The following is a 72089-nucleotide window of genomic DNA, read 5'->3' on the forward strand; positions in this document are numbered from 1 at the left end:
ACTAAAAGTTCCCTTTAGTGGTAAAATTCCATATAAATATTCAAAACTAAGCGGATTAAAATGTGCACAGTAAAGACATTAAATGATTAAATCTTTTCACTACCAACCAATGCACCACGAGTGCTCCTGTCGGTCATTTTGGCCAGCCAATCACTTACCGCGGTGCCCTACGGTGCCCCGCGGTGGCTTGTGGGTAGATTACCGTACCGCGGGTTTGTACCACGCATTTTGAATGGCTGCATCTGTAGGAGAACATTCCCACTCGTCCTAAAGTTCCCAAAATCCAGCACTGAGCGTAAACAAAGTGTCTTAGTAGCATGGGAATGCTAACCCTAACCCTAGCTGGAGTTTGAGCAATCCAGCACTGAGCGTAAAAAGATGAGTCAAAGTAACGTCTAATCGGATTAGTTTACTTAGAGCTGGTTCAGAGTTTGCTCAAGAGTTTACCTTTTACAGATGCCCCAATAGAACGTTGGGGGTGCACGCTTCAAGGCGCCTTACAGCTGTAGGGAGTGATTAGAGACGATTCGTGGCGTGTGCTTGTTCCCATATACTGTAGCCCCGGGTTGCAGTGCTAGGATGATGTACAATACCGCTTCGGCACGTAACAGCGTTATATGCAAGTGCGGGACGTGAGGGTTTTAGTTCGTTCCTTTTGTTTTGCTCTGCTTTGCTTTGTTTTGCTTTCCATCGAGTTGGTAAGAGCGTAAATAAAAAGGCGATTCCTGCGTCTAACACTAATGTAAGAGCTATTTCAAGTGCGGCGTGGTGCAGCTTTTAAAATGCTTGTGGGCATTTCTCTGTTGTTGATTCTTTTATTGCGTCTAACAAAGTGCCATTTTCATGTCCGGACGGGGAGACTTTATCATTCCAACATGAAGCCACCCTTAAGTCCTCTGAGGCGTGTCTGTCTGCAAGGCTTGTATTTTGGAAATGTTCTTTTGAAACGGAGAAAGACTTTGCAACAGGCTTCTGCCGGTGCCTCGCGATCCACGTAAGATTGTAGCAAGAATGCAGCAGCAGTGGGGCTTGCTGTAGTTGTGGCCGAGTGGTTAAGGCAATGGACTAGAAATCCATTGGGGTCACTCTGCGCAGGTTTGAATCCTGCTGACTATGTTGTTTGCCTCCTGTCATTGTGTGCTGGCGTGAGCGAGGAAATGTGCCTTTCTGCTTTTCCTGGTGGTTTTAAAACGTGAAATCGCTTGTACCCGCTGCCTTGGAAATAAATTCTTCAGTGTCCGCGAACGGCATTTTGCAGCTGGAAGCAGATGTTGACGCTTTTTGCACTGAGCGGAAAAAAAAGTGTCTTTTTTGGAGATCCTGACAGTGAGCATTGGTGGTTCAGTGGTAGAGTTCTCGCCTGCCACATGGTAGGCCCGGGTTCGATTCCCGGCCAACACAGTGGCTTTTGCAGCGAGCGGCTCCATCACTTGCATCCCCTTGCTACTCGCAACTGAAAACCCACTGAAGCTAAGCAGGTGTGAGCCAGCTCAGTACCCGGAAGAGGGTGAGCTACAGGGAAAAACAAAGCTTCCAGCTGGAAGCGGTGTTAATGGAGCCAGCGGGGGGGCGCTTGCCCTGAGGTCTGTGCGGGTCCCAATGCCCCAGTATAGTGACGGAGACGCTGTGTTGTAAAAGGGCGCTGTCTTTTGGATGAGATGTAAAACCGAGGTCATAGCGCTCTGTGGTCATTAAAAATGACCACCAAAACCTTTGACAAAAGCTCTTGGTAATTGATGGTCTTCAATTATGCTTCTCCTTTAGGTACATTTTAAATCAGCTGAAAAATGCTGTGAAATGGGGGGGCACTTCAGGCCAGTGTAGGATTTGGGTTACAAGAACCATTAAACCGCACAGAAAGCCCGTACACTGAATTGCATGGCTTTCTATTCAAAGGAGGACAAAAGAAATTCCCTGAGTTCAATTTTTTGCAGCACAGAGAGGACCACTGTCGTGAGGCCGGTTAGCTCAGTTGGTTAGAGCGTGGTGCTAATAATGCCAAGGTTGTGGGTTTGAGCCACGTATGGGCCAGGTCATTTCCTCCTATGTTACCAAAGCTGTTAGGTTTCTTTCCGTGGTGAGATGGGTTGTCATGCAAAACTGCCACATAGTGCTGTGAAATGGAAATCTAATAAGTAAACTGAGTCTTAAAATGTAGAGAGCTATGCAAAAAGTATGTTGGTGCTTTTAGAAAATATATTTCAAGAATGTAACTGCTGTGCTGCAGTACGAGCAGATTTTTAGAAAACAGTGCGTCAACACAGTACGCACTGTTTAGGTTACTTTAGAAGACAATGTACCAAAACAATATATGCTGTCTGGGTCATTAGATTAGCCAAAAGTAACTGATAAGCTTTGAAAAACAAATCTAGTGGTGCTTCTTCTTTCGTTTTATGATGTAATCTGTTTTGTCTTAGGGAAAGGGGAAGTGTTAGAAGGGACAAAGTGCTGAGCTTTCTCTTACAGCACAACATCTTATAAAAACCCTGTACTGCTTGTAACAAATGGTGTCTCTGGTTGCACTTTGAAATAAAGACCTTACTCAGGTGAGAACTCTCTCTTGTGGCTTTCTTGATAGTTATATTTCCATGACAATTTGGGGGCTCGTCCGGGATCACAAACCTGAGCGCGGACGGATGCTGAAACTCCATCCTGGCCTGGACAATTTTAGCAAATTGGACGGACCTCGGAGGATAAACTGTTTGTCCTTCCAGAGACGTGTCTGGAGAATTCACTGCTGTCTGACGTCAGTAAGTGATCCTTTTAATGAACCTTTTGTTTTACGATTAAGAAATCTTGCTCTAATCCTGGGGCTTGAGTGAGTGAGTCTGGAACTCAAGTAAAAAGACGATTCAGAATATTTTCTGTGGTTTTGTTGCAGAGAAAGAGGAGGCCGGTGAGGATGTTCTCACGCGGGTTTGATGAGTCCAGGACTCATATAAAGAACTTATCTTAACACAGACGTGTGGTTTTTGCTCTGCGGAGTAGTTAATGTGATAAGGGTCTAAAGTAAGGCACCGATCGGTAAAAATGGGAAATGAAAATTCAAAGACGAAAACAGGACCGAGCGGTCCAGCGAAGTACATGTACAAAGAATTTGGAGGGGAATAAAGTGTCTTCCATCGTGGAGTAAGTTAGGTTTTCCAGAAAATGGTAGTTTTAGTACCAGGCAGATACAACAACTAGAAGAACAGTTAAAAGAAAAAGAGAAAAAGGGAAATAAGAAAGTCGACTGGAAGTGTTTTGTGTTGTGGAAAATTGAGGAGCAAGTTAGAGAAAGACAAAGTAAGTTAGGCAATAGTGGGAAGAAAACTGAAACGCCCATGAATATAGTGGGAAGAGAATATGGGTTAATATACTGTCAACCTTTTACTGATAATATGTCAGGATGGACAAATGAGAGATGGCCATGTGCAGGTAGTTTTCAGCCATGGGCCATACGATTATTACACGAAACGACAGATTCACTTAACCCAGAGGGAGATCCCGGGTGGGATTTTGAGTACATGTGCAGATGTGTAAGTGTGTGGGAGGAATGTGCTAAGAGGCATTATTCAGGATGGGGTAAGAAACCTGAACAGATGATGTTGAGCACTACTAAAGTGTATCCCGAATTGGATTGTCTTGCAGTAACTATTGCTCCTGTGACTACCCTTCCGTCGCCTCCACCATATGGGGAGGGCCAACCGGCTTCACCGTATAATAGGCGACGGGATGAAAGAAAGGGTGACACGGAGGGGATGCTCTCACCGTCCCGCACAAGGAGAGGAGTGCGGTATGGTGGGGGTCGCTCCGCCGATCCTTCCGCCGTTCTGTGTCCCCAGTCCATGGAGGAGGGAGAGGGGGTGCTCCACATGCCAATGATTGAATGTCCTAATCCCCGCACCGGTGATAATGAGGAACCTACTGTCCTCGTTTATCGCCCATGGAAATTAACTGAGTTGGCGGCAGTTATTGGGGAGCTGCCAAACCCCAAAACCACTGGGCGTAAGTACACGACAGCCCTGAGACGGCTGGTAGCACAAACCAGACCCACGAGTGGAGAGCTAGAGACTATTTTTATAAAGACTTTGAAGCTTGATTATGGCAATGTAAGGGGAGATGGTCAAAATGAGTTTAGCCCTGACCACCCATACAGCAGCGATGCTGGCAGTGACTATCAGACCCAGCTTAATGCCATATGTCGCAGAATAGAGGCAAAATACTCGGGGAAAGTGGATTGGGTAGTGCTGAGGCGAAGTAACCAGAAACCCGGGGAAACCTGTAATGACTTTTTGGAGAGACTGACTCCTCTCTTCAGTAATCTTAGTGGCCTGCCTGAACCCCCAGCAGGAGGGGCAGGGTCAGTTTATAAAACCCAACTCACTAACCTTTTTGTAGAGTGACTGCTTCCAGAAATAGGTGGCATGGTAAAAGCTACCTGTATCGGCTGGGACACTCCCCGATTAGCAGAAGTATGTCGCCATGTTTATCATGCTGAAAGACAGCTCACAGACAAGAGAGAGCGAAAAGCCCGAAAGGATAATCATCAGCTTCACCAGCTGCAAATGGCTCAGTTACAGTTTTACCAGGGTGAGCAGAACAGAGGGAGAGGACAGCGCACCTGGCGAGGCCAAAGAGGAAGAAGCAGAAGCCCGAGAGGGGACTTCCAGACTTGCTTCAAGTGTGGACGGAAGGGACACTGGGCTCGTGACTGCCCTGAACATAACACAGCAAAACGAAGAAGCGACGGCAACAACTGGGATCTACCACCACCCCCTCCACCTGAGGTAACCGTGAGATCACCCTGGCAGTAGGAAAAAAGGGACTGACGTTCATCGCAAGCTGAGCTAGGGCCTGAGGGCACCGAGACTTTTATCTTACCTGCCCTCTCTCCCCCGTCTCAGCTACCCAAGGTCACTTTATACATAAATTGAGACCCATATGAATTTTTAGTGGATACCGGAGCCACACACTCATTATTCAGGGACAATATCTATAGGTTCGACCCCTCCTCAAAATCCATTTTTAACAATAGGAGTAACGGGACATCCCACAAAGTCTTATTTTACTGCACCCCTGACAGTGGAATGCCAGCAGCATGGGTTTGGGCCTGGTAACCACTCCTTCCTCCTTCCTAAAGAGTGCCCTGTTAATTTGTGTGGCAGAGATTTACTCTGCAAAATGGGCCTCACCGAATCGTCTGTTCAGAACAAGGGCTTGAGCTAACCCGCAATGAAGACTGCTTGCCACACACCATGTTATTACAACACTCATCCACAGTCCCTGACTACTATTACAGCTGGGACTTAGTGCAGGATGAGGAACAAACGCCACAACTTCTTTTACAAGAAATAAAAAGACTGTGGTCAGGCCAGGGTGATTTTCAGGACGTGAGTAATTTACATTGTACAGCAGAGGTTAGTTTTAGAGGTCCAGCTGAGGAATTTGAGATGGTGTGGTTCGGTGACGGACTGTGTAGTGATAAGATAAAAAGCAATGAGTATTTAATTTCGGCAGACTTTGCAGCATTAGCTATTAACTTAACAGAAGAGCAGAAGACACTTTATCGAGCGGGAACGCACCCTCATGTTTCCCTTGCTAAAGCATCAGGTTTTCGCTGGCAGGACGTGGGCAGTTTTGTCCAACGGTGTGTTGAAAGCTGCTCGTGGTCAGCTCCAGACTCTAGGAGAGTTAAATATAATGCCACCCTCCAGGCCAGTTGGTGCCCATACTCAGCGATCCTTCAAACCTGGAGGACAGTGCATCTCACGGCTCCAGATGATCAGATGGGTGCATTATTTGTGTCTACCCCTGTTGACACTTCCCATCCCGCACTAGAGGGGGTGCCCAGCTCCCTCTGGGCGGCTCACAAATATGATGTGGGATTAATAGAGGGGGCTTCCCCGCTCGAAGTAAAACGTTGAAGACGTTGAAGTTGGGCTCAAACCTGTGGTTGAACAGCTGGTCGCCGCAGGAATTTTGATTCCCTGCCCAACATCTCCCTGTAACACTCCACTGTTCCCCGTTAAAAAGGCTGATGGGGAATCCTGGCGCCCGGTACAAGATTTAAGAGCAGTAAATACACCCATATATGCTCGAGCTCCTGTAGTTCCAAATCCAACCACTATTTTGTCATCTATCTCCGGGGACTCAAAAGTTTTTTCTGTAATAGATTTGGCAAATGCATTTTTTAGTATCCCAGTACACTCTGAGTCCCAGTTCTGGTTTGCTTTCACGTTTCAAGGGAAAAAGTATACTTGGACTCGTATGCCTCAGGGGTATGCCGAGGCTCCTACTGTATTTTCCTCTGCATTGCAGTACTGTCTCTCAGGGTTTGGTTTTAAAAACGGTAGTACACTTGTGCAGTATGTTGACGATTTGTTGATTTGCTCTCCAAGTGAAAGCGCTTGCGTTCAGGATACTAAAGATCTTTTAAATTATCTTACCAGTACTGGAAATAAAGTTTCACTATCAAAGCTGCAGCTTGTAAAAAAGAATGTATGATATTTAGGTCATGACATTTCTGCAAATTCACGCTCAATTGGCACGGAGCGAATAAGTGCGATCCAAAAAATTCCAAAACCCTGCACCAAGAAGGAAATGATGTCCTTCTTAGGTTGCACAGGTTACTGTAGGGCGTGGATACCTGGGTATGCAAAAATAGCACAGCCATTGTCTGACATGGCGCACGCCTCAGGCCTGAATATGACTGACAGACTGACTTGGACTGAAGAAGGGGAAAACGCTTTTGGTGATTTCAAGACTGCACTGATGTCTGCCCCTGCATTGGGCATTCCTGATATGACTAAGGGGTTCACTTTATGTGTTGACGAGAAGTCTGGTTTCTACAGTGCTGTCCTTTTACAAGAACACGGAGACCATCTTAAACCAGTTGCTTATTATTCTCAGCGACTTACCTCTGTAACCAGAGGCCTCCCAGCCTGCCTACGTGCTGTAGTGGCAGCAGCTGCAGCTGTCATGGCTTCTGCCTCTTTGGTTTGTTATCGTCCGCTGAAGCTTTTAGTTCCACATGCTGTGGCTTTCATCCTCCTTCAGAGTAAAACTTCACATTTCTCTTCCGCGTCTACTCTTCACTACCATCATGTCCTTTTATCTCTGCCACATGTTACTATCGAGCGATGCACAGTGTTAAACCCTGCAACCTTGTTGGCCACTCAGGACGAGGGGCGGCCATCACCTCTCAGGTAACCCCCAGGCAGGATCTCTCTTCTTCTCCCCTTCCTAACTCTGAGTTGCTCTTCTATGTTGATGGGTCAGCTCGTAAGGACCCGTCCACCGGATTGAGTCATGTTGGGTATGCAGTGGTCTCTGACCACTCCACTGTCGAGGCTGCTCGCCTCCCTTCGCATTTATCTGCCCAGGCAGCCGAACTTTTGGCTTTAACAAGGGCTTGTGTCCTGGCAACCGGAAAGTCAGTTACTATTTACACTGATAGTAGATACGCTTTTGGGGTTGTGCATGACTTCGGTACTCTCTGGAAGAATAGGGGGTTTCTCACATCACAAGGCACACCGATCCAACACTCCCTCCCGGTAAGCAATTTGCTCGAGGCTATTTTGTTGCCCAGCTCTATTGCAGTGTGCAAGTGTGCAGCACACACCCACTTGCTGGATGAGATTTCAAGAGGCAACTCCAGGGCCGATGCTGCAGCAAAGGCGGCTGCAGTATCCCCTTTTTCTTCTGCACTTTTACTTCCCCTTCTCAGCCCTGAGCCCGCAATGGCTTCACTATCTGACATGCAGGCCCTGGCCACTCCGGCTGAAAAGGCAGTCTGGAAAAAGTCTGGCTTGTTTTCTAATGGGGTCTGGCTAGGCCTGACGGGGAAACCATGTCTTCCCCGACATTTCTTCCCCTACATTGCTAAAGTGACACATGGGCGAGACCATGTGTCAAAAGGAGGGATGGTAAGTATGGTAAGTATGCAATGGGACACGAGGGGATTCACAACTTTTGCAGAGAAATTTTGTAATAAATGTCTCATTTGTGCACAAAACAATGTAGGATGAGGCACTAAAACTCAGGCCTTAGCACACCCCATCCCAGATGATCCGTTTGATCACCTTATGATGGATTTTATTGAATTAACACCATGTAACGGATACAAGTACTGCCTGGTAATCGTAGACATGTTTTCTAGATGGGTAGAAGTTTTTCCCTGTAAACACGCTGATGCTAAAAGTGTGGCTAAGCACTTGCTCCAAGATGTTATTCCCAGATGGGGAATTCCAGGAAAACTTAGAAAACTTAGATCAGGTACCCATTTTGTGAACAATGTCATTACCTTTCTCGCAGATCACATGGGCATTGATTTAAAACAGCATTGTTCGTACCACCCTCAAAGTAGTGGAGAGGTGGAACGTGTAAATGGGACCATAAAAAATAAACTAACAAAAATGATGGCTGAAACAGGAATGAATTGGTTGACGTGCCTCCCATTGCATTGGTCTTGATGTATTTAAGGGCCAGGCCACATTCCACCATAGGACTCTCGCCACACAAGGTTCTTACTGGACGCCACATGAGAATAGGGCTTCCAGAAGTAAAGGGGGAGGCCACAGACCTCACCCACTTAGATGAGTGTTTGGTAGCATATCGCCGGAAAATGTCAAAACTTGTTAGTGATATTCATAAACAGGTTAAAGCTGCGATGCCTGCACCAGACCAGGACCTCTGCCATACACTCCAGCCAGGAGACTGGATTCTGGTGAAAGACTTCAGGAGAAAGAAGTGGTGTTCACCCAGGTGGAGGGGGCCGTGCCAGGGGCTGCTGACCACTGCCAGTGCTGTGAAAGTCGAGGAAAGGGTGCCCTGGATTCACGCTTCCCACTGTAAAAAGGTCACAAACAAACTGAACAAGGCGCAGGAGTGATGTCTCCACAAGGACAGATGGGGATCACCTGCTCGGGACTGATGTGCACAGCCTTTTTCCTTTTTATGTGGAAGCCTGTCACCACCCAGAAAGAGGAAGAATCTAAACGCGAAGCCTCTTTGTATACAAACTGGCTGAATGAAACAAACCATGAATAATGTGGGGGATATGAGTAATTTGTGGTACAAATTTATAAATCATACTGTAAAGTTAAAGAAATTTAATGCATCTTGTTATGTATGTGCTTTAATGCCTCATTCTACAGCCTCACCCATGCGACTTTTTCCCCGACCAGTTGGTAGTCACATTTCTGAATGTATAAGTCTAGTGGCAGGATTTCCAAAGCCAGACCCTAGATCTTTTCCCACCTTTACCATAACATATTTAACCTACTCAAAGGGGCATCCATATGCAAAAGGCCTGAAGAAAAATAAGTCTACTACAGTAGCATTAGGCTTCGTTTCTCCCAGTGATCCAGCAGTGCCTTTTGCTATTCACTTCAATGTTGCCAGTAAAAAAGCAGAATGTCCTCCTTTGTGGGATTACCTAAAAAATCACATTACCTGGACTGCTTCTCCTGTTAAAGTAGCAGTTTACCTGCCTTCTAGGGTTAATCACTCTTATTGCTATGAAAACAAAGGTCGCGGCCCCTCAGTAGGAAAAACAGGAGGCTGTAGCGCCACGGTTACTAACCATACTTTATCTGACGGAACTATGGTTTTGATGGATTGGTATTGGCAATGTGGTGCGAAAGTCTATGATAGCCTTCCTCCCCATTGGAGAGGAGTGTGTGCTCTAGTCACATTACACCACTCCATTCTCATTGTCCCAGTAAACTCTTATTTGTTAAATTCAATGAAGCCCCTTCAGAGGGAGTCAAGGGTTAAACGCGCTCTCAGTTGGGCTGACAGATATGGTCCAGATATATCTAAAATACCAGAGGACAATAGACTATTTACTGCAGCTGAAATGATTTTTTCCTCAGGACTGAGTATTCAGGCAGTAGCTAATGCCCGCTGGTTACAAATTACTCGCTATGAAATGTACTCTTTTATTAATATCACGTTAGAAGGCTTAGACGCTTTCAAACAAGAATTAAGGAGAGTTAGATTAATGGCACTTCAGAACAGGTTCGTGCTGGACCTTCAATTGCAACATCTGGAGGAGTCTGTGCTTTAGTAGGAGACTACTGTTGTACATATATTCCATCAAATGACGATGATTACGGAAATCTTACGCTCGCTATTCAGCATTTGAAAGAACTGAAAGACAAGGTGAACAAAGAAAGAGGCATTAAAGATACACCGGCTTTTCTCTCCTGGTGAGAATCACTGTTTGGGCAAGGGGGAATGTTTTTCTTTAAGTTACTAACACCGATTATAGGGGCTGTGATACTTGTCTTCCTGTTTTTATGTTGCTGTATGACATGTATTATTCCAATGCTTTGAAATATGGTAATGAATATGTTTACGCATCAGTATATTCTGATAAAAATGCAAGAATCCAAAGTATGGGATCCTCCTGGGAATCCATATGAAGAATCTAACTTTTAACCATTTTCAAGAATAAAAAGGAGGGAATTGAAATGGAAATCTAATAAGTAAATTGATTCTTAAAATGTAGAGAGCTATGCAAAAAATATATTGGTGCTTTTAGAAAATATATTTCAAGGATGTAACTGCTGTGCTACAGTACGAGCAGATTTTTAGAAAACAGGTTACTTTAGAAGACAATGTACCAAAACAATATATGCTGTCTGGCTCATTAGATTAGCCGAAAGTAACTGATAAGCTTTGAAAAACAAATCTAGTGGTGCTTCTTCTTTTGTTTTATGATGTAATCTGTTTTGTCTTAGGGAAAGGGGAAGTGTTAGAAGGGACAAAGTGCTGAGCTTTCTCTTACAGTACAACATCTTATAAAAACCCTGTACTGCTTGTAACAAATTGAGTCTCTGGTTGCACTTTGCAAAGTGGCAGCAGGGCTCCCAATATTGCAATATTGAAATAAAGACCTTACTCAGGTGAGAACTCTCTCTTGTGGCTTCCTTGATAGGTAAATTTCCACGACAGCCGACAGACAAGAGTGTTGCGGGAGAAGAGAAAAGTGTTTGAAGATTTAAGTGTCTTAGGTGGAGCCAAAATAAACTGTGACAAATGCAAGTGGGAGGATTTCCAATGCTTAATATGGTAAAAATAAGCGGAAGTTATCTGCCGGTCCTGCACAGTCTGCCATACTTTTGTCATATAAAGTGAAACTAGGTGTCGAACTGGAGCCTCACCTTTTGCATACAGATGCAGCCATTCAAAACAAGATGGCGATACCGCATTATTTATTTATACATCGAGTGTCACATTAAATGACAAAAATGAAGAGAGTTAAAGCAGCTGGAGAGGTTTTCTTACAACTTTTGAGCTGACACAGTTTTGGAAAATGTTTCCTTCACGCTGCACTGTACAACATAGGCAGCCAAGAGTCTCCAAAACAAAACAGAATTGACAGATAGGAGAAAATTCCCACTCGTCCTAAAGATCCCAAAATCCAGCACTGAGCGTAAACAAAGTGTCTAAGTAGCGTGGGAATGCTAACCCTAACCCTAGCTGGAGTTTGAGCAATCCAGCACCGAGCTAAAAAGATAAGTCAAAGCAACGTCTAATCGGATTAGTTTCCTTAGAGCTGGTTCAGAGTTTGCTCAAGAGTTTACCTTTCACAGATGCGTAAAGAAGAATTTTAGGGGTAACAACTCAAGGCGCCTTACAGTTGTAGGAAGTGATTAGAGACGATTCGTGGCGTGTGATCGATCCCATATACTGTACGCCCCGGGTTGCAGTGCTAGGATGTAGTACAATACCGCATCAGCACGTAACAGCGTTATATGCAAGTGAGAGACGTGAGGGTTTCATCTTGCAGACTCTACTTCTCTCCTGTAGAAGTAAAGCAGGGCGAGCTTTCGCTCCGGTAAATTAGGTCACGTGTCATCTTCAATCACTTCTAAACACAACATTTGCTGGTGCTAGCTTTCCCCATGAAAAGAGACATTTCCCTTACAGTACATGACATATCGTTTTTTTTCTATCAATAAGTATAGAAATAAAACAAAAGAAAAAACGGTGTCGCCAAAGAATGCCCAGCTCTGTCGCCTTGGGGAGGTGTCAACGGCATTGAGCTCCTTGGACATGAAAAGTGCCAGATAAATGCCATTTCTCATCATTTCTCTTGGCGTCAGTTCTGCTATTAAATGGGACGGAGGCAAGGGGCTCAGAGAGCAGGTTAAGTGCACACCGAACGCAGATGTGTCCAAGTGTCTGTAAAAGCGCGGTGCTCCGCTGGTGCTGTTTCCTAGTGGCTTAAAGTGCCTGCCTGGAAAGCAGGCGATCCTGGGTCTGGATACCAGCGGTGCCTCTCTCTGTGTCTTGTTGTGCCGAATGTATCATTTCAGACAAACATGCACAGCTTGGTTCAGTTTAATGCAAGAATTAATTTCCTTTCTGGAAGAACTTGTTTTTGAAGAAATCCATACAGCTTGTGAAAGATGAAATCCATTTCTTGGTTGTCAATGGAAAAATATCGCCGGCTGCAAGAAGCGCAAGTGATTGTTTTCCTTAACCATAAACCTGCAAATGTAGGGAGCACAAAAGGCCATCAGTCTCTGTGGTGCAATCGGTTAGCGCGTTTGGTTGTTAACCGAAAGGTTGGTGGTTCAAGCCCACCCGAGGATGCGTGTCTCAGTTTTTCAAATGTAAACATCATCACCGCTAAAGAAGATGGCGCAGAAGGCTCCACAGCCGAAACGTGGTGCTTCTTTTCTTCTCTTTTCAGCATGGAGTAAACCTTTGCTTGATCCTTTGCAGCCTACGCATGCTGACGCAGCTACCTTTCTCTTAACGCGCCTCAATCATTATTCACCAAAACGATCAGCAGAATATGTCGCCTTTGTGGTGATGTCACTCCTCTGCTTCACAAATGTCCTAAGTGACGGGCCATTTCTTTCGGCCATTTTTCCGGAGCGGTTATTGATTGCTCCATCATTTCCCTCATGCTTTCCATCACTAGATTGAAAAAAAAACAGAAACAGGACGACAGGACGACAATCAAATTGCAAAAACTCATCAAAGCACTCGATAGAGTATTTGAATCCACAAGTAGCTACGAGCAACTTTGTCCTGGCTTGCATGAAAGTCGGAAAATGTCAAAAAGAAAAAGATGGTGGCTTTTTCATATTCGTTCTTTTATTTTTAGTTTGTTGGCTCTTCTGTCCATTGTCCTCCTGCCTGGCTCTTGACCTGTGACTGTCTGAACGCACACAGTAGACTTTCAGGCGGGGGATTTGTCCTGAGCCTCTGTGAAAGACCCACCCACCCCCATAAATAACTGCTCTAGAAACACATGAATGCAAAACTAAACCACAGCTTAAAGAGGAGCTCCAACTCAGTGCCATACTAATGTAAACGAAGTAATACTAAGACATGCTCTTATGGATTTGTCTTACCTTGAGATATGTAATTGGATTTCAGGATTAACTTCCACATTCAATGTACTGGTGATTGTTTGCCTGGTCAGTACCTGGGTGGGAGACCTCCAGCGAACAATTAAGCTTGCTGCTGGAAGTGGTGTTAAGAGACTCTTAGGATCTTCCAGAGGTGTCTGTCCAATAGCACTAGTTGCCTTAGAGCTGGCTCAAACATTGCTCAAGAGTATACCTTTCACAGATGCGCAAAGATGAATGATGGGGGTGCACGCTTCAAGGAGCCTTCCAACTGTAGGGACTGATTAGAGACGATCCGTAGCGTGTGTTCGTTTCCATAAAGGCCCCGTGTCTCAACGGTAGGACGGAGTCAAATACTGCCTCGACACGTAACAGCATTATATTAAACCGCAGGACTTGAGGGCTGTTTTGTTTGAATGTTCAAGGCATTCGTAAGAGCGTAGGTCAAGGGCCATTCGTGCATCTCCTGTAACTCGAGTAAAAAGGTTTCTTAAACGGAGAGCGAACTTGAAAAAAGTTGCCGCCGCCGCCGCCGCCGCCGCCTCGCACTCCCTGTTCGATTGTAGCAAGAAGGCAGCGGGCGCACCGCTTGCTGTAGTCGTGGCCGAGTGGTTAAGGCGATGGACTTGACATCCGTTGGCATCTCCCCGCGCAGGTTCAAATCCTACCGACTACGGTGTTCTTTGCATTTGGTCGCGTGCGTGTGTGAAAAAGGACCAGTGCCGTTTTGTTTTCGCTGGGGCCTTTAACACCTTAAATCGCCTGGACCCGCTGCCTTGGAAATCGATTCTTCAGCACCCACGAGTGACGCTTTGCGGCTGGACGCAGATAATGATGCTTTTTCTGCAACCAGCTTTCCAGCAGCTCCGTACTGAACCCGTTCTCCATTGCAACATAGCGGAGGCTCGTCACGTCTATAGCAAGGCTGTGTAGGACCGCATACGCCACAGTGACTTTTACACAGACCACATGAAAGGCAAGCAAAATACAGTTTTAAAATTCCAAACACTCACAAGGTCAGAGGAACAGCGATGACCTGAACAGATCTGTTACAGAAGTCTAGGATGACCTTTTTAGAGCTGTAATTGTATTTTTGTTTAATAGAAGATCAAATCCACTCCCATGTACCAGCACCTTACAGTTTATTGATGTTAATTGTGTTTAAGTAATAAGATTGCTAACGCTGTTGGACTTCAGCTGGTGTTTTTTAGAACAAATTGCTTACTCTTCTGTAAGGAATATGCAGTATGCGCCTTTGTCAGTCATTGCTCACCATACCTGTAACTTTCTTATCTAACTCACTACCTCAAATGGTGAAGGTCCACAAACATAAATGAAAAAAAAACCCTTGTTGTAGATGAGGTGCACAAAAAAGCAGCCCCTGATAGTGTATAACACATTTATACTATTGCAGAGACACATGTAACACATATATATATACTGTATATATATGAAACAGAAACAGGAATCGCTTACTCACCTGAAGAATCTCTGTAGGAATATCTAGCATTTATCAATGGAAATAAAAGCTGCTTTAATACAGTGCATGTTCAAACTCAAACCCTCAGCTGCTGTTCTTGTTTGTTTTGTGACAAATTGCAACTGAGCATCGCATGAGCAGTTACGTACCCTTATCTGTTAGGGAATTTCAAGGGATGAGTAAGGTCAGAATGGGTAGGCTGCAAAACAACAAGTAAAGAGTTATTCCAAGATGAAACGTTGTGGCGGTTTTCTTATCTTTTCAGCATGGACTAAACTTTTACGCGTTCCTTATATGCTATATATGTATATACAGATGCAGCCATTCAAAATGCGCGGTAAAAACCCGCGGTACAGTAACCTACCCACAAGCCACCGCAGGGCACCGCGGTAAGTGATTGGCTGGCCAAAATGACCGACAGGGGCACTCGTGGTGCATTGGTTGGTAGTGCAAAGATTTAATCATTTAATGTCTTTACTGTGCACATTTTAATCCGCTTAGTTTTGAATATTTATATGGATTTTACCACTAAAGGGAAATTTTAGTAGCTGAGCATAAAAAGAAGAGGAGCATAACGCATCTGAAGGTCATAAACGATATTAATTTAGGAACATAAACATTACTGTATGTATGTAAACTGTACTGTGTATGGCTGGTCTTGGTAGTTTAAAAAAAAAATACACACCAGTCTTCCATTTCTCCCTAAACATTTTAAGCATGAAAGTTTTATGAAACGGTACCCAAATATGCGATTGCTGTATAGAATGAATTTTAATTTAAAAAAATTATTTAACACGAACATTAAGCTGTTTACATCTTCCGCCTGAGAACAGTCACCCGTTGCTACCCAATGCAGAAACACAGCCACTAACTAGCAAAGAGAGGACATTAGCTACCCAATATGATAAAGAAATAAATGATTATTTTGTTTATTTCTTTTGCACATTTATTTGAACATTTCCATCGATTGTACAAGCACTTGGAAACTGTCCAATCCCTAGTTCATCAGGCATTTTACCGGTCTGGCGCCGGTCTGTTTTTTCCAGGATATAATGCCAGCGAACTCTTGTTTTTATGTCCACTATAACAGACAATCTCCTTTGCTTTTAACCGAGCGTTTAATAATTTCCTAAAATGAAAATGATTTACTTTATTTCCCTCACGGGATCAATAAAAGTATCTATCATCTGTCTAAACTATGGGACAGAATTCTGGGGTCTCCCCATACCAGAGATTATGGTAGAGCTTCAGAATGGTGATTGGTTGACACCATCTGACACCCCTCTGATTGGAGAAAAAAGACGTGCTGGTTTGCTGTACATACTGTACCAGGAAGAGGATTTCTTTCTATTCAAAACGTGTATTTTAAAAGTTTAAGAAGTAAAAACCTTACAGCGTACACAGATTTCTAAACTGATCAGGATCGTTATCTTTGTCTTATGCATAATAATGTTCACCGCTCTGTCCAGCAAATTAATAATAAACTTTATTTTATATAGCGTTTTAAACGAATAAGTAATTAGATTGCTCATAAACCTAATCACTTGCTTTTTCTTTTTATTTAGGCTCAGTTTTCAACTATAGATCGTATTATTAATAACCATAATAACAACCAACCAACAAAAAAAACCATATAAACATAATACCAACCAAAAACATAGATAACAACCACAATACAAAATCAAATATATCAAAACATTTTACTCTCGCAAAGTCCTCCAATTATAATAATCCCGCCCCTTATGCAAAACCAAACCTTCCTCCCATCCCAGTTTATCCTGTTTATCATAAACAAAATCCACCTCAATTTTCAACATAAAGCATTACACAAAATCAATACCTCAACACTCCATACTCAACAACGATAATTCACAAACAGCCAGAACATGTAACTACACATTCCCAAACAGACCTAATTTCCATAGCCCCGCCCCTTATGCAAAACCAACATCCCTTCCCTGTTCTCTCTCTCCCCTGGCGGTTGTAATTGTTTTTATTTTCAAATAAATTTTAGCAAAGTCATGTATTTTAAAAATCTTAAGATTTTTATATTTATGTCTTTATTTAGTGGTTTCATTAGTGACAAAGGCTAAACTTTATTGGAAAAATGTCTTTTATGTAAACCATGTTTGCTATTAATTCATTCAGGGCTAAAATATGTTCATTGTCTTCTAATGAAAGAAGGGTTCCTTTCGCCGTAGTCGGGTTGAAATTAGAAGCTTGCCTCGCCCGGACTGTTACACCAACGCATTAGCATGTTAAAGCGATTTTATTGAGGAGCCTAGCCTTTAACTAGTAAGTACTGTACTTACTGGGTTTTTGAGGGGGGGGAGGTGTCTTTCGCTGGAAATCTCGCCTCCTACTTTGAAAATACCCGTGAAACCGGTTCAATTCGTCACAGCCAGCACTCCTGCAGAGAGGGGGGTTGTACTTGCAGTGTATACAGTACACGCGTTATGCTCTTCGTTAATGTCTAAGCCGGAACATATCATTATATCTCATTTTGTATTTCTTAAAAAAAAATCGTTTTCCCAGCCTAACAGTATTGTTTTTAACCTGTAAAGCGCTTTGAGGAGCCACCTTTAAAGGCGCCATATACAATAAAGTTCATTATTATTACTATTGTAAATTTGCTGGACAGAGAGGTGAACATTATTACACAGAAGACAAAGATAGCGATTTATGTTGCATTGTGTATCGTGCTGCTTTAATACAGTTTTTAATAATTAAAAGTCTAAACAGTATCAGCTTTATTTATGGGTTTTAAATAAAGGTGATTTAAACGCGATTTAAATCAATATAAATGTTTATATTGTAACGCATAGGTGACTATTCATTGTTATTAAAATGACTTAAATTCGATCATGTTGTGATATTTAGAAATATACATTTGTTTGGTGCGAGTGAAGTTTTATTTAATCTCTGAGCCATACTGATTCTTCTGGAAGCCAGTTTCCGCCAGTATTAAAATTCGCACTGATTCCCTTGCGAAGATACGGACATAGGAATATTCGTGCGTGGTCAAAAAATGGCATAAAAACGACAAAGTGAAGGCTGTGAAAACATTCACAATGTACTTTATACACAAAGCAAATATACCCCCCCCCCCCTCTCAATTCAATTCAAGCTGCTTTATTAGCATGACAGATGGGTACAATCAGTGTTGGGTATTTACTTTGCTTTGAGATGCCACTTTTAAAGGTGATATATAAAATCAAGGCTTTAACTTGCTTTAACTCCGCAAGTCTGAGTTCTTGTGTCTGTCCTATCCGAACCCGAAAGTATTACAATATGTATCTTTATAGCAGGTGGTGTACAGCTTTTTAGTATAGATTACACTTTTCTAAAATGTATTTAAAAAATAAAAACGATTACAATCTAATCTTTCCACGTTTGGTCCCAAAATAAATCTAAACGTGGAGAAAGCTATGCTGAAAGTTTATTAAGATACTTAGAAGACAAAGATATCAATTTATGTTGCATTTGTCTGATTGTGAATCAAAAAACACATATATTTAAACCCGCATTTGCGATTTAAATCAAAATGTTATTTAAATCAATATAAATGTTTATATTGTAACGCCTTGGTGACTATTCATTGTTATTAAAATGACTTAAATTCGATCATGTTGTGATATTTAGAAATATAAATTTGTTTGGTGCGAGTGAGGTTTTATTTAATCTCTGACTCAGTGATGGCCTGGCATGGTGAGGTGCGCTGGCAGCTATGTGGTGTTACGCAGTGGTGGCCTGACATGGTGAGGTGCCCTGGCAGCTGTATGATGCAGTGGTGGCCTGGCATGGTGAGGTGCGCTGGCAGCTGTGTGATGCAGTGGTGGTCGGGTATGTAGAGGTGCACTGGCAGCTGTGTGTTGTGACGCAGTGGTGGCCTGGCACGGTGAGGTGCGCTGGCAGCTGTGTGATGCAGTGGTGGCCGGGCACGGTGAGGTGCGCTGGCAGGTGGGTGATGCAGTGGTGGCCTGGCACCGTGAGGTGCGCTGGCAGCTGTGTGGTGTGACGCAGTGGTGGCCTGGCACGGTGAAGTGCGCTGGCAGCTGTGTGGTGTGACGCAGTGGTGGCCTGGCACGGTGAAGTGCGCTGGCAGCTGTGTGGTGTGATGCAGTGGTGGCCTGGTACGGTGAGGTGCGCTGGCAGCTGTGTGGTGTGACGCTGTGGTGGCCTGGCACGGTTACATGCGCTGGCAGCTGTGTGGTGTGACGCAGTGATGGCCTGGCATGGTGAGGTGCGCTGGCAGCTATGTGGTGTTACGCAGTGGTGGCCTGACACGGTGAGGTGCCCTGGCAGCTGTATGATGCAGTGGTGGCCTGGCACGGTGAGGTGCGCTTGCAGCTATGTGACGCAGTGGTGGCCTGGCACGGTGAGGTGCGCTGGCAGCTGTGTGATGCAGTGGTGGTCGGGTATGTAGAGGTGCACTGGCAGCTGTGTGTTGTGACGCAGTGGTGGCCTGGCACGGTGAGGTGCGCTGGCAGCTGTGTGATGCAGTGGTGGCCGGGCACGGTGAGGTGCGCTGGCAGGTGGGTGATGCAGTGGTGGCCTGGCACCGTGAGGTGCGCTGGCAGCTGTGTGGTGTGACGCAGTGGTGGCCTGGTACGGTGAAGTGCACTGGCAGCTGTGTGGTGTGACGCAGTGGTGGCCTGGCACGGTGAAGTGCGCTGGCAGCTGTGTGGTGTGATGCAGTGGTGGCCTGGTACGGTGAGGTGCGCTGGCAGCTGTGTGGTGTGACGCTGTGGTGGCCTGGCACGGTTACATGCGCTGGCAGCTGTGTGGTGTGACGCAGTGATGGCCTGGCATGGTGAGGTGCGCTGGCAGCTATGTGGTGTTACGCAGTGGTGGCCTGACACGGTGAGGTGCCCTGGCAGCTGTATGATGCAGTGGTGGCCTGGCACGGTGAGGTGCGCTTGCAGCTATGTGACGCAGTGGTGGCCTGGCACGGTGAGGTGCGCTGGCAGCTGTGTGATGCAGTGGTGGTCGGGTATGTAGAGGTGCACTGGCAGCTGTGTGTTGTGACGCAGTGGTGGCCTGGCACGGTGAGGTGCGCTGGCATATAATTAATATATTCATGTGCATCCAACACACAGTTCAACACTAGCAACTACACAAAATCTAAAATATGAGCTCTACTTGCCACTTACAATACCAACAGTACCAGCTAACTTTAGTAGTGACATTTTCATGGAGCTTTTTAACAATAAAATTTACAACATCAGACTTCAGACACAATTAAACAGGCCTCAAAAAAGTCTGGTACAAACATTTTCAGCATGGTGAAACATGGTGAACATTTCCACCACTGCGTCACACCACACAGCTGCCAGCGCACCTCACCGTGCCAGGCCACCACTGCGTCACACCACACAGCTGCCAGCACACTTCACCGTGCCAGGCCACCACTGCGTCACACCACACAGCTGCCAGCGCACTTCACCATGCCAGGCCACCACTGCGTCACACCACACAGCTGCCAGCGCACCTCACGGTGCCAGGCCACCACTGCATCACCCACCTGCCAGCGCACCTCACCGTGCCCGGCCACCACTGCATCACACAGCTGCCAGCGCACTTCACCGTGCCAGGCCACAACTGCGCCACACCACACAGCTGTCAGCGCACCTCACCGTGCCAGGCCACCTCTGCATCACACAGCTGCCAGTGCACCTCACCGTGCCAGGCCACCACTGCGTCACAACACACAGCTGCCAGTGCACCTCTACAGTGCCTTGCGAAAGTATTCGGCCCCCTTGAACTTTTCAACCTTTTGCCACATTTCAGGCTTCAAACATAAAGATATAAATTTTTTATTTTATGTGAAGAATCACCAACAAGTGGGACACAATTGTGAAGTGGAACGAAATCTATTGGATTTTTGAAACTTTTTTAACTAATAAAAAAATGAAAAGTGGGGCGTGCAAAATTATTCTGCCCCCTTGCGTTAATACTTTGTAGAGCCACCTTTTGCTGCGATTACAGCTGCAAGTCGCTTGGGGTATGTCTCTATCAGTTTTGCACATCGAGAGACTGAAATTCTTGCCCATTCTTCCTTGCAAAACAGCTCGAGCTCAGTGAGGTTGGATGGAGAGCGTTTGTGAACAGCAGTTTTCAGCTCTTTCCACAGATTCTCGATTGGATTCAGGTCTGGACTTTGACTTGGCCATTCAAACACCTGGATACGTTTATTTGTGAACCATTCCTTTGTAGATTTTGCTGTATGTTTGGGATCATTGTCTTGTTGGAAGATAAATCTCCGTCCCAGTTTCAGGTCTTTTGCAGACTCCAACAGGTTTTCATCCAGAATGGTCCTGTATTTGGCTGCATCCATCTTCCCCTCAATTTTAACCATCTTCCCTGTCCCTGCTGAAGAAAAGCATGCCCAAACCATGATGCTGCCACCACCATGTTTGACAGTGGGGATGGTGTGTTGAGGGTGATGAGCTGTGTTGCTTTTACGCCAAACATATCGTTTTGCATTGTGGCCAAAAAGTTCGATTTTGGTTTCATCTGACCAGAGCACCTTCTTCCACATGTTTGGGGTGTCTCCCAGGTGGCTTGTGGCAAACTTTAGACGAGACTTTTTATGGATATCTTTGAGAAATGGCTTTCTTCTTGCCACTCTTCCATAAAGGCCAGATTTGTGCAGTGTAAGACTGATTGTTGTCCTATGGACAGACTCTCCCACCTCAGCTGTAGTTCTCTGCAGTTCATCCAGAGTGATCATGGGCCTCTTGGCTGCATCTCTGATCAGTCTTCTCCTTGTCTGAGCTGAAAGTTTAGAGGGACGGCCAGGTCTTGGTAGATTTGCAGTGGTCTGATACTCCTTCCATTTCAAGATGATCGCTTGCACAGTGCTCCTTGGGATGTTTGAAGCTTGGGAAATCTTTTTGTATCCAAATCCGGCTTTAAACTTCTCCACAACAGTATTACGGACCTGCCTGGTGTGTTCCTTGGTCTTCATGATGCTCTCTGCGCTTTCAACAGAACCTTGAGACTATCACAGAGCAGGTGCATTTATACAGAGACTTGATTACACACAGGTGGATTCTATTTATCACCATCAGTCATTTAGGACAACATTGGATCATTCAGAGATCCTCGCTGAACTTCTGGAGTGAGTTTGCTGCACTGAAAGTAAAGGGGCCGAATAATTTTGCACGCCCCACTTTTCATTTTTTTATTAGTTAAAAAAGTTTCAAAAATCCAATAGATTTCGTTCCACTTCACAATTGTGTCCCACTTGTTGGTGATTCTTCACATAAAATAAAAAATTTATATCTTTATGTTTGAAGCCTGAAATGTGGCAAAAGGTTGAAAAGTTCAAGGGGGCCAAATACTTTCGCAAGGCACTGTACATACCCGACCACCACTGCATCACACAGCTGCCAGCGCACCTCACCGTGCCAGGCCACCACTGCGTCACATAGCTGCAAGTGCACCTCACCGTGCCAGGCCACAACTGCATCATACATCTGCCAGGGCACCTCACCGTGTCAGGCCGCCACTGCGTCACACATATTTCAGTGCCATATATTTCATGGATATTATGGAATATAATGGATGGATATCTTAGTTATCTTTCTAGTTCACAGGTTTGCATGCATAATTTAATTTTGAAAGCCACTGAGACATCAGGTACTACTGTTGTATTTATGAAAAAGAAACAAAACAAAAAACATACTAACAACTGTGCCATCCTACTCCTTAGTTAATACATTTTATTATTCATAAACAGTTAACATTGTTAGCAAAATATTTTGAATTATATTTAACCCTATTTTTTCTTTAGTTTTGTATTTAACTTATTATATGATAGTCAGACTTAATGTATATTTGAACAATGAAAATATATTTTTACAAGATTTTACATTAAGCACTTAAAATTAATATGGTTAATAATAGTAAACTGTAACATGCTGTAACAAGATCAGTTAAACTGCGAAGAAAATGCTTTCAGAGAAAATGTTTCAGGTGTGAAGAACATAGATCTCCAATGCAATTTCAACCAAACCTGTTCCCACACACCCTGCCCTCACTACCATTAGAATATACACAAAGCACTCAAATCTTTCGAGCTAATGGTCAGGTGTCCCGAGAGAGAGCGAGAGAAACACTAAGGGGTGCGGAACCAAGGAACTATTTACATGGAAAACGGGCGATCTCCCCAGACTGTCCGCCCGTTTCACTGTTACCTGGATACAGTACCTCTTTATTTAGAACTCACTAACACTGATTTTTAGTTTAGAAGGATTCAAGTAGGGTTTTAGATGAAAGGCAGCGACCTTAATCAAGCCCAAATCATAATTGAACCCATTCAGAGCCTAAATTACATTTTAGCGTTTCATTCTGAGCAGAAGACCCTCACACCTGAAGAAGGGGGAGGTGTTTTTCGCTGGAAATCTCGCCTGCTTCTACTTTACAACCGGAGTGCTGGCTGTGACGAATTAAACCGGTTTTACAAGTTTCAATCACAGACCATGTGACATGGGAGTCAGGAAACTAACACACAGCGCCACCAGATTTGATAATGCTATAAAAACGCTATAAAATAATGTGACTTGGCACAGAACAAGTTTACAGCACAGTACAATAATAAATGCTGACCATGACTTTAGAAGCATAAATTGCCTTACACTCAATTTAAACACAAGCTGTCTTTAGCCCTCTAAGCTGGTTCATACAGAAATGTAGAGATCCAGGCTCAGAACACACAGCTTCATTAGCGAATACATATGCAGGACAACTAGAGAAGACGTTTTACAGAGGATGGATTTTTAGAAACATCCCATCAGTGACATCACTGAAGTCAACTCCTAGGTACTGTAACTGTCGTGTGGATAGTTTCACAAGAATCAGACAAAGGTTTAAGTATCGCTTGTTCTAGATAAAACTGCAAAAAAAAAAACAACAACCCATAATGTACTTCTTTGCGGCTCTGTTTGCCCAAATCATATATTCACAACGTGAAATCTAGAAAATAATATTACGTAACCAAAATCCGCAATATGGAAACAGAACCTGTGTAATTGTTGATAGATGATGTACTCGTAACATTTTTTCAAGACGAACTACAACATTTAAAAAATGACTTGTATGTACTTGATATCTCTAATCAATCCATGGGTCCCAGCACGAAACGAAACTAAAACGCATACCGTTTCGCGCTTCTTATTAGTTGCTCAAAAGTAATTTGACCGTATGAAATGCATAATATAAACCTAGAAACATATACGTGAGCAGTACTTAAGCACTGTAGTATCGGTGTTAAGACATACCTCTCAAATACTATAAATCAAGTTAAAAATATCTCAAGACCGATTCTGGTCATAATGAAACCATGTTTCGTGTATGTTTTCTTTAAAGTACCGAGACCAGCCATATACTGTATGTTTATGTTCCAAAATTAATATCGTTTATGGCCTTCACACGCGTTGCAGTATGCCCCTATTCTTTTTATGCTCAGCTACTAAGATTTCCCTTCAGTGGTAAAATTAGATATGAATATTCAATACTTAAACGGGCACAGTTAAGACATTAAATATACATATACATACTGTATACAGTACAGTTTGCATACGGTAATATGTTTATGTTCCTAAATCAATCTCTTTTATGAGCATGTGAAAGGCATGGTGAATCACTGTACTTTGCATGATTGGAAACAAATGCGTGATTGCGAAATGCTGTGGTGTTACTTTTACAAAGATGGTCAATGAAAAAAAGAATGTTGACCAGGGCAATACTTTGAGTTTACACTTACAGCTTGTCCAAGGTCATTCATAATTAATATTATTAGTTATATCTTCGTTAAAGACTTTGATGGCCACAGCTCAAACATGAGAGGTTGAGCTTTATTAGCTCCACCTTGCGGAAATTCCGGATACTATTATTTTGCTTGTCGTATTATAGGAGAATTTACGGTAACTCGCGGTATTTACCGGTAGGTTGCGGTAGACTGCGTACAGCGTACCGCAAAATAATGCGGTATCGCCCGCGCATTTTGAATGGCTGCATCTGTATTAGCACCAATGTCGTTCTTAAAAACTAACATGAAATTGTCAGGGACATTCAGCTATATACAAAGAAGAGACAGACAAAGTAATAATTCTATATTAACGTGGCCTACATATTGACGCAATGATCAAACTAACTGACATGTTCTGATTCAGATCCCCTGCAGTTCATGCTAATTAGAACAATAGCAATGCTGAGTCCTCCCCACCCTACTGAGCACAAACTCCGCTGCTCTCCAGTTCTGTTCTGCATGTTTTTTCATTGCAATTGAGCTCGGAGCTGGAGATGATCTCCATACAGTACTGTGTTAACTAGCCCGCACTTGCGTGCTAATTTACTGGTTGTGGCAAATGTTTTTCTCTAGTTCATTTACATGAAGGCAACCTGTTATCGAGGAACCTGAGAGGTTTAAACGCCTCACGAGCCAGGCAGAACTCGAACCTACAAGCTCCTGATCCGAAGTCAGACGCGTTATCCATTACGCCACTGGCCCACGTGACATGCACTTGCACTCCACCACAGAGAGCTCTACACTGCTACTAGTAGTACACTTCCCCATCTAAATTTTCAAAGCAAGAAACTTGTGTTTCCTACTATTTTTATCAGGTTTAAAATATCATCTCCTTAAAACAGAAAAAGTGTTGATGTGTCGTGCTGAAATTCAGATTGATTTTGAATTCAAAGAAAAAACGTTTACTTCCAAAACACCGTGAAATTGTCACATCTTGCAGACAATAGGTGTATTCCATGTTGAAAAGAGAAGAAAGAAAACCATGGAGCCTTTTACAGGTGTGAGGCTTCTTCAGGTGTGAGAAGACCTCACGGCCGAAACGTGTTTCCTTTCTTCTCTTTTCAGCATGCAATAAACCTATTACTTGTTCCTTTGCAGCCGAGGCATGTTAACGTAGCTACCCAGCTGAACATCTTGCAGACTCTACTTCTCTCCTGTAGAAGTAAAGCAGGGCTTGCTGGGTGAGCTTTTGCTCCGGTAAATTAGGTCACGTGTCATCTTCAATCACTTCTAAACACAACATTTGCTGGTGCTAGCTTTCCCCATGAAAAGAGACATTTCCCTTACAGTACATGACATATCGTTTTTTTTCTATCAATAAGTATAGAAATAAAACAAAAGAAAAAACGGTGTCGCCAAAGAATGCCCAGCTCTGTCGCCTTGGGGAGGTGTCAAGGGCATTGAGCTCCTTGGACATGAAAAGTGCCAGATAAATGCCATTTCTTATCATTTCTCTTGGCGTCAGTTCTGCTATTAAATGGGACGGCGGCAAGGGGCTCAGAGAGCAGGTTAAGTGCACACCGAACGCAGATGTGTCCAAGTGTCTGTAAAAGCGCGGTGCTCCGCTGGCGCTGTTTCCTAGTGGCTTAAAGTGCCTGCCTGGAAAGCAGGCGATCCTGGGTCTGGATACCAGCGGTGCCTCTCTCTGTGTCTTGTTGTGCCGAATGTATCATTTCAGACAAACATGCACAGCTTGGTTCAGTTTAATGCAAGAATTAATTTCCTTTCTGGAAGAACTTGTTTTTGAAGAAATCCATACAGCTTGTGAAAGATGAAATCCATTTCTTGGTTGTCAGTGGAAAAATATCGCCGGCTGCAAGAAGCGCAAGTGATTGTTTTCCTTGACCATAAACCTGCAAATGTAGAGAGCACCAAAGGCCATCAGTGTCTGTGGCGCAATCGGTTAGCGCGTTAGGGTGTTAACCGAAAGGTTGGTGGTTCAAGCCCACCCGGTTACGCATGTCTCAGTTTTTCCAATGTGAACATCATCACCGCTAAAGAAGATGGCGCAGAAGGCTCCACAGCCGAAACGTGGTGCTTCTTTTCTTCTCTTTTCAGCATGGAGTAAACCTTTGCTTGATCCTTTGCAGCCTACGCATGCTGACGCAGCTACCTTTCTCTTAACGCGCCTCAATCATTATTCACCAAAACGATCAGCAGAATATGTCGCCTTTGTGGTGATGTCACTCCTCTGCTTCACAAATGTCCTTAGTGACGGGCCATTTCTTTCGGCCATTTTTCCGGAGCGGTTATTGATTGCTCCATCATTTCCCTCATGCTTTCCATCACTAGATTGAAAAAAAAAACAGAAACAGGCTGACAGGACGACAATCAAATTGCAAAAACTCATCAAAGCACTCGATAGAGTATTTGAATCCACAAGTAGCTACGAGCAACTTTGTCCTGGCTTGCATGAAAGTCGGAAAATGTCAAAAAGAAAAAGATGGTGGCTTTTTCATATTCGTTCTTTTATTTTTAGTTCGTTGGCTCTTCTGTCCATTGTCCTCCTGCCTGGCTCTTGACCTGTGACTGTCTGAACGCACACAGTAGACTTTCAGGCGGGGGATTTGTCCTGAGCCTCTGTGAAAGACCCACCCACCCCCATAAATAACTGCTCTAGAAACACATGAATGCAAAACTAAACCACAGCTTAAAGAGGAGCTCCAACTCAGTGCCATACTAATGTAAACGAAGTAATACTAAGACATGTTCTTATGGATTTGTCTTACCTTGAGATATGTAATTGGATTTCAGGATTAACTTCCACATTCAATGTACTGGTGATTGTTTGCCTGGTCAGTACCTGGGTGGGAGACCTCCAGCGAACAATTAAGCTTGCTGCTGGAAGTGGTGTTAAGAGACTCTTAGGATCTTCCAGAGGTGTCTGTCCAATAGCACTAGTTGCCTTAGAGCTGGCTCAAACATTGCTCAAGAGTATACCTTTCACAGATGCGCAAAGATGAATGATGGGGGTGCACGCTTCAAGGAGCCTTCCAACTGTAGGGACTGATTAGAGACGATCCATAGCGTGTGTTCGTTTCCATAAAGGCCCCGTGTCTCAACGGTAGGACGGAGTCAAATACTGCCTCGACACGTAACAGCATTATATTAAACCGCAGGACTTGAGGGCTGTTTTGTTTGAATGTTCAAGGCATTCGTAAGAGCGTAGGTCAAGGGCCATTCGTGCATCTCCTGTAACTCGAGTAAAAATGCTATTCAAAGTGCAGTGACTGAAATCGTCGTCCACATTTCTCCGTTGTTGATTTCTTTCTGTCTAAGAAAGTTCTATTTTCATGTCCGAACGGGGAGACTTTATCATTCCAACTTGAAGCCACCCTTAAGTACTCTGAGGTGTGTGTGTCTGCTTGCACTTTTGGCGTAAAAGGTTTCTTAAACGGAGAGCGAACTTGAAAAAAGTTGCCGCCGCCGCCTCGCACTCCCTGTTCGACTGTAGCAAGAAGGCAGCGGGGGCAGCACTTGCTGTAGTCGTGGCCGAGTGGTTAAGGCGACGGACTTGAAATCTGTTGGGGTCTCCCCGCGCAGGTTCAAATCCTGCCGACTACGGTGTTCTTTGCATTTGGTCGCGTGCGTGTGTGAAAAAGGACCAGTGCCGTTTTGTTTTCGCTGGGGCCTTTAACACTCTAAATCGCCTGGACCCGCTGCCTTGGAAATCGATTCTTCAGCACCCACGAGTGACGCTTTGCGGCTGGACGCAGATAATGATGCTTTTTCTGCAACCAGCTTTCCAGCAGCTCCGTACTGAACCCGTTCTCCATTGCAACATAGTGGAGGCTCGTCACGTCTATAGCAAGGCTGTGTAGGACCGCATACGCCACAGTGACTTTTACACAGACCACATGAAAGGCAAGCAAAATACAGTTTTAAAATTCCAAACACTCACAAGGTCAGAGGAACAGCGATGACCTGAACAGATCTGTTACAGAAGTCTAGGTTGACCTTTTTAGAGCTGTAATTGTATTTTTGTTTAATAGAAGATCAAATCCACTCCCATGTACCAGCACCTTACAGTTTATTGATGTTAATTGTGTTTAAGTAATAAGATTGCTAACGCTGTTGGACTTTAGCTGGTGTTTTTTAGAACAAATTGCTTACTCTTCTGTAAGGAATATGCAGTACGCGCCTTTGTCAGTCATTGCTCACCATACCTGTAACTTTCTTATCTAACTCACTACCTCAAATGGTGAAGGTCCACAAACATAAATGAAAAAAAAAACCCTTGTTGTAGATGAGGTGCACAAAAAAGCAGCCCCTGATAGTGTATAACACATTTATACTATTGCAGAGACACATGTAACACATATATATATACTGTATATATATGAAACAGAAACAGGAATCACTTACTCACCTGAAGAATCTCTGTAGGAATATCTAGCATTTATCAATGGAAATAAAAGCTGCTTTAATACAGTGCATGTTCAAACTCAAACCCTCAGCTGCTGTTCTTGTTTGTTTTGTGACAAATTGCAACTGAGCATCGCATGAGCAGTTACGTACCCTTATCTGTTAGGGAATTTCAAGGGATGAGTTAGGTCAGAATGGGTAGGCTGCAAAACAACAAGTAAAGAGTTATTCCAAGATGAAACGTTGTGGCGGTTTTCTTATCTTTTCAGCATGGACTAAACTTTTACGCGTTCCTTATATGCTATATATGTATATATTAGCACCAATGTCGTTCTTAAAAACTAACATGAAATTGTCAGGGACATTCAGCTATATACAAAGAAGAGACAGACAAAGTAATAATTCTATATTAACGTGGCCTACATATTGACGCAATGATCAAACTAACTGACATGTTCTGATTCAGATCCCCTGCAGTTCATGCTAATTAGAACAATAGCAATGCTGAGTCCTCCCCACCCTACTGAGCACAAACTCAGCTGCTCTCCAGTTCTGTTCTGCATGTTTTTTCATTGCAATTGAGCTCGGAGCTGGAGATGATCTCCATACAGTACTGTGTTAACTAGCCCGCACTTGCGTGCTAATTTACTGGTTGTGGCAAATGTTTTTCTCTAGTTCATTTACATGAAGGCAACCTGTTATCGAGGAACCTGAGAGGTTTAAAAGCCTCACGAGCCAGGCAGGACTCGAACCTACAATCTTCTGATCCGAAGTCAGACGCGTTATCCATTACACCACTGGCCCACGTGACACGCACTTGCACTCCACCACAGAGAGCTCTACACTGCTACTAGTAGTACACTTCCCCATCTAAATTTTCAAAGCAAGAAACTTGTGTTTCCTACTATTTTTATCAGGTTTAAAATATCATCTCCTTAAAACAGAAAAAGTGTTGATGTGTCGTGCTGAAATTCAGATTGATTTTGAATTCAAAGAAAAAACGTTTACTTCCAAAACACCGTGAAATTGTCACATCTTGCAGACAATAGGTGTATTCCATGTTGAAAAGAGAAGAAAGAAAACCATGGAGCCTTTTACAGGTGTGAGGCTTCTTCAGGTGTGAGAAGACCTCACGGCCGAAACGTTGTGTTTCCTTTCTTCTCTTTTCAGCATGTAATAAACCTATTACTTGTTCCTTTGCAGCCGAGGCATGTTAACGTAACTACCCAGCTGAACATCTTGCAGACTCTACTTCTCTCCTGTAGAAGTAAAGCAGGGCTTGCTGGGTGAGCTTTTGCTGCGGTAAATTAGGTCACGTGTCATCTTCAATCACTTCTAAACACAACATTTGCTGGTGCTAGCTTTCCCCATGAAAAGAGACATTTCCCTTACAGTACATGACATATCGTTTTTTTTCTATCAATAAGTATAGAAATAAAACAAAAGAAAAAACGGTGTCGCCAAAGAATGCCCAGCTCTGTCGCCTTGGGGAGGTGTCAAGGGCATTGAGCTCCTTGGACATGAAAAGTGCCAGATAAATGCCATTTCTTATCATTTCTCTTGGCGTCAGTTCTGCTATTAAATGGGACGGCGGCAAGGGGCTCAGAGAGCAGGTTAAGTGCACACCGAACGCAGATGTGTCCAAGTGTCTGTAAAAGCGCGGTGCTCCGCTGGCGCTGTTTCCTAGTGGCTTAAAGTGCCTGCCTGGAAAGCAGGCGATCCTGGGTCTGGATACCAGCGGTGCCTCTCTCTGTGTCTTGTTGTGCCGAATGTATCATTTCAGACAAACATGCACAGCTTGGTTCAGTTTAATGCAAGAATTAATTTCCTTTCTGGAAGAACTTGTTTTTGAAGAAATCCATACAGCTTGTGAAAGATGAAATCCATTTCTTGGTTGTCAGTGGAAAAATATCGCCGGCTGCAAGAAGCGCAAGTGATTGTTTTCCTTGACCATAAACCTGCAAATGTAGAGAGCACCAAAGGCCATCAGTGTCTGTGGCGCAATCGGTTAGCGCGTTAGGGTGTTAACCGAAAGGTTGGTGGTTCAAGCCCACCCGGTTACGCATGTCTCAGTTTTTCCAATGTGAACATCATCACCGCTAAAGAAGATGGCGCAGAAGGCTCCACAGCCGAAACGTGGTGCTTCTTTTCTTCTCTTTTCAGCATGGAGTAAACCTTTGCTTGATCCTTTGCAGCCTACGCATGCTGACGCAGCTACCTTTCTCTTAACGCGCCTCAATCATTATTCACCAAAACGATCAGCAGAATATGTCGCCTTTGTGGTGATGTCACTCCTCTGCTTCACAAATGTCCTTAGTGACGGGCCATTTCTTTCGGCCATTTTTCCGGAGCGGTTATTGATTGCTCCATCATTTCCCTCATGCTTTCCATCACTAGATTGAAAAAAAAAACAGAAACAGGCTGACAGGACGACAATCAAATTGCAAAAACTCATCAAAGCACTCGATAGAGTATTTGAATCCACAAGTAGCTACGAGCAACTTTGTCCTGGCTTGCATGAAAGTCGGAAAATGTCAAAAAGAAAAAGATGGTGGCTTTTTCATATTCGTTCTTTTATTTTTAGTTCGTTGGCTCTTCTGTCCATTGTCCTCCTGCCTGGCTCTTGACCTGTGACTGTCTGAACGCACACAGTAGACTTTCAGGCGGGGGATTTGTCCTGAGCCTCTGTGAAAGACCCACCCACCCCCATAAATAACTGCTCTAGAAACACATGAATGCAAAACTAAACCACAGCTTAAAGAGGAGCTCCAACTCAGTGCCATACTAATGTAAACGAAGTAATACTAAGACATGTTCTTATGGATTTGTCTTACCTTGAGATATGTAATTGGATTTCAGGATTAACTTCCACATTCAATGTACTGGTGATTGTTTGCCTGGTCAGTACCTGGGTGGGAGACCTCCAGCGAACAATTAAGCTTGCTGCTGGAAGTGGTGTTAAGAGACTCTTAGGATCTTCCAGAGGTGTCTGTCCAATAGCACTAGTTGCCTTAGAGCTGGCTCAAACATTGCTCAAGAGTATACCTTTCACAGATGCGCAAAGATGAATGATGGGGGTGCACGCTTCAAGGAGCCTTCCAACTGTAGGGACTGATTAGAGACGATCCATAGCGTGTGTTCGTTTCCATAAAGGCCCCGTGTCTCAACGGTAGGACGGAGTCAAATACTGCCTCGACACGTAACAGCATTATATTAAACCGCAGGACTTGAGGGCTGTTTTGTTTGAATGTTCAAGGCATTCGTAAGAGCGTAGGTCAAGGGCCATTCGTGCATCTCCTGTAACTCGAGTAAAAATGCTATTCAAAGTGCAGTGACTGAAATCGTCGTCCACATTTCTCCGTTGTTGATTTCTTTCTGTCTAAGAAAGTTCTATTTTCATGTCCGAACGGGGAGACTTTATCATTCCAACTTGAAGCCACCCTTAAGTACTCTGAGGTGTGTGTGTCTGCTTGCACTTTTGGCGTAAAAGGTTTCTTAAACGGAGAGCGAACTTGAAAAAAGTTGCCGCCGCCGCCTCGCACTCCCTGTTCGACTGTAGCAAGAAGGCAGCGGGCGCAGCGCTTGCTGTAGTCGTGGCCGAGTGGTTAAGGCGATGGACTTGAAATCCGTTGGGGTCTCCCCGCGCAGGTTCAAATCCTGCCGACTACGGCGTTCTTTGCATTTGGTCGCGTGCGTGTGTGAAAAAGGACCAGCGCCGTTTTGCTTTCGCTGGGGCTTTTAACACTCTAAATCGCCTGGACCCGCTGCCTTGGAAATCGATTCTTCAGCACCCACGAGTGACGCTTTGCGGCTGGACGCAGATAATGATGCTTTTTCTGCAACCAGCTTTCCAGCAGCTCCGTACTGAACCCGTTCTCCATTGCAACATAGTGGAGGCTCGTCACGTCTATAGCAAGGCTGTGTAGGACCGCATACGCCACAGTGACTTTTACACAGACCACATGAAAGGCAAGCAAAATACAGTTTTAAAATTCCAAACACTCACAAGGTCAGAGGAACAGCGATGACCTGAACAGATCTGTTACAGAAGTCTAGGTTGACCTTTTTAGAGCTGTAATTGTATTTTTGTTTAATAGAAGATCAAATCCACTCCCATGTACCAGCACCTTACAGTTTATTGATGTTAATTGTGTTTAAGTAATAAGATTGCTAACGCTGTTGGACTTCAGCTGGTGTTTTTTAGAACAAATTGCTTACTCTTCTGTAAGGAATATGCAGTACGCGCCTTTGTCAGTCATTGCTCACCATACCTGTAACTTTCTTATCTAACTCACTACCTCAAATGGTGAAGGTCCACAAACATAAATTAAAAAAAAAAACCCTTGTTGTAGATGAGGTGCACAAAAAAGCAGCCCCTGATAGTGTATAACACATTTATACTATTGCAGAGACACATGTAACACATATATATATACTGTATATATATGAAACAGAAACAGGAATCACTTACTCACCTGAAGAATCTCTGTAGGAATATCTAGCATTTATCAATGGAAATAAAAGCTGCTTTAATACAGTGCATGTTCAAACTCAAACCCTCAGCTGCTGTTCTTGTTTGTTTTGTGACAAATTGCAACTGAGCATCGCATGAGCAGTTACGTACCCTTATCTGTTAGGGAATTTCAAGGGATGAGTTAGGTCAGAATGGGTAGGCTGCAAAACAACAAGTAAAGAGTTATTCCAAGATGAAACGTTGTGGCGGTTTTCTTATCTTTTCAGCATGGACTAAACTTTTACGCGTTCCTTATATGCTATTGTAGTGTTTCATAGCCGTTCAGGGAAGCCAAATATGTAACCATAGTGGCTCTCTGAAGGCACCAGTTCTGTAGGGTTTGGGCATTTACTGAGACAATTATTAATTGTAGCAGTAAATCACAAAATTGATTCTTTTGATGGCTTTAGAATCCAACCATGCGACATAACTCAAACAACGCACACACACAGGTACTAATACACGAGGATACATTTATTAATACATAGAATATGCATGTAAACCTAACAGATCTTATCGAGAGGGTTATCAGAATACAAAAGGTATATATTCAATCAGTTACGAAGTGTTACACATCAAGAGGACATACGTTCAGTATATCATTCATTAAGACCGTTTCGTAAAGTGAACTTGGTTACAACTTCTACATTAGATACTCAAAACAAGTACATAACTCTTAGGAATTAAATTGATATCAACTGGTTGGGATAACAATTGAATTCTCGAGCTGTAATGCATTGAAGTTGAATACTCATCCAATTTCTGGGGATTCAGATCTCCTGCAGGCACAAACAATCAGCTGCAGGCTTGTTGCTGTCCAATCCGCGCTCTCTGGCTCCGTGCCAGGCTGTGCTGTGCGGCTTGCGACGGTGCGCTGCAGATGCTCACTGACCGGCTAGTTAGTGTTGGCTTTAACTAGCAAAGTTTGTGCACAGGAGAAAAGATGACTGTGGGTCCCAGCAAGTCAGGAAGAGGACCGGTTCGTTCCTGATGAAGAGCTAGTTCTGAATAGTGATTCAGCTGTCCACAGTTCTGACCTGTCCACGAGGCCTGCTGCTGGTTACTCTCTGGCAACCTCCACTCTAGACTCTTAGAACAAAGGAAAGTTCTGGCACTCGGACACACTGGCCGTTCCGTGGTTGTCCGGGCTGAGTCTCGGGATGGTCAGGAGGCGCGCTGCGAGAATGTCCTGCCCTTGGGAGCCTTCTGCTCCTGGGCCGTCCTGCCCTGGAATTCTCCTTTGAACTCCCTTTAGAACAGTCCACAGAATCCTCTCCAGAATCTTACTGAATCTCCCGAATCTGAATCTTGTTGAATCTGAATCTTGTTGAATCTCTCAGGCTCTCTGTGTTGCCTGTTTTTACCTGGAGGAACTTCAGCTCGTTGATTGGCTGAAAGTTCCATGGGCATCAGAGTCCCACGTGGGTTACTCAGCCCTACCAGTCCCTGATTGGTTGATCAAGGTGAGATATGAGTCACTTAGTCCTGACACTTAGTAATGCAGTCCAGATGTCCATCCGGCACTCCCTAGACTGATAGGCGCCAGTGGATGACCATTGATCATGATAGCCAGACTTAGCTAAGTGCATCCCCCTTTGGGAGCTGTCCTAGGAAACCTTAAATCATCTTGCATGAATAGTTTCTCTGTGGCTGCACCACAGAGATGAACAGAGAAATGGGGCCTCATTTGGGAAGCTCAGAAACACTTAATTCTGCCTTATTAATAAGCCTCGCCGCTACACTATATATGTATATATTAGCACCAATGTCGTTCTTAAAAACTAACATGAAATTGTCAGGGACATTCAGCTATATACAAAGAAGAGACAGACAAAGTAATAATTCTATATTAACGTGGCCTACATATTGACGCAATGATCAAACTAACTGACATGTTCTGATTCAGATCCCCTGCAGTTCATGCTAATTAGAACAATAGCAATGCTGAGTCCTCCCCACCCTACTGAGCACAAACTCAGCTGCTCTCCAGTTCTGTTCTGCATGTTTTTTCATTGCAATTGAGCTCGGAGCTGGAGATGATCTCCATACAGTACTGTGTTAACTAGCCCGCACTTGCGTGCTAATTTACTGGTTGTGGCAAATGTTTTTCTCTAGTTCATTTACATGAAGGCAACCTGTTATCGAGGAACCTGAGAGGTTTAAAAGCCTCACGAGCCAGGCAGGACTCGAACCTACAATCTCCTGATCCGAAGTCAGACGCGTTATCCATTACGCCACTGGCCCACGTGAGATGCACTTGCACTCCACCACAGAGAGCTCTACACTGCTACTAGTAGTACACTTCCCCATCTAAATTTTCAAAGCAAGAAACTTGTGTTTCCTACTATTTTTAACAGGTTTAAAATATCATCTCCTTAAAACAGAAAAAGTGTTGATGTGTCGTGCTGAAATTCAGATTGATTTTGAATTCAAAGAAAAAACGTTTACTTCCAAAACACCGTGAAATTGTCACATCTTGCAGACAATAGGTGTATTCCATGTTGAAAAGAGAAGAAAGAAAACCATGGAGCCTTTTACAGGTGTGAGGCTTCTTCAGGTGTGAGAAGACCTCACGGCCGAAACGTTGTGTTTCCTTTCTTCTCTTTTCAGCATGCAATAAACCTATAACTTGTTCCTTTGCAGCCGAGGCATGTTAACGTAGCTCCCCAGCTGAACATCTTGCAGACTCTACTTCTCTCCTGTAGAAGTAAAGCAGGGCTTGCTGGGTGAGCTTTTGCTCCGGTAAATTAGGTCACGTGTCATGTTCAATCACTTCTAAACACAACATTTGCTGGTGCTAGCTTTCCCCATGAAAAGAGACATTTCCCTTACAGTACATGACATATCGTTTTTTTTCTATCAATAAGTATAGAAATAAAACAAAAGAAAAAACGGTGTCGCCAAAGAATGCCCAGCTCTGTCGCCTTGGGGAGGTGTCAAGGGCATTGAGCTCCTTGGACATGAAAAGTGCCAGATAAATGCCATTTCTCATCATTTCTCTTGGCGTCAGTTCTGCTATTAAATGGGACGGAGGCAAGGGGCTCAGAGAGCAGGTTAAGTGCACACCGAACGCAGATGTGTCCAAGTGTCTGTAAAAGCGCGGTGCTCCGCTGGCGCTGTTTCCTAGTGGCTTAAAGTGCCTGCCTGGAAAGCAGGCGATCCTGGGTCTGGATACCAGCGGTGCCTCTCTCTGTGTCTTGTTGTGCCGAATGTATCATTTCAGACAAACATGCACAGCTTGGTTCAGTTTAATACAAGAATTAATTTCCTTTCTGGAAGAACTTGTTTTTGAAGAAATCCATACAGCTTGTGAAAGATGAAATCCATTTCTTGGTTGTCAGTGGAAAAATATCGCCGGCTGCAAGAAGCGCAAGTGATTGTTTTCCTTGACCATAAACCTGCAAATGTAGGGAGCACAAAAGGCCATCAGTCTCTGTGGCGCAATTGGTTAGCGCGTTCGGCTGTTAACCGAAAGGTTGGTGGTTCAAGCCCACCCAGGGACGCATGTCTCAGTTTTTCCAATGTAAACATCATCACCGCTAAAGAAGATGGCGCAGAAGGCTCCACAGCCGAAACGTGGTGCTTCTTTTCTTCTCTTTTCAGCATGGAGTAAACCTTTGCTTGATCCTTTGCAGCCTACGCATGCTGACGCAGCTACCTTTCTCTTAACGCGCCTCAATCATTATTCACCAAAACGATCAGCAGAATATGTCGCCTTTGTGGTGATGTCACTCCTCTGCTTCACAAATGTCCTTAGTGACGGGCCATTTCTTTCGGCCATTTTTCCGGAGCGGTTATTGATTGCTCCATCATTTCCCTCATGCTTTCCATCACTAGATTGAAAAAAAAAAACAGAAACAGGACGACAGGACGACAATCAAATTGCAAAAACTCATCAAAGCACTCGATAGAGTATTTGAATCCACAAGTAGCTACGAGCAACTTTGTCCTGGCTTGCATGAAAGTCGGAAAATGTCAAAAAGAAAAAGATGGTGGCTTTTTCATATTCGTTCTTTTATTTTTAGTTCGTTGGCTCTTCTGTCCATTGTCCTCCTGCCTGGCTCTTGACCTGTGACTGTCTGAACGCACACAGTAGACTTTCAGGCGGGGGATTTGTCCTGAGCCTCTGTGAAAGACCCACCCACCCCCATAAATAACTGCTCTAGAAACACATGAATGCAAAACTAAACCACAGCTTAAAGAGGAGCTCCAACTCAGTGCCATACTAATGTAAACGAAGTAATACTAAGACATGCTCTTATGGATTTGTCTTACCTTGAGATATGTAATTGGATTTCAGGATTAACTTCCACATTCAATGTACTGGTGATTGTTTGCCTGGTCAGTACCTGGGTGGGAGACCTCCAGCGAACAATTAAGCTTGCTGCTGGAAGTGGTGTTAAGAGACTCTTAGGATCTTCCAGAGGTGTCTGTCCAATAGCACTAGTTGCCTTAGAGCTGGCTCAAACATTGCTCAAGAGTATACCTTTCACAGATGCGCAAAGATGAATGATGGGGGTGCACGCTTCAAGGAGCCTTCCAACTGTAGGGACTGATTAGAGACGATCCGTAGCGTGTGTTCGTTTCCATAAAGGCCCCATGTCTCAATGGTAGGACGGAGTCAAATACTGCCTCGACACGTAACAGCATTATATTAAACCTCAGGACTTGAGGGCTGTTTTGTTTGAATGTTCAAGGCATTCGTAAGAGCGCAGGTCAAGGGCCATTCGTGCATCTCCTGTAACTCGAGTAAAAATGCTATTCAAAGTGCAGTGACTGAAATCGTCGTCCACATTTCTCCGTTGTTGATTTCTTTCTGTCTAAGAAAGTTCTATTTTCATGTCCGAACGGGGAGACTTTATCATTCCAACTTGAAGCCACCCTTAAGTACTCTGAGGTGTGTGTGTCTGCTTGCACTTTTGGCGTAAAAGGTTTCTTAAACGGAGAGCGAACTTGAAAAAAGTTGCCGCCGCCGCCTCGCACTCCCTGTTCGACTGTAGCAAGAAGGCAGCGGGTGCAGCGCTTGCTGTAGTCGTGGCCGAGTGGTTAAGGCGACGGATTTGAAATCCGTTGGGGTCTCCCCGCGCAGGTTCAAATCCTGCCGACTACGGCGTTCTTTGCATTTGGTCGCGTGCGTGTGTGAAAAAGGACCAGCGCCGTTTTGTTTTCGCTGGGGCCTTTAACACTCTAAATCGCCTGGACCCGCTGCCTTGGAAATCGATTCTTCAGCACCCACGAGTGACGCTTTGCGGCTGGACGCAGATGATGCTTTTTCTGCAACCAGCTTTCCAGCAGCTCCGTACTGAACCCGTTCTCCATTGCAACATAGCGGAGGCTCGTCACGTCTATAGCAAGGCTGTGTAGGACCGCATACGCCACAGTGACTTTTACACAGACCACATGAAAGGCAAGCAAAATACAGTTTTAAAATTCCAAACACTCACAAGGTCAGAGGAACAGCGATGACCTGAACAGATCTGTTACAGAAGTCTAGGTTGACCTTTTTAGAGCTGTAATTGTATTTTTGTTTAATAGAAGATCAAATCCACTCCCATGTACCAGCACCTTACAGTTTATTGATGTTAATTGTGTTTAAGTAATAAGATTGCTAACGCTGTTGGACTTTAGCTGGTGTTTTTTAGAACAAATTGCTTACTCTTCTGTAAGGAATATGCAGTACGCGCCTTTGTCAGTCATTGCTCACCATACCTGTAACTTTCTTATCTAACTCACTACCTCAAATGGTGAAGGTCCACAAACATAAATGAAAAAAAAAAACCCTTGTTGTAGATGAGGTGCACAAAAAAGCAGCCCCTGATAGTGTATAACACATTTATACTATTGCAGAGACACATGTAACACATATATATATATACTGTATATATACAGATGCAGCCATTCAAAATGCATGAGGTATTTCGCGGCATACCCCGGTGGGCGTGTCACAGTATCACGCGGTATGACGCAGTTAACGTGGTGTCACGTGGTTAACTATCTGGCGTTGCCTTGTAAAACCGCCAGGGGGAGCTTAACCTCTCATGTACATTATTTGAGCCTTTAATTTTGAACTGTGTATTACAGCATGTTAATCATCAGTCATTAAAATGTTGGTATATTTTATGAAAGCAAGATTGCTCAGTTGGACAAAAGTACACAACCTACCTTTATCAGAAATATCAAAGCCTTTACTGAAGATATTACTAATAGTATTAATAATGGATGACTTTGGACAAGCTGTATACTCAAAGTATAATTTCTTTAGCACATTTGTACAAGCATTTGGAATCTGTCCAAGCCATACTTTGTCAGGCATTTTGTTTTACTTCAACGGGCATAAAAACTTCCTTGCTTTTAACAGGGCGTTTCATAATTTCTAGCTACGAAAATGATTTAAAATGCGACACCTATCATTCAACTAGAGCTTAAAATATCACAAGGAAAAATACACACCGGTATTCCATTTCTCCCTAAACATTGTAAGCTTCGAAGTCTTTAACTAACGTGATACCGGAGTCAACAAGCATACTTTTAGAATTTGATTAAAAGGGAATATAATATGGAATCGCGTATCTCAAGAAATTAATAACGGTATGATTATATCCGTGTACTGCGGCAGGGCTGTGTAGGGCTGTTTCGCCTGCTTGTTCATGTGAGCTGTCTTGTAGCCTACTGGTCTAGGTGCGTGACTACCAACTGACAGCTTGTGTGTTCAAAGCCAGCTGGTGCTGGACCTTCCAGTTTTATTTATTTATTTATTTTTTAATCACGTAACATAAGCATATTACCGTATGCAAACTGTACTGTATACAATATGTATATGTATATTTAATGTCTTAACTGTGCCCGTTTAAGTATTGAATATTCATATCTAATTTTCCACTGAAGGGAAATCTTAACATAAACATACAGTATATGGCTGGTCTCGGTACTTTAAAGAAAAAAATACACACCAGTATTCCATTTCTCCCTAAACATTGTAAGCTTCGAAGTCTTTAACTAACGTGATACCGGAGTCAACAAGCATACTTTTAGAATTTGATTAAAAGGGAATATAATATGGAATCGCGTATCTCAAGAAATTAATAACGATATAATTATATTCATGTTGCAAAAGAACTGCAACGGACATAAAAACTCCCTTGCTTTTAACAGAGCGTTCCATAATTTCTAACTACGAAAATGCCAGGTGAAAGGATTTGTAAACATATTTTGTTAAAGCAAGTCAGTTTTTTCTGCAACACATAAAATACATTTTTCCAAGAAAGTTTAGCCTTTGTCACTAATGAAACCACTAAATAAAGACATAAATATAGAAATCTAAAGATTTGTTTTATTTAATGTTGGTAGCAGGATGAACTGTCAGAGTGTATATTTTGTCGCAAAGTTGCTGCAAGATGTTAACAGTGAAAAAGGTATTTAGAAATGAGTTATTTCAAGATGAAAAAGAAAACATACACGAAACATGGTTTCATTACGACCAGAATCGGTCTTGAGATATTTTTAACTTGATTTACAGTATTTGAGAGGTATGTCTTAACACCGATACTACAGTGCTTAAGTACTGCTCACGTATATGTTTCTAGGTTTATATTATGCATTTCATATGGTCAAATTACTTTTGAGCAACTAATAAGAAGCGCGAAACGGTATGCGTGTTACTTTCGTTTTGTGCTGGGAGCCATGGATTGATTAGAGATATCAAGTACATACAAGTCATTTTTTAAATGTTGTAGTTCGTCTTGAAAAAATGTTACGAGTACATCATCTATCAACAATCACACAGGTTCTGTTTCCATATTGCGGATTTTGGTTAGGTATTATCAAATCCAGTGGAGCTGTTAGTTTACTGAGTCCCATGTCACATGGTCTGTGATTGAAACCGGAAAAACCGGTTTAATTCGTCACAGCCAGCACTCTTCAGGTGTGAGGGTCTTCTGCTCAGAATGAAATGCTAAAATGTTTGTGTATATTCTAATGGTAGTGGGGGCAGGGTGTGTGGGAACAGGTTTGGTTGAAATTGCATTGGAGATCTATGTTCTTCACACCTGAAACATTTTCTCTGAAAGCATTTTCTTCGCAGTTTAACCGATCTTGTTACAGCATGTTACAGTTTACTATTATTAACCATATTAATTTTAAGTGCTTAATGTAAAATCTTGTAAAAATATATTTTCATTGTTCAAATATACATTAAGTCTGACTATCATATAATAAGTTAAATACAAAACTAAAGAAAAAATAGGGTTAAATATAATTCAAAATATTTTGCTAACAATGTTAACTGTTTATGAATAATAAAATGTATTAACTAAGGAGTAGGATGGCACAGTTGTTAGTATGTTTTTTGTTTTGTTTCTTTTTCATAAATACAACAGTAGTACCTGATGTCTCAGTGGCTTTCAAAATTAAATTATTTCTCCCTAAACATTTTAAGCATCGAAGTCTTTAACTAACGCGATACCGGAGTCAACAAGCATACTTTTAGAATTTGATTAAAAGGGAATATAATATGGAATCGCGTATCTCTAGAATTTAAAGACCAGACAATCGCAAACTCGTTTTCAATAAAATTATTTTATTCATTCAGCAGTTTGTGAGAGGGACATCCAGCAGGGAGAGACACACACACCGGTTTTCATTGACAACATTGTTTTTTTTTCAATTCCTCTTGTCTAACAGGAATGTTTTGTTTGTGGACAGACTGTTAGACAAGAGGAAATTTGTCTAACAAATTAAAAAACTCCATCCCGGCCTCTCAGTTCACCACCGCGCAGGACTCTGTTGATGCTGTCCCCGCCGGCTATCTCCCCCCAGGAAGCACAGCGGAATTCACAGATGCCAGTGGGACGAATAATTCTCCCAGATGTCCAACTGCTACCCATCACCCAGGAGATGGAGGGGGGGTTGTACTTGCAGTGCATCGGCATAGACGGGAAAGCAAGAGCCGACCGCTACGCCGCCCTCGTGTTTCGAAATCTTGTGACTTTTGAAATTTACTGGGGGTGGACCACGTCTGTAAATTTCGATGGGTCCAGAGGCAAAAGTGCCTTGCCTTGTAATCTCCGGGAAACCATTAGTACGATGGTGAATCGGAGATTCTCAACCCTTGCTGCGTACGACTGGAAAAGAATTCGTGATCGGATCAACGAAATGCTTCGTAGGAGGAGGCGGTCTTTTCCTCTTGTCTAACAGTCTGTCCACAAACAAAACATTCCTGTTAGACAAGAGGAATTGAAAAAAAAACAATGTTGTCAATGAAAACCGGTGTGTGTGTCTCTCCCTGCTGGATGTCCCTCTCACAAACTGCTGAATGAATAAAATAATTTTATTGAAAACGAGTTTGCGATTGTCTGGTCTTTAAATTCTGGAGATATGCGATTCCATATTATATTCCCTTTTAATCAAATTCTAAAAGTATGCTTGTTGACTCCGGTATGGCGTTAGTTAAAGACTTTGATGCTTAAAATGTTTAGGGAGAAATGGAATACTGGTGTGTATGTTTTCTTTAAAGTACCGAGACCAGCCATATACTGTATGTTTAAGTTCCAAAATTAATATCGTTTATGGGCTTCACACGCGTTGCAGTATGCTCAGGCACTAAGTAAAAGGAGATGCTTCGTATTGCTTGACTAATTTTAAAAACTAAGTTATAAATGCAGGCGCTGCTCTGATGCGTCGGCTCCTACACAGTGCCTGTCTGCTGTAAGCGTTACAATATACATACCCAACACTGCTTGTACCCATCTGTCATGCAAATAAAACACCTTGAATTGAATTGAGGGGAGAAGGGGGGGATACTAAAGCCAATACTGGCTCAATGGGCTTTGACGTGCTCATGCGTTGGTTTAACAGTGCGGGTGTGGCAGGCTTCCAATGTCAACTCGATTGGAAGACAATGAACATATTTTAGCCCGAAATGAATTAATAGCAAACATGGTTTACATAAAATACATTTTTCCAAGAAAGTTTATAATAATATGATCTATAGTTGAAATCTGAGCCTACTTTAAAAATAAAGGAAAAGCATTTTCAGAGAGCAATCACGCTGTGTTTATGTAGAAAAAGTGATTAGGTTTATGAGCAATCATATTACCTAATCGCTTAAAACGCTATATAAAATAAAGTTTATTTAGTATAGCAAACTATACTAGTTTATAAAATAAAATAAAGTTTATTTAGAGATGAATGATCAGTGTGGTAGTTTAAATAATGTGAGTCAGGAAACTAACACAGCGCCACCGGATTTAATAACGCAATAAAAACGCTATAAAATAATGTGACACAGTACAGCACAGTACAATAATACTGACCATGACTTTGGAAGCATAAATTACCTTACACTCAATTTAAACACAAGCTGTCTTTCTGTATGAACCTCTAAGCTGGTTCATACAGAAAATGTAGAAATGCATTAGCCTGATTATGATTAAAAACACATAATTAAACACGCGTTTGCGATTTAAATCAGAACACGATTTAAATCAATATAAATGTTTATATTGTAACGCATACTGTCCAGCCTCCATTTCTCTATAAAAATTTACTGTTGCACACACACACACAATAGAAGCAGGAACCGCTGTCAGAAGGGAAGATATGTTCAAAATATCGCAAATATCGATCATGTTGCGATATTTTGAAATATAAAAGTCAACTGATTGTCCATAATATCGCTTACCTATTTTTTTGAAGAAATGTTTGTTAAAATGAAAGTCCAGCACCAGCTGGATTCGAACACACAACCTGCCAGTTGGTAGTCACGCACGTAGACCAGTAGGCTACAAGAGAGCTTGCATGATCAGGCAGGCGAAACAGCCCTACACAGCCCTGCCGCAGTACACGGATATAATCATACCGTTATTAAATTCTTGAGATACGCGATTCCATATTATATTCCCTTTTAATCAAATTCTAAAAGTATGCTTGTTGACTCCGGTATCACGTTAGTTAAAGACTTCGAAGCTTACAATGTTTAGGGAGAAATGGAATACCGGTGTGTATTTTTTTCTTTAAAGTACCAAGACCAGCTATATACTGTATGTTTACGTTCCAAAATTAATATCGTTTATGGCCTTCACACGCGTTACAGTATGCTCCTATTCTTTTTATGCTCAGCTACTAAGATTTCCCTTCAGTGGTAAAATTCAATATCTACAACGGGCACAGTAAAGACGTTTACAGTAAGTCTTTCTACGACAGACCAACGGACCACGAGTGCCCCTGTCGGTCAACCAATCACGCACCGCGGTATCCCGTGTCATCATACCTGCGGTATCTGTACCGCGCACTTTGAATGGCTGCATCTGTATGAAACAGAAACAGGAATCGCTTACTCACCTGAAGAATCTCTGTAGGAATATCTAGCATTTATCAATGGAAATAAAAGCTGCTTTAATACAGTGCATGTTCAAACTCAAACCCTCAGCTGCTGTTCTTGTTTGTTTTGTGACAAACCACACAGCTGCCAGCGCACCTCACGGTGCCAGGCCACCACTGCATCACCCACCTGCAAGCGCACCTCACCGTGCCCGGCCACCACTGCATCACACAGCTGCCAGCGCACTTCACCGTGCCAGGCCACAACTGCGCCACACCACACAGCTGTCAGCACACCTCACCATGCCAGGCCACCACTGCATCACACAGCTGCCAGCGCACCTCACCGTGCCAGGCCACCACTGCATCACATAGCTGCAAGCGCACCTCACCGTGCCAGGCCACCACTGCATCATACAGCTGCCAGGGCACCTCACCGTGTCAGGCCACCACTGCGTAACACCACATAGCTGCCAGCGCACCTCACCATGCCAGGCCATCACTGAGTCAGAGATTAAATAAAACCTCACTCGCACCAAACAAATTTATATTTCTAAATATCACAACATGATCGAATTTAAGTCATTTTAATAACAATGAATAGTCACCTAGGCGTTACAATATAAACATTTATATTGATTTAAATAATGTTTTGATTTAAATCGAAAATGCGGGTTTAAATATATGTGTTTTTTGATTCACAATCAGACAAATGCAACATAAATTGATATCTTTGTCTTCTAAGTATCTTAATAAACTTTCAGCATAGCTTTCTCCCCGTTTAGATTTATTTTGGGATCAAACGTGGAAAGATTAGATTGTAATCGTTTTTATTTTTTAAATACATTTTAGAAAAGTGTAATCTATACTAAAAAGCTGTACACCACCTGCTATAAAGATACATATTGTAATACTTTCGGGTTCGGATAGGACAGACACAAGAACTCAGACTTGCGGAGTTAAAGCAAGTTAAAGCCTTGATTTTATATATCACCTTTAAAAGTGGCATCTCAAAGCAAAGTAAATACCCAACACTGATTGTACCCATCTGTCATGCTAATAAAGCAGCTTGAATTGAATTGAGGGGGGGGGGGGGATATTTGCTTTGTGTATAAAGTACATTGTGAATGTTTTCACAGCCTTCACTTTGTCGTTTTTATGCCATTTTTTGACCACGCACGAATATTCCTATGTCCGTATCTTTGCAAGGGAATCAGTGCGAATTTTAATACTAATTAAATGACCGCGGGCACTTTCCACCCCCTCTACATTCTCAGAGTAGAACAGACTAACCTTCTAATGAAAGACGGTCCACCCCCCACGGACAGGAAAAGTGCCCACAGGCACTTAAACTTAATATGGTCAGTAACAGTAAACAGTAACATGGTCAGAAGGAGCACGTACAAACGTTTCCGAAATAACCACATGTAAGACTCTGATGCTTAAAATGTTTAGGGAGAAAGTGGAATACTGGTGTGTATTTTTTCTTTAAACTACCAATACCAGCCATATACAGTCTGTAACGTAGGGATTTCTATATGTCTTTATTTAGTGGTTACATTAGTGACAAAGGCTAAACTTTTAGCTTCAGTAACGTGTACATATCTCCCCTTTTTATAAAACGACATGGTTAAAACTGTTCCAGAGCCACTGTTGTTTCATCAGTGAAAAGTACATCATGAAATGCCTCTCCCTGTTCAATCCACTGGAAAAAAGAAAAGGAGCATAAAGCTTCTGATGGTCATAAACGATATTCATTTAGGAGCAGCATCAGAGGTATGTTTTTAACTGCACTGCATTGGAGAGAATACCATAGTGTGTTTTTTTTTTTTACTCCCTGGCGGAAACTGGCTTCCAGAAGAATCAGTATGGCTCAGAGATTAAATAAAACTTCACTCGCACCAAACAAATGTATATTTCTAAATATCACAACATGATCGAATTTAAGTCATTTTAATAACAATGAATAGTCACCTATGCGTTACAATATAAACATTTATATTGATTTAAATCGCGTTTAAATCACCTTTATTTAAAACCCATAAATAAAGCTGATACTGTTTAGACTTTTAATTATTTAAAACTGTATTAAAGCAGCACGATACACAATGCAACGTAAATTGCTATCTTTGTCTTCTGTGTAATAATGTTCACCTCTCTGTCCAGCAAATTTACAATAGTAATAATAATGAACTTTATTGTATATGGCGCCTTTAAAGGTGGCTCCTCAAAGCGCTTTACAGGTTAAAAACAATACTGTTAGGCTGGGAAAACGATTTTTTTTTTAAGAAATACAAAATGAGATATAATGATATGTTCCGGCTTAGACATTAACGAAGAGCATAACGCGTTTACTGTATACACTCCAAGTACAACCCCCCTCTCTGCAGGAGTGCTGGCTGTGACGAATTGAACCGGTTTCACGGGTATTTTCAAAGTAGGAGGCGAGATTTCCAGCGAAAGACACCTCCCCCCCCCTCAAAAACCCAGTAAGTACAGTACTTACTAGTTAAAGGCTAGGCTCCTCAATGAAATCGCTTTAACATGCTAATGCGTTGGTGTAACAGTCCGGGCGTGGCAAGCTTCTAATTTCAACCCGACTACGGCGAAAGGAACCCTTCTTTCATTAGAAGACAATGAACATATTTTAGCCCTGAATGAATTAATAGCAAACATGGTTTACATAAAAGACATTTTTCCAATAAAGTTTAGCCTTTGTCACTAATGAAACCACTAAATGAAGACATAAATATAAAAATCTTAAGATTTTTAAAATACATGATTTTGCTAAAATTTATTTGAAAATAAAAACAATTACAACCGCCAGGGGAGGGAGAGAACAGGGGAGGGATGTTGGTTTTGCATAAGGGGCGGGGCTATGGAAATTGGGTCTGTTTGGGAATGTGTAGTTACATGTTCTGGCTGTTTGTGAATTATCGTTGTTGAGTATGGAGTGTTGAGGTATTGATTTTGCGTAATGCTTTATGTTGAAAATTGAGGTGGATTTTGTTTATGATAAATAGGATAAACTGGGATGTGAGGAAGGTTTGGTTTTGCATAAGGGGCGGGATTATGATAATTGGAGGACTTTGCGAGAGTAAAATGGTTTGATATATTTGATTTTGTATTGTGGTTGTTATCTATGTTTTTGGTTGGTATTATGTTTATATGGTTGTTTTTGTTGGTTGGTTGTTATTATGGTTATTAATAATACGATCTATAGTTGAAATCTGAGCCTAAATAAAAAGAAAAAGCAAGTGATTAGGTTTATGAGCAATCTAATTACTTATTCGTTTAAAACGCTATATAAAATAGTTTATTATTAATTTGCTGGACAGAGCGGTGAACATTATTATGCATAAGACAAAGATAACGATCCTGATCAGTTTAGAAATCTGTGTACGCTGTAAGGTTTTTACTTCTTAAACTTTTAAAATACACGTTTTGAATAGAAACAAATCCTCTTCCTGGTACAGTATGTATAGCAAACCAGCACGTCTTTTTTCTCCAATCAGAGGGGTGTCAGATGGTGTCAGCCAATCACCATTCTGAAGCCCTACCATAATCTCTGGTATGGGGAGACCCCAGAATTCTGTCCCATAGTTTAGACAGATGATTTTATTGATCCCGTGAGGGAAATAAAGTGAATCATTTTCATTTTAGGAAATTATTAAACGCTCGGTTAAAAGCAAAGGAGATTGTCTGTTATAGTGGACATAAAAACAAGAGTTCGCTGGCATTATATCCTGGAAGACACAGACCGGCGCCAGACCGGTAAAATGCCTGATGAACTAGGGATTGGACAGTTTCCAAGTGCTTGTACAATCGATGGAAATGTTCAAATAAATGTGCAAAAGAAATAAACAAAATAATCATTTATTTCTTTATCATATTGGGTAGCTAATGTCCTCTCTTTGCTAGTTAGTGGCTGTGTTTCTGCATTGGGTAGCAACGGGTGACTGTTCTCAGGCGGAAGATGTAAACAGCTTAATGTTCGTGTTAAATATTTTTTTTAAATTAAAATTCATTCTATACAGGAATCGCATATTTGGGTACCGTTTCATAAAACTTTCATGCTTAAAATGTTTAGGGAGAAATGGAAGACTGGTGTGTATTTTTTCTTTAAACTACCAAGACCAGCCATACACAGTACAGTTTACATACATACAGTAATGTTTATGTTCCTAAATTAATATCGTTTATGACCTTCAGATGCGTTATGCTCCTCTTCTTTTTATGCTCAGCTACTAAAATTTCCCTTTAGTGGTAAAATCCATATAAATATTCAAAACTAAGCGGATTAAAATGTGCACAGTAAAGACATTAAATGATTAAATCTTTGCACTACCAACCAATGCACCACGAGTGCCCCTGTCGGTCATTTTGGCCAGCCAATCACTTACCGCGGTGCCCTCCGGTGCCCTGCGGTGGCTTGTGGGTAGGTTACTGTACCGCGGGTTTTTACCGCGCATTTTGAATGGCTGCATCTGTAAATGCCATTTCTCATCATTTGGCGTCAGTTCTGCTATTAAAGGGGACGGAGGCAAGGGGCTCAGAGAGCAGGTTAAGTGCACACCGAACGCAGATGTGTCCAAGTGTCTGTAAAAGCGCGGTGCTCCGCTGGCGCTGTTTCCTAGTGGCTTAAAGTGCCTGCCTGGAAAGCAGGCGATCCTGGGTCTGGATACCAGCGGTGCCTCTCTCTGTGTCTTGTTGTGCCGAAAGTATCATTTCAGATAAACATGCACAGCTTGGTTCAGTTTAATGCAAGAATTAATTTCCTTTCTGGAAGAACTTGTTTTTGAAGAAATCCATACAGCTTGTGAAAGATGAAATCCATTTCTTGGTTGTCAATGGAAAAATATCGCCGGCTGCAAGAAGCGCAAGTGATTGTTTTCCTTGACCATAAACCTGCAAATGTAGGGAGCACAAAAGGCCATCAGTCTCTGTGGCGCAATGGGTTGCCCGTTCGGCTGTTAACCGGAAGGTTGGTGGTTCAAGCCCACCCAGGGACGCGTGTCTCAGTTTTTCAAATGTAAACATCATCACCGCTAAAGAAGATGGCGCAGAAGGCTCCACAGCCGAAACGTGGTGCTTCTTTTCTTCTCTTTTCAGCATGGAGTAAACCTTTGCTTGATCCTTTGCAGCCTACGCATGCTGACGCAGCTACCTTTCTCTTAACGCGCCTCAATCATTATTCACCAAAACGATCAGCAGAATATGTCGCCTTTGTGGTGATGTCACTCCTCTGCTTCACAAATGTCCTTAGTGACGGGCCATTTCTTTCGGCCATTTTTCCGGAGCGGTTATTGATTGCTCCATCATTTCCCTCATGCTTTCCATCACTAGATTGAAAAAAAAACAGAAACAGGACGACAGGACGACAATCAAATTGCAAAAACTCATCAAAGCACTCGATAGAGTATTTGAATCCACAAGTAGCTACGAGCAACTTTGTCCTGACTTGCATGAAAGTCGGAAAATGTCAAAAAGAAAAAGATGGTGGCTTTTTCATATTCGTTCTTTTATTTTTAGTTCGTTGGCTCTTCTGTCCATTGTCCTCCTGCCTGGCTCTTGACCTGTGACTGTCTGAACGCACACAGTAGACTTTCAGGCGGGGGATTTGTCCTGAGCCTCTGTGAAAGACCCACCCACCCCCATAAATAACTGTTCTTTCTACGACCGACCAATGCACCACGAGTGCCCCTTTCGGTCTACCAATCACGTACCACAGTATTGCGCGTCATCGTGTGTCACAATTTGCAAGGACGTAGGCAATTACCCGCTGTACGTGTCTGTGCCGCGCACTTTGAATGGCTCCATCTGTTTGTCATTTTTAAGCTATTTTTTTGAGCACGCACGAAAATTCTTTTCTCCATATCTTCGCAATGGAAACACAGAACGCCTTCAACCAAATGCATTTTAAAGACTATGACTTATGAAAATTTTCACACTCTCTACATCAAACTATCAGTGAGCCAATTATCTTTTTTTAAACCTCCGGTTTTTCAATGATGCATAATTACGCACTAACTGTAACCTGGTGGACCACTCTATACACACGTTCACAATGTGAGAAAGACTGCTCAATACGGTTTTGTGCGAAAAACCTGTATATCACCATAGGAAGCAGAACAGTGCAGTCTCCAATTCCCCAGACTGTAAGCATGGGACCAAAGCTTTGTTTGATTTCTGAAACCCTTTGTTTGTATCCTGTTTTCATTCAGGTAAGGGTCAACTATATACACAATACTGCTGACAGCAGGAAAATTAAGAATATTCTTTACTCAGCAGCATATTAAAAACAGCTCCCATGATGTACCAACCGATTTTTTACACAGGAGGCTGACACAGCTTTGCGTTCTGAATCTCTTTTTCTCGTGCTTTTATTTAATGTGGCACTATGCACTGGGATAGGGGAATGCTGTTCAGAAGACAATAGCATTCAAACCACAGCACCCACAATGCTGCAAGTAAGTGTTTTACACACTAAGCAGGTCCTCTGACCTTTCCAAGCCTTGCTTTGGCTTGTGAAACCTTTTTGTTTTATATTGGCACCATGAGACATGCAATACACTGGGATAGTGGGGTCTTCTTCATGACTCAATTTCTTTTTAAGCACAACACCCACAATGCTGCAGCTAAGTGTTTCACATACTAGGCCGGTCCTCTGACCTTTCCCAGCTTTGTTTTGTGTTGTGAACTTTTCTTTATTTTTTAATGATTTTTTGACTATAGCACTACAGGTAATATACTGAAATAAGGGGGTCTTCTTTAAAATGCATCTGGTTTGAAGGCGTTCTGTGTTTCCATTGTGTTGATATGGACAAGAGAATATTAGTGAGTTGTCAAAAAAAATGTCATAAAAACGACAAAGTGAAGGCTGTGAAAACAGTCACAATGTACTTTATACACAAAGCAAGTGTTCTCGTAACCCTAGGAGGTTTCGTGAAAACGCTACTGGCATGCCAAAATCGTTATCAAACTTTACCCCGGTGCATGCCGGGAGGAATTCATGCACTACAGATGAAAGGGGGCAGGCACGTACAGTTCACATTGAAGCCACAAGTACTCTTCTCGGATGTTGCACAAACAAATCCTAATGTCCTGAAAGCATTGCAGCATGTTTGTGTCTCTCTTCCTGTAGCTGCAGGACGACTGACACGAATGGACAATCATAATCTGTGGCGTTTAGCGTGACATAGTCTTGCAGGCATCGTGCTGTCTCACTGCAATACTATACCACTCGAGGAAACAGTCCATCTGGCCATGAAACTCATTTGAACGTCTAGCTACAGTTACTAACAATATCATGATTTATTCACAATATGTGGAATCAGCACGTCCCAGAGACAGCTTCCGATATCGTGAGCATTCTCTGATGGTGTGCTCCATGGCTTCTGGTTGTGTACGTTGGTGGTATAGTGGTGAGCAAAGCTGCCTTCCAAGCAGTTGACCCAGGTTTGATTCCCAGCCAACACATTGGTGAATATTTTCAAATGCTGTGATGAACCTAGGAATGCGACTAGCAAAGCCCAACCCTTTGAAAGAGCTAAAGCACTGCAAAACTGAATTGGGGAGAATCTTACTGGGGATTCTGAGCGATGACTGTGTAACCAGGTGGTTATGGAGGGGATATTTGAAATCTGACACTGAAATTGGTAGCTGTCTCTTTAAGACATGCACGTATGAGTGACATCAGCACGCCAGTAATTGTGGGAGTGGACATCGTACAGTTGAGCGTGGTCTGTGGCTACACATGATGTGAATGCAAAGAGCATGTTCAAATAAGACTGATGTTCTGTGCATCTTGGATTAGGCGAGATCAAAGAGGAAATTGCCACTACCATATTTTTTGCTTTGTCTTTGTTATTATAGTATATATAATAACAAAGAGCTATAGTCGCTCTTTGTGCATCCTGGTGTGTGTATATCTCCAGGTATATCTATGTGAAGCTTTTGAGTTAAAGGTTATACTGCATCCAACCTAAGTTCTGTAACAGAAAATAATACAACCCCTCATTTTTATGATTTCATGCAGATCCAGAATTAAAAAATCCCCATTTAAATTCATTGTAGTACGGTGTGTTCTTTGCCAGGCTACAAATTTTGGTACCAGAAATGGGGTATTCTGAGCATTTAGATGAAACTTTGGATGCCGTATAAGGTAAAATAAATAAAAAAATACGGTAGTGGTGAAGAGCTGCAATGCGGGTGTCTGGTCTGCCCAGAGAGGCGGGGGAAGGGATGTCCAGAGCAGGGACCCAGGAGAGGATCGCCAGCAGAACCAGCATTCTGGACTGTTCTAGTGCACGTTGGCAGATACTTTAGTGCTATTTATCACTTTCTGTAGTCAGTCACTGAGTTTGAGTTTGTAGGCATCCTCTCATGAGGCACCAATAAATGTAGGGGTTTTGTGCATTACAGGGACAATTATTAATTGTAGCAGTAAGTCACAAAATGATTCTTTGATGGCTATTAGAAAACCAACCTTGCGGGATAACACACACACACACGGATACTATTACACAACAATACATTTATTAAGGCATAAAATGTGTATATAAACATAACAGATCTTATAGTGAGGGTTAGCAGAATACAAAAGGTATATATTCGATCACGAAGAGTTACAAACCAAGAGGGACATACATTCAGTATACCATTCATTTATACCATTTCGTTAATGAGCTTTGATTTCAGTTTCTACACTAGATACTCAAAAGCAAGTACATCACTCATAGGAATTAAACTGATATCAACTGGGGTTGAGGTAACAATTGAATTCTCGAGCTGTAACTCAGAATATTGAATACTCATCCAATCTGTGTGGATTCAGATCTCCCGTGGACACAAAGAAACAGTGGCAGGCTTGTTGCTGTGTCCAATCAGCATTCTCTGGCCTAGTGTCAGGCAGTGCTGGTTTGGCATGAGGGAAGTGGGAGAGATTCCTGCTGCGACGCTCTGGTAGTAGGCTCTCTGAAGACCAGCTAGTTAGTTCTGGCTTACTAGTGAGAGTTTGTGCACATGAGAAAAGCGACTGCGGGTCCAAGCAGGTCACACTCTTTAGACAGGAAGAAGACCGGTTCGTTCCTGATGTATTGCTAGTTCTGAATCCATACAAGAACGATTCTATAAAACGCTCACCAGATTACGTTTTAAGAAGGAACTGCGGCTCAGGTTCAGCCAAGATCTAAACTCAGATGGCAGGATTCAGAGTCCAGAGTGCGGACTGATGGCGCACGGAGGGTCCATATAGATCCCTCAGTGATCTTCCGCGTGTTTAAACCGCCAGTGTGTGACTACCCTGTCCCCGTGACCTCATTGCTCTGCTCTCGCCTCTGTGCAGCCGAGCCCGACTCATGGTAAAGTGAAAAAAAAAATGCCCTAAACGTGTGATTTTCTCTGGAGCGAGGATAGATGTTACCTTTATATCACTGAACAGAATGTATGAGATGTGGCGGCTAGGTTCAATTTTTTATCCTCTTTAAAAGATTAAGGACTGGGGTGAGCGTGATTCACCACCCTAAGAGCCCGATGTGCGGACCGATTAAGCTGCATAGACTTGGTCATTTAACTATTCTCCATTCGCAGGGTTAAGGTTAATGAGAAAACATTGCTGACTTTTTTTTGCCAGCCACGAGCGCAGATTAGCAAGGTTTGTATTTCATCTTTTGCAAGTTGCATCCATTTAAAAAAAAGTCGTTCAAGACAGGAAATGAATACTTGCATTTAATTAAGTTTAGCCGTAGGAGGTTGTCCATAATGACCAGTTCTGCACGAGAAGACAGAAAAAAAAGGCACCGCTGGGATTCGGACCCAGGATCTCCTGTTTACTAGGCAGGCACTTTAACCAACTAAGCCACAGCACCCCTGGAGTGCTGTCCTTTTACAACTACTTGGACACACCACTCTGAGACATCTGCATTCGGTGCGCGCTCCGCCTGCTCGCTGAGCAAGTTGCCACCTTTACATACAAAAGCAACATCGACACCAAGAGAAAGGATGACAAATGGCTTTTATCTGGAACTTTTCATGTCCAAGGAGCTCAATGTGCTTTCCGTGTACAACAGGGCCACTGAACTCCACACCGGCCACTGAAGCACAGCAGTGGCTTGGTGGCTTGATATCTCCCAAAGAAAATGTTGAAATCGCATGTGGAACAGAAAAATGACCCTTCGAGTACAAGGGAAAAAAAAAAGATCATCTGGAGCACGCCAACACATGTACGGACAGCCCAGTTTCCTTGACGAGGTGGCCAAGTGGTTAAGGCAATGGACTGCTAATTCATTGGGCTTTGCATGCATGGGTTTGAATCCCATCCTTGTCACATTCAGCATTTGACACATGTGCCCATTCAAAGTTGGCCTTGCTTTCTTTTGCTCCGGTACTAGAGCAGTACATTTTCTAGCTGTGGCTGAAGATGGTATAGTAGGCTAACATCGGTATCGAGCAGTGACAGTAACAGTATTTACTGAGAGAGAGAGAGACAGCTCAGAAGTTGAGCTCCTAATTTCTTTGAGATTTTATTGTTTTCTGTAACTGAACAAATAGTCTAGGAATAAGGCAACATCTAACAAAAACTAAAGAAAACCAAAGAAGTAAAGAAAAATCATTGAAATTATCATTGAAAAAAAAACAACAAAGCAAACATCTGAAAATCTGAAGACCAACTATAAGACACAGCTACACCTGAAGATAAAGGACCTGAGGAAAAACTTCAAAGAGAAAAATCTTCAAGAAATGAAGAGGAGCAAACAGAAAAAAGGAACAATTAAAACAAGGAAATAGAATAAGAAGACAAGAAAGAAATAAAAAGTACACCAAAGGAAACAAGAAGGAAAGGGAAAATACAAGCAGCATCAAGAGAAGCCAAGAACTCAGCCATAAGCATGAAAAACAATGGGTAAGCCCTGATCTTTCTTCTCCTTATTTGAAGAGGCCTCTAAAATTGAACTGATTTACTAAATAAAAGTAAAAAAAAAGTCTTTAGAAAAAGTTACCTTAAAGTTTAAACTAAACCAAATACCACTTGGGCCCATTAAACTCAAAAGGCCAAAGTTGAAGAACCTGTTCCCAAGCAACAGTGGGGCTGATTGTATTCAAAACGCCCTAGCCAGGCTGTCTTTTTGCTCTTCTCACCTGGGCCAATTGTATTTAAAAGAAGCAAGATGAATACAGAGCAGAAGACAGCCCCACTGGACCAGCCCTGCCCTCTCAGCACAGTACTCCAATACCCTGAGGACGCGAAAACCGTTAAGACCAGGAAACAGTACAAAGACACATGGATGAAGGAAAATCCAGAGACCCTTATCGCTGACTACTGCCAGGCAGGAGAAAAACACATTAAAACCTGCTCTTCTTTACTGAGCACCCAAATGCCTGGCACACAGCTGTGTGCAAGACATATACAAACACCACGAGAAGGGGCATCAGCAAAGGCAGGCAAATCTCCATAGGGGGTGACAGCGAGCTAGAAGACACTGTCCTGACCGTCAACACTTACCACAATGGTACAGTGATGATAAAGGGCAGTGAGGCTGCTCTGGAGCTATTTGAGGAAAAGTTCACGGACCTGAAATCACAGGCTGACCTGGAGAAACCTCCCCCAGAAACAGGAGAGAGACCCAGTAGCCTGATGCCTACCACACCGGAGAGTTCAGCTCCACCTGACTCTGAGCCCATGAACACAGCCACAGCTACAGAACAGATCAGCAAGAGTGTAGCCCTAGGCAACACTGAATCACACCACCCAGACACACACGGCCCACACCAACCCCCCTATGACCACAGCACAGCCCGCCTCCTGAGAGAGAAACTCTCTGCTCTGGAGCTGGACTTCACTGAGTCCAAGGAACTGATGCTGGGGAGACTCACAGAGGGGCAGACAGCACAACAGCTAAGAGACGAGGTTAACAAACACAGGAACGAATGCAAAACCTCCAACAAACAGCTCAGGGCACAGATGGAAGAGTTGCTGCAGGACAACAGTAAGCTGCAGTCGGAAGTAGCAGAGCTGAGAGAGGAGGTGCAGCTCGCGGAGAGGACAAGCAAGACCCTCAAAGAACAGCTGAGGAAACTCACTACTTCCCACTGCAGCCCCGACTGCAACAGAACAGCCCTGAGGCCCAGAACACACAACACACAACACCCACCCCCAACCCGCAAAGACACACCGACCCCCACACAACCTGACATCCCTACAACCTCCACCACCAACTCCCACTTACCCAATACCCCCACCGTAGCAAACACCACACCCACTGCACCCCCCGGCATCCCAGATCCACTCACAACATCACTCCCCAAAAGCACATCCACCTTGCCAAACACTCAGGGTGACCCACACACACACCCAGTCCCAGAGACGGCCCCACCCAACACCTCCACCTCACACACTGCACCCCCCATGCAGCCCCCCGCCTGGCAGCACACCAGACACCAGAGGCAGATGCACGGAAGTAGCCCTTCTCATTGACTCCAACGGGAAGTACATTGATGAGCACAGGCTCTTCCCGGGACTACAAACAGCAAAGCTCTGGTGTCCGACGACAGAGAAGGCCCTGCAGCTGCTGTCCAGGTCTGTCCTGGGAGCCCCACGGCACATCATCATCCACACCGGCACCAACGATCTGAGGACCTGGAGGGAGCAGGTGGCCCAGTCCATTAGGAGAGTGGCAGAGAGGGCCATACAGGAGTTCCCTCGCGCCCAATTGTCATCTCCACCCTGCTGTCAAGACAGGATGAGCAGCACCACACCATCCAGAGAATCAAAGCTGAGATCTCACAGTGCTGTGCCCTGCTCCCAAACGTCCACCTGGCCCATCACCCCACCCTTGGATCACAGCATCTACATGACCATAAACACCTCAAAAAACAGACCATCGGACTCTTCACAAAAACTCTGAAAGACACCACACTGGGCAGACACCCAAACAGCACCCCAGAGAGAAACAGCAGGACTACCAGAGGAACACCCCAACACCCACACCCCCACCCCAGACCAGCTCAACCCACAAAGAACAGAACCAGCCCCATCCTACAGCCCTCCAACCCAGACCAACGACCGAACGGGACCAGAACCAGCGCCTCACCCCATGCCCCTCAGCCAGACCAGCAGCTGAACCAGGCCAATCCACAAACCCCCACCCAGCACAACAGCAGAGCTGGACCGAGCCCCTCCTGCACAGCTACGCCGCAGCCCTGGCCAGACCAGCAGTCCCGAGCGGTTTGGAGCTGGGAGAAATCTGGCAGCTCCTGAACCTCATCTGCACCCGGCTTATGAGCTAAACTACCACCACCCACAGCGACAGACAATACTGTTTTTGTTGATGATGTAAGTGTCCGACACAAATTTGTTACAGTTCCAGAAAGCAAAAACAAACTGCAAAGATAATTCAAACGATAACAATGAGATCTCTAACGATAAGTATATGGAACATTTAGGGTCTGGGCTTGTCAGCATTTGGGCTGAAGAACACTGATCCTGACTTTATGAAGAATGTAAAGGAGACAGACATCATGATCCTACAGGAGACATGGTGTCAGGGAGACTTGGCTACCCACTGTCCCCCCGGCTACAAGGAGATCATGGTGCCCTTTGTCAAAAAAAAACAAATCACCCGGGGCAGAGACTCTGGGGGGATCATTGTGTGGTACAGAGTGGAGCTCAGTCACTCCATACAATTAGTTAAGAGAGAAGAGTCACAAGTTTGGCTTAAAATCAAAAGAAATACCATATGTACAGAAAATGAGGTTTTTCTGTGTGCTGTCTACATCCCACCCTCAGAATCCCCTTACTACAGTGGGGGAATTCTCCCCAGTCTCCACACGGAGATCGGTCATTTCCAGGGCCAGGGAAACGTGCTGCTCTGTGGTGACCTCAATGCACAAACAGGCACACTGGCAGACTTTACTAACACACAGGGAAACACTCATGTATTCGGACAATCCCCTCTGTACCACACACCAGTCACCTCACACAGGTGCAGCCATGACACCACGGTCAACAGCACCGGTGCGAGCTGCTCCAGCTGTCAAGGGCTGTGCCTGTACATCGTCAAAGGCAGCACTAGAGGGGACTCTCTAGGCAGGTTCACCTTCAGCTCAGCTCTGGGCAGCAGTGTGGTGGACTACGCCATCACCGACCTGGACCCCTTCTGTATCAGTGCCTTCACTATCAGGCCACAAACTCCTCTCCGACCATAGCCAGATCACACTCTACATGAAGAGAGCACACCAGCACAGAGACACACTGACACAGCCCAGCCAGCTGTATGACCTCAACCAGGCGTACAGATGGGACACAAACAGCCTAGACAGATACCAAACTGTACTGGGCGATGAAGAAATTCACATTCCTAAACACTCCGTATCAATCCAACAAATTAGGCATAAACTTGGCCACACAAAAACTAAATCACCTATTTCACAAACTGGCATCAAAATCTAAACTAAAAACAACTAAATCAAAAAACTACCAAAAAACAAAAGCAAAAGAAAAGTGGTTTGATAGGGAGTGCAAAAACATCAGAAATGCACTACGAAAACTCTCAAATCAAAAACACAGACAAACACACAACACAAAACTAAACCTCAGCTACTGTGATACGGTAAAACTTTACAAACACACGCTGAAAAAGAAAAGAAACACATACATAAACAAACAACTTGCAGAAATTGAGGAGACACTAAATCAGAACTGTTTCTGGGAGAAGTGGAACAATTTAAACAAATCAAAACCAGAAGAATTGGCCATCCAAAATGGAACAATCTGGCAAACATACTTTGAAAATCACTATCAAAGGCTCCCAAATACAAATCAATCAGACTAAAACACCATTTATGAAAAACTCGAAATTTTTGAATTGGCTATCAAAGACAACCAAAACCCCTTAGACTCCCCTATCACTGAGCAGGAGCTACTAGACAAACTCCAGGCCCTCAGACCACGCAAAGCCTGTGGCCAAGATGGAGTCATAAATGAGATGCTGAGACACAGCAGCCCAAAGTTGCAACAAGCCCTGCTCAAACTCCTCAATCTTATCATGACAGCCGGATGTTTCCCCGAGGCCTGGGACCAAGGACTGATCACGCCCATCTATAAGAGTGGAGATAGACTCTATCCCAACAACTATCGGGGCATCTGTGTGAACAGTAACCTGGGGAAGGTATTCTGCAGTATCCTAAATACACGAATAGTGGCCTTCCTTACCGAACACAATGTCCTGAGTAAGAGTCAGATTGGCTTCTTACCAGATCACCGCACATCTGATCACATTTACACCCTACACACACTGATAGACAAACACGTCCACCAAAAACACAAAGGAAAAATTTTTGCCTGCTTTGTCGATTTCAAAAAAGCATTTGACTTGATTTGGCATGAAAGATTGTTTTATAAACTACTCCAAAGTGGCATAGGAGGCAATGTGTACGACATTATTAAATCAATGTATTCAGAGAGCAAATGTGCAGTGAAAATTGGAAACAAAAGGACCAAATTCTCCACCCAATGCCGTGGGGTGAGACAGGGCTGCAGCCTGAGCCCAACACTGTTCAATATCTATATCAACGAATTAGCAGGAATGTTGGAAAAGTCTGCAGCTCCTGGTCTCACACTACATGACACAGAAATCATGTTCCTGCTCTATGCAGATGACCTGGTCCTGCTGTCGCCCACAGAACAGAGGCTGCAGCAGAACCAGGCACTGCTAGAGCAGTACTGTCAGACCTGGGCACTGACAGTCAATCTGGACAAGACCAGAGTTATGGTTTTCCAGAAGAAAGCCAGACCTCAGGGAAACAGGAACAAATTCACACTCAACAGCAACACATTGGAGCATACATCCAGCTACACATATCTCGGTCTCACCATCAGCTCATCTGGGAGTTTTGACCTGGCAGTGAAGGCACTGAGGGAGAAGGCACTCAGGGCATTCTACGCAATAAGAAGGAGGCTCTTCAACATCAACCCACCAACAAGAATCTGGCTCCAAATATTTAAAAGTGTAATCCAACCCATTGCCCTATACGGCAGTGAAGTGTGGGCCCCCCTCACAGTCCAGGAGTACACTCAATGGGACAAACACCCCACAGAAACTCTGCACATGGAGATCTGTAGAAACATCCTCCATGTGCAGAGAAAAACACCTAACAACGGATGCAGGGCCGAATTAGGCCAGTACCCACTATTGATAAACATACAAAAAAGATTATTAAAGTATTGGCTACACCTAAAAAACAGTGACCAAAATTCATACCACCACAAAGCCCTGCTGAGCCAAGAGCTGAGCCCAAAACAGAGCCCCCTGAGCCAGCTGGTCCCGAGGCTCACTGACACAAGCCACACTGACACTAACCAGCATCAGGACAGCACTGCTAGAGCACCACAACTCAGACTCAACCACATCACAGACCAAACAGCAATATCTCACACACTGGGACACACACACACAAACACAACATAAACTGCAATGCTACAGAACCCTAAACAGGCAATACACACAAGCCGAATATTTGACCAAGATAAGAAACAACAAAAAGAATCAGACCCTGAGGAAGTAAAGGCTCAGTGACCACAGCCTGGCAATAGAAACTGGGCGACACAGGCAGACCTGGCTGCCCAAAGAGGACGGGCTGTGCTCCCACTGCCAGCGGGGAGAAATAGAGGCAGAGATGCACTTCCTACTGCACTGTGACAGATACTCTGGGATTAGAGAAACATCCTTCTCTAAATTCAGAAATCTAGTCCCAGAGATCCCACACCTGCCAGATCACAACGGGTCCCAATCCTACTGGGAGAGGGAGGAGGGAACTCAGTTGAACTGGCAGCCCAGTATGTGATCTCCTGTCACAGCCTGAGGAACAGTGAGCCTGTCTCCCAATAATGCTCAATATGTTTACAGTATATGTAAATATTTTATGACATGTCTCTGTTGTAAATGTCTGTAATATGTCTGTAGATTTTATTTTATGTTTTGTTCTATGTTAATTGTATTATTTTATTTGCTTTGGCAACACTGATTGTACCCATCGGTCATGCTAATAAAGCACCTTGAATTGAATTGAATTGAATTGAACAGTATTTACGTGCCACTGCTCCCAAGTGGCTCTGGGTTAAGACTGCTCTTTCACTTACTTGCAACGCAAACGGAGAAAGCAATTTTTGACAGTCTCTCGAGAAACTGCGCTAGGTGTTTAGAGATAGACTTTGTCAGTTCCCCCTGGAATGATGGCCTCTCAAATAGTTTGTGATTCCTCTAGACGTTATACAGTACAATCAAAAGCGCAACAAAAGTGTTTTCCGTGGAGCAGGTTTCAGACCCGTAGACCAGTTTTATTTGTACAGCAGGACGCATTCCCAAACGCGAATCTCCTGTTTTAGAAATGCTTTGGGCGGCGTGAAATGAAAATAAGAAATCAATTCCAGATGCACATGGAAGCAATCAAGTGTTTCATCCGAACTGTTTCAAAGACTGCTCAAGAGCTTTCTTTTCACAAACGCGCAACGATTAATGATGGGGGTGCACCCTTCAATGCGCCTTACATCTCTAGGTAGTGATTGAGACGATTCGTAGCGTGTGCTCATTTCCATATATGCCCCGTGTTGCAGTGGTAGGATGACGTAAAATACTGCTTCGACACGTAACGGCATTATATTCAACTTCAGGAGCTGAGGGCTTTCGTAAGCGCGTAAATCAAAGGCAATTCTCGCGTCTAACACTAATGTAAAAGCTTTTCAAAGTGCAGTGTGGTGCAGCTTGTAAAATCCTTGTCCACATTTCTCGTTTGTTGATGTTTTATCTGTCTGCCAAAGTTGCATTTTGACTTGATCATTCGAACGTGAAGCTGCCCTTAAACCCTCTGAGGCGTATCTGTCTGCCGGCATGTATTTTGTCAAACATTTTTTTTGAACAGAGAGCGACTTTGAAAAGGTTTCCGCAGCCACCTCGCACTCCATGTTAGATTGTAGGAGGAATGCAATGCAGGGGCAGCAGAGCTTGCTGTAGTCGTAGCCGAGTGGTTAAGGCGATAGACTAAAAATCTGTTGGGGATTCCCCGCGCAGTTTTGAATCCTGCCGACTACGGCGTCTGCCGTACGTCACCGTATGCCTGCGCAGCAAAGGCAAAGTGCCGCTTCCCCTTTTTCTGGTACTATAAAAACGCTAAATCGCTTGGACCCTGTGCCATGGAAATCAATTCTTCAGATAACGACACGTTTTGTGTTCGCACGACCGGTGTTCTACTTATGCCTTTGAAAACCTAATAAAGCTGAAAGAACCGACACGATAGGTTCTTGTAAAGCACGCCTGTAAAGAACTGTTAACATCAAAGGGTTTCAGTGTATTAACTGAGGAGAAGGCCTGATCGCTAATTGTTGACTTTTTATTTGGTGTGAGAAACACTCTCACTGCGCATGAAGTGCAACAAATGTAGCCGCAGAAATTGCATAACGCTTTCATTTATGCTATTGCAGACACCGACGTTGCCTAGATAGAAAACCGAAATAGCCATGGGTTTGCTTGCTGGTCTGAAGGATCTCTCTTCGAATCTCTATCATTTGTCAATGGAAGTAAAAGGCGCTGCAATCTGATACATGTTCAGATTCAAACCTGCAGCTGTTCTTCAAGTTTATTTTTTGACTAATTACAACTGAGTGTCACATGAGCAGTTACATAAACTTATCTGGCATATTTTAACACAAATGCCATTCTTAAATTAAAACTAACAGTACATTGTCAGGGACATTCAGTTATATACAAACAAGAGACAGACAAGAGAATATTTCTACCTTTCATGTGGACTACAGATGCAGCCATTCAAAGTGCGCGGCACTGACACGTACCGGAGGTAATTGGCTACGGCCTCGCGGATCGTGACGCGCGATGACGCAATATACTGCGGTACGTGATTGGTTGACCGACAGGGGCACTCGTGGTGCGTTGGTCGGTTGTAGAAAGATTTAAATGTCTTTACTGTGCCTGTTTTAGTATTGAATATTTATATGGAATTTTACCACTGAAGGGAAATCTTAGTAGCTGAGCATAAAAAGAATAGGAGCATACTGTAATGCGTGTGAAGGCCATGAACGATATTAATTTTGGAACATAAACATACAGTATATGGCTGGTCTCGGTACTTTAAAGAAAAAATACACACCAGTATTCCATTTCTCCCTAAACATTTTAAGCATCGAAGTCTTTAACTAACGTGATACCGGAGGCAACAAGCATACTTTTAGAATTTGATTAAAAGGGAATATACAGATGCAGCCATTCAAAACAAGCGGGGTATGCTGCGGTATAACATGGTGGGCGTGTCACAGTAAACCGCATCATAACGTATGCAAATTAGATTATGTTAATAGTATCCGGAATCACCTTGTAAAACCGCCAGGTGGAGCTAATAAAGGTTAACCTCTCCTGTACAGCATTTGAGCTGTCACCAGAAAACGTCAGTTTCGAATCACTGCTGAGGGACAATCTTTATTCAATTAAGAATTTAAGTTGTATACTCTTTAGACTTTTAAATTTAAACAGCGTATTACAGCATGTTAATCATTAAACATTAAAAAGGCGGTATCTTTTATAAAAGCAAGATTGTTCTTTTGGACAAAAGTACACAACCTACCACCTTTATTATAAATATTTTAATTATGCAGGAATATTTTATGCATCAAAGTCTTTACCGAAGATATTACTAATAGTATTAATAATGAATGACCTTGGACAAGCTGTAAGCTCAAAATATTACCCTGGTCCACATTCTTTGTAACCATCTTTGTAAACGAAAAGAGTTTATTTTTTCATTGACAAAAAGTAACACCACAGCATTTAGTTGATCCGATCACGCATTCGTTTCCAATCATACAAAGTAATTCTTGAGAATCTCCGATTCACCATGCCTTTCACATGCTCATAAACGATATTAATTTAGGAACATAAACATATTACTGTATGTAAACTGCACTGTATATTGCTGGTCTAGGTAGTTTAAAGAAAAAATACACACCAGTATTCCATTTCTCCCTAAACATTTTAAGCATCAAAGTCTTACATGTTGTTATTTGGGAAACGTTTGTACGTGCTCCTTCTGACCATATTAGGATTATATACTTTGTGAAAAGTGATAGTCTTTTAACCTTTTCTGTGAAAGTGGAATACTGGTGTGTATTTTTTCTTTAAACTACCAATACCAGCCATATACAGTCTGTAACGTAGGGATTTCTATATGTCTTTATTTAGTGGTTACATTAGTGACAAAGGCTAAACTTTTAGGTTTAGTAATGCGTACGCCGTATGGCATACATGTTTGTTTTGGGTTTTGCTTGTTCACATATCTTCCCTTTTTATAAAACGACATGGTTGAAAACTGTTCCAGAGCCACTGTTGTTTCATCAGTGAAAAGTACATCATGAAATGCCTCTCCCTGTTCAATCCACTGGAAAAAAGAAAAGGAGCATAAAGCGTCTGATGGTCATAAACGATATTCATTTAGGAACAGCATCAGAGATATGTTTTTAACTGCACTGCATCGGAGAGAATACCATAGTGTGTTTTTTTTTTACTCCCTGGCGGAAACTGGCTTCCATAAGAATCAGTATGGCTCAGAGATTAAATAAAACTTCACTCGCACCAAACAAATGTATATTTCTAAATATCACAACATGATCGAATTTAAGTCATTTTAATAACAATGAATAGTCACCTATGCGTTACAATATAAACATTTATATTGACTTAAATTGCGTTTAAATCGCCTTTATTTAAAACCCATAAAAAAAGCTGATACTGTTTAGACTTTTAATTATTTAAAACTGTATTACAGCAGCACAATGCACAATGCAACGTAAATCGCTATCTTTGTCTTCTGTGTAATAATGTTCACCTCTCTGTCCAGCAAATTAACAATAGTAATAATAATGAACTTTATTGTATATGGCGCCTTTAAAGGTGGCTCCTCAAAGCGCTTTACAGGTTAAAAACAATAACAACAATACTGTTAGGCTGGGCAAATGATTTTTTTTTTTAAGAAATACAAAATGAGATATAATGATGTGTTCCGGTTTAGACATTAACGAAGAGCATAACACGTGGGCGGCGTAGCGGTCGGCTCTGGCTTTCCCATCTACTGTATACCGATACACTGCAAGTACAACCCCCCTCTCTGCGGGAGTGCTGGCTGTGACGAATTAAACCGGTTTCACAGGTATTTTCAAAGTAGAAGGGGGCGAGATTTCCAGCGAAAGACACCTCCCGCCCTCAAAAACCCAGTAAGTACAGTACTTACTAGTTAAGAAAGCTAGGCTCCTCAATGAAATCGCTTTAACATGCTAATACGTTGGTGTAACAGTCTGGGAGTGGCAAGCTTCTAATGTCTCCCAACTACGGCGAAAGGAACCCTTCTTTCATTGGAAGACAATGAACATATTCTAGCCCTAAATGAATTAATAGCAAACATGGTTTACATAAAAGACATTTTTCCAAGAAAGTTTAGCCTTTGTCACTAATGAAACCACTAAATAAAGACATAAATATAGAAATCTTAAGATTTTTAAAATACATGACTTTGCTAAAATTTATTTTAAAATAAAAACAATTACAAATGCCAGCGGAGAGAGAGAACAGGGGAGGGATGTTGGTTTTGCATAAGGGGCGGGGAAATTAGGTCTATTTGGGAATGTGGAGTTACATGTTCTGGCTGTTTGTGAATTATCGTTGTTGAGTATGGAGTGTTGAGGTATTGATTTTGTGTAATGCTTTATGTTGAAAATTAAGGTGGATTTTGTTTATGATAAAGAGGATAAACTGGGATGGGAGGAGGGTTTGGTTTTGCATAAGGGGCGGGGTTATGATAATTGGAGGAATTTGAGAGAGTTTAATGGTTTGATATATTTGATTTTGTATTGTGGTTGTTATCTATGTTTTTGGTTGGTATTATGTTTATATGGTTGTTTTTGTTGGTTGGTCGTTATTATGGTTATTAATAATACGATCTATAGTTGAAATCTGAGCCTAAATAAAAAGAAAAAGCATTTTCACAGAGCAATTACGCTGTGTTTATGCAGAATAAGTGATTAGGTTTATGAGCGATCTAAATACTTATTCGTTTAAAACGCTATATAAAATAAAGTTTATTATTAATTTGCTGGACAGAGTGGTGAACATTATTATGCATAAGACAAAGATAACGATTTACGTTAAAAGACATTTAATTAAACACGGGTTTGTGATTTAAATAGGAATGGGGGTGACGGGAACTCTTAATCTAAATAAAAATAAAATAAATAAAACAGGTTTCGATAGTTAATAACCACTTTTTATGGACGAAACACGGGTGATTTTTCTTCCTCCTGATCAGTTTAGAAATCTGTGTACGCTGTAAGGTTTTTACTTCTTAATTAAACTTTTAAAATACACGATTCGAATAGAAAGAAATCCTCTTCCTGGTACAGTATGTATAGCAAACCAGTACGTCTTTTTCCTCCAATCAGAGGATTGTCAGATGGTGTCAGCCAATCACCATTCTGAAGCCCTACCATAATCTCTGGTATAGGGAGAACCAAGAATTCTGTCCCATAGGTTATGTAGATAGATGATAGATAATTTTATTGATCCCGTGAGGGAAATAAAGTAAATCATTTTCATTTTAGGAAATTATTAAACGCTCGGTTAAAAGCAAAGGAGATTGTCTGTTATAGTGGACATAAAAACAAGAGTTTGCTGCGGCGTTATTGGAATCCCAAATTTAACAAAAAATCGCTGGCATTATATCCTAGAAGACACAGACCGGCACCAGACCGGGAGAATGCCCGCAACGTAAAAGAAAATGCCTGATGAACTAGGGATTGGACAGTTTTCAAGTGCTTGTACAATCGATGGAAATGTTCAAATAAAAGTGCAAAAGAAATAAACAAAATAATAATTTATTTCTTTATCATATTGGCTAGCTAATGTCCTCTCTTTGCTAGTTAGTGGCTGTGTTTCCGCGTTGATTAGCAACGGGTGACTGTTCTCAGGCGGAAGATGTAAACAGCTTAATTTTTGTGTTAAATAATTTTAAATTAAAATTCATTCTATACATCAATAGCATTTTTGGGTACCGTTTCATAACACTTTCATGCTTAAAATGTTTATGGAGAAATGGAAGACTGGTGTGTATTTTTTCTTTAAACTACCAAGACCAGCCATACACAGTACAGTTTACGTACATACAGTAATGTTTATGTTCCTAAATTAATATCGTTTATGACCTTCAGATGCGTTATGCTCCTCTTCTTTTTATGCTCAGCTACTAAAATTTCCCTTTAGTGGTAAAATTCCATATAAATATTCAATACTAAGCGGATTAAAATGTGCACAGTAAAGAGATTAAATGATTAAATCTTTTCACTACCAACCAATGCACCACGAGTGCCCCTGTCAGTCATTTTGGCCAGCCAATCACTTACCGCGGTGCCCTGTGGTGGCTTGTGGGTAGTTTACTGTACCGCGGGTTTGTACCGTGCATTTTGAATGGCTGCATCTGTAATATGGAATCGCGTATCTAAAGAAATTAATAACGATATAATTATATTCATGTACCACAACACAAGAATAGTACACGCTGTACAATGTCTGTTGATACTGTTTCTGTAGGGCTTTTTCAACACTTTACACGCGACCTTGCCAGTGGCGCTGTGGGTTAGGTTCCTGACTTCATCACATGTTGTGTGTTTAAATCCAGCTGGAGCCATGACTTTTTTTAACAAACATTTCTTTGAAAAAATAAAACTTTTCCCTGTGTCAGAGATTAGATAAAACTTCAGTCGCACCAAACAAATTACAACACACTGAACACTGAACATGTTAACCCAAATATGTCTCACAATACTTTTATGGTACATTACTTTTCTAAAATGTATTTAAAAATAAAAACGATTACAAACGCCAGCAGAGAGAGAGACACACACACACAGTTCTTCATTGTCAAAAAGTAATTGTTTTTTACTTTGTCAGCACCCAGACAAACGCAAACGCAAACGCGTTATTAATTAAATGCTTTTATTCATTCTTAATCTAACTCACAAGTTGTCATCTGTTGTTGAAGCTGTGTGAGACTAGACTCACACATGGCTAGACTTGACTATTTAACCATGAGATTATGTTTATGTTTTGTGGCGTCTCCGGGGGAATAGATAAATGTAATAAGTACGAAAGTACTCACACCACAAACTCTTCTTTTATTTTCGTGAGGTTTCTTCCTTTTCTTTCGTTCGACCGTCTTCCAAACCAGTCCGCAATCCGTTTTCTCTGTCCTTGTTCAGTCTGTATTCCAAAAGTTCGTAAAATCCAACAAATCCGCGTCGAGTCCAAATCACAAGCCGTATACCGTTATCCTTTATTTATTCCGAAAATCCGTTGTCCTTAAATCTTTATTCACTCCAACCAAACTCCCCTATCTTCTCCAACATGCATTCACCTACTGGCTTCCGCGCCGGTTCACTGTTTCCGGGGCATATATATTTTGTTTCCTGATGAGACCCACCTGTGTCTCGTTGTCTTTCAGCCTGAGCCCTTTCCATCTGTGGGTCAGCTGGTTTCTCTTAGTGGCCATCTTGGTCAGGTCTAAGTCAAGTACAGTGAGCAGATCGTTCCTAAAATACCTGTCCTGGATGACCCTCCCTCTGGTCCTCTTACATACCCTCCCCCTGAGATCAGCCCCGTCCTCGGGCTGTCTGGAAAAGAAACAATGCATTCGGGAGAGGGCATCGACATTACCTTGTTTTCTTCCTGGTCTATAAACGGTTTGGAACTGAAACCTCTGGAGACTAAGGCCCCATCGCGTAATCCGATCATTTTTGTCCATGTTCCTTAACAACCAGGTTAGTGGCGCATGGTCAGTATACAAGATGAATCGTCTTCCCAATAAATAATATTTTAAATAATCCAGGGCCCATTTGATCGCAAGACACTCCTTTTCGATTGTGGAATAATGTTTCTCCGCAGGGCTTAATTTACGGCTAATATACAAAATGGGGTGCTCTGATCCTTCAATTTCCTGCGACAGTATGGCTCCAATCCCAGTGTCCGATGCATCAGTTTGTACCATGAATGTTTTGTTAAAATTAGGTACCTGTAAGACCGGCTGCGATGACAAAGTCTTTTTTAGTTCTTGAAAGGCCCTCTCTTCTCTTTCTGTCCATTTTATTTTTTTCAGGGCAACTCGTCTTTGTGCAATGGGGCGGCAATGGCGGCAAATCCTGAAATGAATCGACGATAGTAGCTTGCTAATCCCAAAAATGTTCTTATTTGCTTTTTTGTAGAAGGTCTAGGCCAGTTTCTAATTAACTGTACCTTCTGTTCTTGTGGCATGATCATTCCCCTCCCAATCGTATAACCGAGATAATTGGCTTCCTGGGTCCCTAGACAACATTTTTTTGGATTAGCAGTTAATCCTGCTTTCCGCAAAGCTCCGGTTACTGCTCCCAAGTGTAGTAGGTGTTGTTCCCAAGTCATGCTATGAATTACGACGTCATCTAGGTAGGCAGCCGCAAAATCTCGATGAGGTCTGAGTATGCGGTCCATTAATCGCTGAAACGTAGCAGGAGTGCCGTGTAAACCAAACGGAAGGACCCGATGCTGGTATAGCCCCTCCGGGGTGGCAAACGCGGTTTTGGCTTTAGCTTCTTCGGCTAGGGGTACTTGCCAATATCCCTTCGTAAGGTCTAGCGTACTGATATATCGGGCGTTACCTAATCGCTCGATTAGCTCATCTATACGAGGCATAGGGTATGCGTCAAACAACGAGATCTCATTTAATCTTTTGAAGTTATTACAGAACCTAATAGTTCCGTCTGGCTTGGGTATCAGTACTATGGGACTAGCCCACTCGCTATGGGATTCTTCTATTATCCCCATTCTTAACATTTTTTCTACTTCTTCCTTAATTAGTTTCCTTTTTGCTTCAGGTACTCGATAGGGGGCCAACCTTGCCCTTTTTCCTGGTTCCGTGATAATCTTATGTTGAATGAGGTGGGTTCAACCAGGACTTTGGGAAAAAACATCCTTGTTTAGCGACAGGAACTCTTGTAATTCTTGCTTCTGTGCCGGAGCCAGGTCCCCCACGGCGATGGCACCCGTTTCTTCTTCCAAAGGATCAGGGGAGAAGTGGGTGAGCAAAACTTCTGCACCATGCCATCTCTTTAGTAAATTCACATGGTAGATTTGATGCTGTCTTCGTTTGTCAGGTTGCTTAACTTTATAAGTGACTGGACCCAATTTTTCCACCACCTCATAAGGCCCCTGCCAGGAGGCCAGGAATTTACATTCCGGGGTCGGGACCAATAGCAATACTTTGTCCCCTGGCTGAAATTCTCGCACTATAGCTCCCCTATCATAAATTTGCTGTTGCTGCGCCTGGGCCTTCTCCAGATTTTCCCTCACAATGGGAACAACAATGTTTATTCTTTCCCTCATTTGTTCCACATGTTCAATGACAGTCTGTAATGGTGAAGGCTGATGCTCCCAGGACTCTTTGACCAGGTCTAATAATCCCCGTGGTCTCCGAGCGTATAATAACTCAAAAGGAGAGAAGCCAGTCGAGGCTTGCGGTACTTCTCGGATAGCAAACATTAGATAAGGGAGCAATTGATCCCAATTTTTGCCATCCTTTTGCATGGCCTTCCTCAGCATGCTTTTCAGGGTTTTATTGAAGCGCTCCACTAGTCCGTCTGTTTGCGGGTGATAAACAGAGGTTCTGATTTGATGAATACCCAAAAGCTTACTTAGGTCTTGCATGACCTTTGACATAAAAGGAGTCCCTTGATCAGTTAAGATCTCCTTAGGGATTCCCACTCTAGAGAAAACGTGCACTAGCTCTCTAGCTATGTTTTTGGCCGTAGCTGCCCTCAGAGGAATGGCTTCGGGGTACCTCGTGGCATAGTCCACTATCACCAGTATATACTGATGTCCCTTTGTAGTTTTAATCAGGGGTCCCACTAAGTCCATACCAATCCGCTCAAAAGGAGTATCTATTATTGGGAGGGGAATCAGAGGGTTTTTATAATAAGGTTGTGGGGCAGTTTCCTGACAGGTTGGGCATTCCTGACAATATCTTTCGATGGCCTTGTATATTCCGGGCCAGAAAAATCAAGAAAGTAGCCTTTCAGCCGTTTTCTTCACGCCCAGGTGTCCTCCCAAGAGGTGGCTATGGGCCAAGCTGAGGAGTTTCGACTGGTAGGCTCGGGGAATGAGAAGTTGCTCCACT

The 72089-nt window shown here is 42.8% G+C and overlaps 1 long non-coding RNA gene and 8 other non-coding genes across 9 annotated transcripts; 7 read left to right on the forward strand and 2 right to left on the reverse strand.

Moving 5' to 3' along the window:
* The first annotated feature begins 2467 nt into the window (after positions 1-2467).
* Positions 2468-10893, forward strand: LOC148806862 (uncharacterized). The gene is made up of 2 exons (XR_016089171.1): positions 2468-2750; positions 3631-10893. It is a non-coding gene; the product is annotated as an uncharacterized LOC148806862 (long non-coding RNA).
* Positions 10894-13949: 3056 nt separating this feature from the next.
* trnas-uga (transfer RNA serine (anticodon UGA)) lies at positions 13950-14031 on the forward strand. The gene has a single exon. It is a non-coding gene; the product is annotated as a tRNA-Ser (tRNA).
* Positions 14032-28131: 14100 nt separating this feature from the next.
* trnas-uga (transfer RNA serine (anticodon UGA)) lies at positions 28132-28213 on the forward strand. Its single transcript has one exon. It is a non-coding gene; the product is annotated as a tRNA-Ser (tRNA).
* A 1532-nt stretch (positions 28214-29745) lies between these two features.
* On the reverse strand, positions 29746-29818 carry trnar-ucg (transfer RNA arginine (anticodon UCG)). Its single transcript has one exon. It is a non-coding gene; the product is annotated as a tRNA-Arg (tRNA).
* A 2783-nt stretch (positions 29819-32601) lies between these two features.
* trnas-uga (transfer RNA serine (anticodon UGA)) lies at positions 32602-32683 on the forward strand. The gene has a single exon. It is a non-coding gene; the product is annotated as a tRNA-Ser (tRNA).
* Positions 32684-35698: 3015 nt separating this feature from the next.
* On the reverse strand, positions 35699-35771 carry trnar-ucg (transfer RNA arginine (anticodon UCG)). The gene has a single exon. It is a non-coding gene; the product is annotated as a tRNA-Arg (tRNA).
* A 1185-nt stretch (positions 35772-36956) lies between these two features.
* On the forward strand, positions 36957-37030 carry trnan-guu (transfer RNA asparagine (anticodon GUU)). The gene has a single exon. It is a non-coding gene; the product is annotated as a tRNA-Asn (tRNA).
* Positions 37031-38555: 1525 nt separating this feature from the next.
* Positions 38556-38637, forward strand: trnas-uga (transfer RNA serine (anticodon UGA)). Its single transcript has one exon. It is a non-coding gene; the product is annotated as a tRNA-Ser (tRNA).
* A 24210-nt stretch (positions 38638-62847) lies between these two features.
* On the forward strand, positions 62848-62929 carry trnaf-aaa (transfer RNA phenylalanine (anticodon AAA)). Its single transcript has one exon. It is a non-coding gene; the product is annotated as a tRNA-Phe (tRNA).
* The last annotated feature ends 9160 nt before the right edge of the window (positions 62930-72089 follow it).

This window comes from Atractosteus spatula, unplaced genomic scaffold, assembly GCF_055471065.1.
Source record: "Atractosteus spatula isolate fAtrSpa1 unplaced genomic scaffold, fAtrSpa1.hap1 Scaffold_44, whole genome shotgun sequence".
In the NCBI taxonomy this organism is placed as follows: domain Eukaryota; kingdom Metazoa; phylum Chordata; class Actinopteri; order Semionotiformes; family Lepisosteidae; genus Atractosteus; species Atractosteus spatula.